The sequence below is a fragment of the Coffea arabica genome, chromosome 8e (genome assembly GCF_036785885.1).
Source record: "Coffea arabica cultivar ET-39 chromosome 8e, Coffea Arabica ET-39 HiFi, whole genome shotgun sequence".
NCBI classification, from domain to species: Eukaryota; Viridiplantae; Streptophyta; class Magnoliopsida; order Gentianales; family Rubiaceae; genus Coffea; species Coffea arabica.
Genome location: NC_092324.1, coordinates 46,807,246 through 46,866,838, shown reverse-complemented (window position 1 = coordinate 46,866,838; position 59,593 = coordinate 46,807,246). Strand labels below are relative to the sequence as shown.

General features: G+C 36.6%; 4 protein-coding genes and 1 non-coding gene across 5 annotated transcripts; 1 reads left to right on the top strand and 4 right to left on the bottom strand.

The window, feature by feature from the left end:
• Positions 1-16,181: 16,181 nt before the first annotated feature.
• LOC140012503 (uncharacterized) lies at positions 16,182-18,962 on the bottom strand. Its single transcript, XM_072060594.1, has 3 exons — positions 18,547-18,962; positions 18,372-18,447; positions 16,182-17,359 (listed from the first exon to the last, which is right to left on the bottom strand). The coding sequence occupies exon 3, from the start codon at positions 17,355-17,357 to the stop codon at positions 16,464-16,466; it is 894 nt and encodes a 297-aa protein (XP_071916695.1). The 5' UTR covers positions 17,358-17,359; positions 18,372-18,447; positions 18,547-18,962; the 3' UTR covers positions 16,182-16,463.
• A 2,130-nt stretch (positions 18,963-21,092) lies between these two features.
• Positions 21,093-23,184, bottom strand: LOC113703259 (uncharacterized). Its single transcript, XM_027224563.2, has 3 exons — positions 22,045-23,184; positions 21,724-21,867; positions 21,093-21,603 (listed from the first exon to the last, which is right to left on the bottom strand). The coding sequence occupies exons 1-3, from the start codon at positions 22,976-22,978 to the stop codon at positions 21,335-21,337; spliced, it is 1,347 nt and encodes a 448-aa protein (XP_027080364.2). The 5' UTR covers positions 22,979-23,184; the 3' UTR covers positions 21,093-21,334.
• Positions 23,185-24,080: 896 nt separating this feature from the next.
• On the bottom strand, positions 24,081-31,453 carry LOC113704930 (uncharacterized). The gene is made up of 5 exons (XM_072062143.1): positions 30,593-31,453; positions 28,874-28,945; positions 27,179-27,322; positions 24,776-26,773; positions 24,081-24,674 (listed from the first exon to the last, which is right to left on the bottom strand). The coding sequence occupies exons 1-5, from the start codon at positions 31,377-31,379 to the stop codon at positions 24,328-24,330; spliced, it is 3,348 nt and encodes a 1,115-aa protein (XP_071918244.1). The 5' UTR covers positions 31,380-31,453; the 3' UTR covers positions 24,081-24,327.
• An 8,603-nt stretch (positions 31,454-40,056) lies between these two features.
• On the bottom strand, positions 40,057-40,164 carry LOC113705116 (small nucleolar RNA R71). Its single transcript, XR_003451764.1, has one exon. It is a non-coding gene; the product is annotated as a small nucleolar RNA R71 (small nucleolar RNA).
• A 130-nt stretch (positions 40,165-40,294) lies between these two features.
• Positions 40,295-42,191, top strand: LOC113704928 (uncharacterized). The gene is made up of 3 exons (XM_027226795.1): positions 40,295-41,393; positions 41,508-41,596; positions 42,177-42,191. The coding sequence occupies exons 1-3, from the start codon at positions 40,295-40,297 to the stop codon at positions 42,189-42,191; spliced, it is 1,203 nt and encodes a 400-aa protein (XP_027082596.1).
• The last annotated feature ends 17,402 nt before the right edge of the window (positions 42,192-59,593 follow it).

Below are 59,593 nucleotides of genomic sequence, written 5' to 3'. Positions count from 1 at the left end.
TGGCTGCCGTCATCTCCTTCGCCCGCGGAGACGCCGCTGCCCGCTGCCATTGACGTGTGCCTCCTTTCCCCCTGGCGTCCTCCGCAGCTCCTCAGTCCGCCGCCAACCTCGGCCTCCAGCAGTGCCGTCGCCGGCTCACCGCTGCTCGCCCCGCTCCCCTATCGCGCGATTCAAGCAGCCACTGCAGCGAGCCCAAGCCGACGCCGCCTTCTTCTTCCTCCCTCTTCGCACGCCGCTCCACTGACCGTCATCGCCGCTCGCGCTCGCATCTCACTGCGCCGCCCACGCCCTCTGTCCCTTGCCGCACGAAATTCCCACCTCTGCTCGCCGCCAGCAGCACGCCACCACGACTCACGCCGCATCCACTCCAGCTTGTCCGCCGACCACCAGACCCACTCCACAGCTCCTACCAGCGCCGACTGCCCGCCGCACCCAATCATGCGACTCCAGCAGCAGCTCCGCCATCCGCGGTCAGTCGCCGCAGCTCAGCAGCCTGAGCTCTCCACCCGTGACTCTACCTCTCTCGCGGGCCTCTCACCACCAGGCCGCCGTCGCGCCAGCCACTACCACTCCAGTTCTTTGTTTGGCAGCCAGTAGAGGTATTTCAACCTCGATCTCAAAAATTTTGGTGTTGATTGGTATCGTTTAGCGGCTGTGTTGTTTTACTCCGGATTTGTTCATTCTCTGTTGTTGCCTACCTAATTGAGAGCGCAGAGATGGTGCCTATGTTACTACTGTCTATATTCTGACTTGCTATTTCGGGTCGGCCAAATTCTTGGGAATATTTATTGCATTTTTTTTTGTGGATTTGAGTTCAATTGTTTTGGGTTGTTGGGTGTTTGACAGTTGCCCTGCTCTTAGCCTCTTTGATTAGCACATTCGTTGAAATTGGTTGTGCTCTAGCACAGTGCCGGGGGGCATTTGTTCAAACTTTTGGGGAGAATTGTTGAAGTTCTCGGGCGGGCTGGAATTTTAACAATTGTCTGTGATATTTTGGGAAGAATCTCGGCCAGTGTTGTGCTTGTTGAAATTTTGGTTGATTTAATTCGGCAACTGCATTCCTTGTTGGCATTAGTAGTTTTTAATCGAGTTTTTGAGGACATTCTGGATGTTGGTTTATATTGCTGATTTGGAGGAGCAGTGTCTGTGATTTTGGTCTGATCATTTGTGCAATTTGTTGACTCATTTGCGGACTCATTTGTTTCCTGGGTTTGTTTATTGACTTCGGTGGACTGGGTTCCCACCTACGGTTCCTCTACTTGCTCTATTCATTGGAATTCTAGTCGCCTGTTGCTCTTCTTTAGAGGTTTAGAATCTTTCTTGTGACTAGATTAATACTTGGGGCTATTGCTTTACTACTGATCTGCTCTGCTATAGAACTCTCATTGATTTTGAATTGCGATTTGCACCAATGGTAAGGGTGCGAGTACTTGTTAACTCTATTTGATTAGAGATCTGATTGACTACCAAGGGCTTGTGACTGCGCTGCTATTACTGAAGTCCTGAACTGATATTGCTGGATTTAGCACATTATTGGAGACTTTGTTGAGATTTTGGGTGGACAGAGTTTTGCATTTGCTGGTTGAATTGATGTCTCACCACATCGGTTCCCCTCCGCCATTCCCGCCGACCCCTTAGCTACTCGAGAGGGAAGTTTCGTTGTCCTTTTCACTTTAATTGATTTATTTCCTCCATTGAGGACAATGTAGGATCTAGGTGTGGGGGGGGGGCAGCTGTGCTAGTTTTTCTACTTTTTAGTTTTTTTTTTTAGATGTTTTTGCTTTCTTTTTAATTTGCTATTTGTCCACCTCTCGTTCAATTTCTTTTTCTTCTTTTTAGTGATTAGCTCATAAGTGCATGCCAAGGTTTGATGTTGGATTATTGACTCTATTTCTACTTTTGCCAAGTTTTAATAATAAAAGGGTGTCAAGTTAATGTGGTTGAATCCAAGAACATCTCTTTGGTGAATATCGATGATTGTTTTACTCTATAATTTTTTGGTTAACTCTCCTAGGCATAGGGAATGACTGTTGGCATTTTCATGTGAATTGGTCCGATTATTAATCTTAGTTCTCCATATTTAAAAAATGAGACTAGCAGCTGCAAAGTTCCTTTTGATTTTTGTGTTATTTTGAATTTTTGGTATTATTTGGCTGTGAATAAGAGCTGACTGTACTCCGCTAGTATTTACTACCGAGTAACCGGGGATCTTCACCAAAAGTGTCGATTCTCGCGTCAAAAAATAATAATTGCTATGAGTACGTGGTCACGTGGCGATAGAAGCTGAGTAACCGGGCTTCTTCATCTGGCCAATGTTGGAGTTCGCTTCAAAAGGCTCAAATGGCTAGCGACTACGTCTTTTGTTACTATTGAAAAAAAAAGAATCAAAAAAAAAAGGAGAGAAAAGTAGAAAAAAAAATGTGAAAAAAAAGTGAAGGTTGTGTTAGTGTGTAATAAAAGTCAGCTTGCCGAATTATGGATTTAATGCTGAGATTTTGGTTAATAGTTGGACCATTTGCTGATAAATGTTATGCGTTATTCCTTCTTCTTAGATTAGTTAACATGAAATTAGAGGAGTTTGTGGTTTAGAAGCTAACCGAAGTGATGTTTCTTGGATCTTGATCACCCATGCTTGATATATATTTTTCTTGGTATTTTGGCAATATGGTAGATGGAGCAATGACCATTGTCAAATATTGGTATTTGTTTCTTGTTCTCATGCTTGAGGACAAGCATGGTTTAGGTGTGGGGGGAATTGATAGGTTGCAATTTTATCATTTATTTTATAATTAATTTCCCCTATTACTTAACCCAATGTGAATTAATTATTAGATTCTACTCACTTTTCGTAATTTGCATTTATTTCAGGGAGTAGAATAAAAATGTCATAATTAAGGCCAATTTGACAGTCATCGGGAAAGAGTTCAAATAGCAGGCAATCAAAGGCATTCTTGGAACAAAGAGATGCATGACCTTTTTGATAATTTTGACCGAAGACAGCAACTAGAAAAAGGGAAAAGAAAGCAAACCTCGAGAGTCTTCTTCCCCCTGGGGGAGCCGCCGCACAGAAGAGAAAAAGAAAAGAGAACGGCAGCAGAGGAAAGGATGGCTGGCTTTGCTTAGTCTTTCGTCTGTAGCTTAGGAGCTTCTTGTTGACTTTTCCTTGAGCTTTGCTTTTTTTTTACTTTTCTTACGCATGGCAGGATAGCTTAGCTTTAGTACTTGACTTTTTCCTGTTAGCTTTTCTACCTTTCAGCTTGTAGCAGTTTCGTTTTCTTCCTTGGTATGAGCAGACAAGTTAACGCATTAAACCATCTGCTGCAATTTCGGTTTTCGGTACTCCTTCAAACGAATTGAACTTTGGGCATTTTCCCAATTGATGGCTGCGTCTCTCTCTTCAATTTTGTGTGGGTTCCTCACATTGAACATGAACTAATCTCTTTACTCTAGTCAAGGAGCAACGAAGGCTCTGGTTCGCCTAAATATTGTGAGATCGATTTGATTTAATCTTTTCCTTTTATTTATTGGTATTCGCATATTCCTTGATTGCTATGCTTATGGGTATTTAATTAATTGATTGTCTTGGATCCGGATAATTAATTGATTTGATAACCTATTGTCAATTAGGGCATTAAATCCGTAATTGTTTAATTGTCCTGAAATAGTGACAACTGGCACGATTAGATTCGTGTCAGGGAAATATGCGGGCTAATCTGAAATAACCCTGGTAGTGCGTTATTTGGTTAGAATATGGCTCCTCTAATACGTAAGGCAATTGGGGAATTAAATCTTATGGGCGTACCTAGGATTATTTCTCAATTAGGGCAGTGATTAACGGGCGTACCTTAATCACCGACACAGTAAGGAGGGGTTGACTGTCATCGCTTGTTTGGCAGTTATAACATATTTATTGGTAAATAATTGGAATTGGCTTTGTATCGATGATCAATTAGGTGAACCATTGCTGAAGTTATTTCTTGGCTAGATCCTTAATTATCAATCATTAGATTTTAGTAATTTGTTATTTAATTTCTAGTTGGCTATTTTATTTTTATTATTTTTAGTTGAATTGTTTAAATTGTCACCCCTGAGATAAAAACACCCCCTTGTCACTGTGAATTCAGAAAGAACAATTACCCCCAGTCCCTGTGGATTCGACCCTGCTTACCACTATCTACAGAAATTAACTTTAGTTGAGCAGGTTTTTATTATTGCACAGGTTTCGACAACCTGTCAATTTTTGACAAAAATTGGCAGGGTGTCGAACCTGTTCAATAATAAGTACCTACTCGAGAAAAATACAGATTTTGCATATAGCGGTGAGTAGGGTCGAATCCACAGGGATTGGGGATAATTCGTTTCTTCTAGAGTCCAAGGTATGGGGGGTTTTGGATTAAATGATAACTAAATAAATTAACTGCAGAAAATAATTGATTAAGAGAAATAATTAAGGGAAAACTCTAACCAAGGGTACACTTCAGAAATGGTTCAGGCACTGATCATTGATTCATAGATAATTTCACATTTATTAATAGATTAGTTATAGTTGTCATGCACACGATAAACAACCAACCTTTCCTTAATTTTCCGATAGTTAAGGTACGACCGTTAACTATTTCTCTAACCCAAAAACAACCCTAGGTACGACCGTAGGATTTAATTTCTAGATTGCATTAATAATTAGAAAGGCCCAATCCTAACTAACAAACACGCTACGAGGGTTTGTTTAAATTAGATCGTATGTTCCTCTGACATAAACCCAATTACGCCAGTTGCTACTGAGATAGGGATAACGAACAATTACGGATTCAATTATCCCTAATTAGCAAAATAACCTATATGAATAATTAATTATTGCGCACTAATCAATCATTCACACGAGTTATAACGGTTAAGAGCAGGAAACATATGAATATCAATAAATGGAGGAAGCAATTAAAATAAATTAGATCTCACAGTAATTGTTGAACCAAATCTTCAGTTGTCCCCTTGACTAGAAGTAGAAGGTTAGTCCTCCATTAACGGAGAACAACCATGCGAAATTGCAGAAGCCATTTTCTAAACCAAAGCTATGTTTCCGTCGTCCTCCTAGAAGAGACGGCAAAGAAGAAAAAAAGACAAACTAAACTATACTAAAAAGCTTAACTTCTTTGCCTCTGTCCGCTTTTTCTACTTTTAAAGCCAAAAGAAAGTCTAAGGCTCCCGTGGTCCCCCACGAATTAGGAGTCCAGGTACAAAGAGGAAACTTTGCCAGATTCCTTGTATTTCCTTTTTCTCTTGGTAGCAGGACTCCTAGTCAGCCAAAAGGGAAATGGGAATCCGTTTCTTCTCAGCAACGTGGGCTAGGCTTGTAAAGTGTTTAGAAGTCTCCCATTTTATTTCAAAGAGTCCCTCCTTTTTGTACTTTTCTGCTCTACTCCCTGAAATTGGGTCCAATACCAAATATAAGTAAATATTAATAATTAACACAATATTTGGCAATGATAAAAGAGGAAATTAACAATAAAATAACCAACAATTAACACCCTATCAATTCCCCCACACCTAAACTATGCTTGCCCTCAAGCATAATTAACTCAGAAATGCAATAAAGATACTAAGCAAACCACAGTAGTTCATACCAAAAACAGCATCCCAAATTCTCCAATAACCTTATCGAAATCAGAATATACCAAATCAACAATGCTCACAGTTCAAAGTGCACTCATTCACTCCAAAGTGTATAGGATATGTATATAAGATGGCTCTCAAATCAACACAATAGAATGACACTACCATAAGTTTGCTCATATATCATATCTCCACCACTTACTTATGAATTTAAATGCAGCAATCAAGGGACTTTGCAAGGATGTAATGGGGCTCGGGTGAGAAGGTAGGATAAAAATGAATCAAAAGGGTGTAAAAGTATAAAGAAAGTGCTCAGAAACTCACTACACAGATTCTTGCACATTGGGAACTTCAAGGCACCTCAACCATCCCTCAATCGAAGTAAAAATTGGCACTTGCCACAACCTTCGACTTTTCTTTCTCCTCTTTTTGTTTTGTTTTGTTTTTTTTCAATAACTCCCAACCAGCACCATAAAAATCAACTTTACTTGCTGATTTCCTGCACTTTGTCTTCTTTTCACATTTTTTTTTTCTTTCTCTTTTTTTCATAGATAGGTGTAATGCCTCTCAAATAATACTCCAAAATTCTGTATAATGAAATCAAAGCACTTCTTCTCACGAGGTTCAAAAAGAAAGTCTAAAAAGAGGTTTAACGGCTAAAAACTAGGGTCTCAAGCGAAGACTAAGGGTTAAGGCTCAACTTGGCTCCCTAGTGGTAAATAATCCAAGGGTTGGTTTTAAGAAAGTCCAAAAATGGCTCATTCCTAGGTGCCCTATCATTTCAACGCATTAAACTCATTTAAATGCAGTCTTGACATGCATAACCGAGCAAGTTCTAGAAGGACAAATCATGTGCACTAATCACTCAGCAAACGAAAAATTTGGCCCAAAAACCGCACAAGTGGTCAAATTTATGTCAAGTTCCGCATATTCATCTTCATCATCAAGGAAAATAGAGCACCCAATGGTATGAACTTACTACTCGTACTCGTACCTCAATTGCATTCATCACAGTTTAAAGAAAGGAACTATTAAGGCAAGGAAAAATTTACTCAGACAATTAAAAACACCTCTAAAGCATAGTTAACCCTCCCCCACACCTAAATCTTACATTGCCCTCAATATAAGTAAAGAAAGATCAAAATAGAGGTATTGGGGCAACTACACTTCCCTTAAAATGGAGGAGGGCAGAAATGAACCACGGCTGTGGAGGGAGAGGCGGGCGGAAACCCACGTGATGGAGATACTGTGCTAAATTCTGAGCCATCCCGGCCATTTGACGCTCCATCCGCTCCATACGAGGGGGCAGGTCCCCCTCAGGGGACCGTAGGCTGAGGGGTGGAGGTGGAAGACTTGTTCTTGCCTTTGGCTTTTGGTTTAGTTATTTGAGATCAGAGGGCAGGGCAAAGGCTAGGGAATGGTGTCCAAAAATATGTCAACAAACAGCCAACAAAGCGAATGATTCCCAGTCACCGCTCCCAATCACAGACAAGTGCAAAAACAGACAATAAACTTACCCCAAAAGCTAATTAATCCTGTGAACAGCAAAATTTTTCCAAAATACTACCAATTGAACCCAAAAACTAATTAATTAGACAAACACAGCAAAATTCCCCCAAACTAGTTAAACAGGCAACTAGAGTAAAAACTTTTCCCAAATATCACTGATTGCGCACAAAATTTGACGATTAGTCAGCAATCAACCACAGATATATACCACAGCACCCAAACAAGCACAAAATTTCTGTCCTCAGCTAGCAAGTCAACAATCTGGCCTCGGCTAAGAAATTAAAATCTGGCATCAGCTAATAAAAGCTAGTAATCTGGCCTCAGCTACTTAGTGACAGAAAATTAAAGAACGAAATCACCAGAGGTTTGGAGGAGGCAGTGGATGACAGTGAAGAGAGTTAGGGCGGCATGGAGGAGGAAAAAGGCACCGCGCGTACGTCGCACGCGCTTGGACAGGCCCGCTGAGCTCCACGAGCTGGGCCGCTGCCTGGCTGCGCGCCTGAGCTGCGAGGAGCTGCGCGCACAAAGGGGAAGCTGCTGGTGGACTGGAGCTCCTGGTGCTGGGCTGACTCGCGTGGACTGGCTGCCTGCGAGGGGGGTCGCGCGAGGAGGCCACTGACGACGCGAGCGCGCGAGCGCGGCTGCTGCTCGCTGTTGTGGTCGCGTGAGCGCGAAGTGGCGCTCGGACAGCCGCTAGCGGAGGAGGCACGGCGCGCGAGCTGGTCTGGTTGTGGGTGAAGCTGCAGCGGCAGAGGCTCGGCCACGCGCGCGGTTGTGGGCACGATGGTGGCTGGTGGCGGCGAGCTGAGCTGAGGAGAGTTGATGGTGGGGGCCGCGAGCTTTGGAGGAGGAGCTAGCGGCGGCGGCGGACGAATGAAGGACAAGAAGAAAAAGGGGAAAACAGGGGCAGCGGGGAAGAAGGAAGAAAGAAGAGAAAGAAAGAAAGAAAGAAAGAAAGAAAAGAAGGAAAAAGAAGAAAAGAGAAAAGGGAATTTTTTTTTTTTCAAAATTACTCCAACGTAAATCGTCCAAATTGGAAATTACTTAAAAAAAATTTAATTTTTTTTTGTAATAATAAAATTTTAAAATTTTTTTTTTAAATTCATTTTTGGGTCGTCAAACATCGCGTGGGCACGCCAAGATTGTAAAACGTCCACTGACCATGAGACTTGAATTTAAACGCTTAACGCGTGCCCTCCTCGCGTGGGCACGCCAAGATTACCTATTCTGGTCATAGTGAGGAAACATCAAAAGTGATTAGTACCCAGGTGAGAAACGACATATTTAAGAAATTGAACACAAAAATAACAAAATCAACAATTGGGTTGCCTCCCAAAAAGCGCCTTTCTTTAATGTGTTTGGCTAGACATGCTATGCTTGTTTACGGAGGATAAAATCTTGTGGCTCGCTTCAATGCTTCATCTTCAATATGATCCTGGTAACCCTCATAGATGGAGTAATCTTTGAACACACGAGCTACGGTCTTCCATGGATTAGTTGATGGCGCCAAATAATCAAGTAGTGATCTCAATTCTTCATCCACTCCTCCATCAAGAGTACTCAACGGTTCAAGATATTTGACCATCGCTACTCTTAACTTATTTCTGCCATGAGACTCAAAAACTTCCGGTATAACAAAATCAATCTCATTAACAGAAATCATGGAGTAAGAGTTAAGAAAATGCGGGTTAGGGAATGGAGGTGGTGTCACCACTTTTGATGATTCTTCACTGGATTCTTTCACTTGAATGGGTTGCGGTTGGGGTTCCATTTCTTCCTTTTCGGCTTCTTTTTTAACTGCATCTGTAGATTTCTCATTTTGACACTCTTGCATCTCCTCATCATTAGTCAAGCAAATTGCACTCTCATTTTCTTCTAGATCAACAATGGTTTTCGAGGGCAATTCTTCCATTTGAGAAGCCAATCGATTTATTCTGGATGTCAATAGACATAGTTGATCTGCCAGATAACTCATTGCATCCTTCATCATCTCATTCCTCATTTGTGTCTCCTGTTGGAATTGGTATGTATTAGTAGCTATTGGTTCAACTATTTCTTCAAGAGACATACCTGACATAGATGACGATTCTTGAGACTCATACTGCTGAAAATTCATTGGCCCCGTTGTATAATTATAATTGGAGTTATCCCACCATTCTTGATCAGACCCGTTTGGATTAGGGTTATACCACGTTTGAGACCAGGGTGAAAAATCTCCATAATTATTGAATGGGACACTCAGATTATCTTGATATTCGGGGCACATACCGGTTGAATGATCCCTAACATAACAAATTTTACAGGTTGCAGCAACCATTCTTTCTCTAATAGAGTTTAGTGCCTCTGCATATGCAAACTTAGCAAAAAAACTAGTCTCATCGCCTTCCCCGGAAACAAAATCCAATATATCACCAAAATATGGAGTGTTAGAAGCCATAAACTATATAAAAATAAATAAGAGAAAAATAAATAAAAAAAAATAAAAACAAGATGAACTAAAAAAGAAACAAATTAATCTGACACCAGTCCCTGGCAACGGCGCCAAAAATTGACAGGTTGTCGAAGCCTGTGCAATAATAAAAACCTGCTCAACTAAAGTTAATTTCTGTAGATAGTGGTAAGTAGGGTCGAATCCACAGGGACTGGGGGTAATTGTTTCTTTCCGAATTCACAGTGACAAGGGGGTGTTTTTATCTCAAGGGTGACAATTTAAACAATTCAACTAAAAATAATAAAAATAAAATAGCCAACTAGAAATTAAATAACAAATTACTAAAATCTAATGAGTGATAATTAAGGATCTAGCCAAGAAATAACTTCAGCAATGGTTCACCTAATTGATCATCGATACAAAGCCAATTCCAATTATTTACCAATAAATAGGTTATAACTGCCAAACAAGCGATGACAGTCAACCCCTCCTTACTGTGTCGGTGATTAAGGTACGCCCGTTAATCACTGCCCTAATTGAGAAATAATCCTAAGTACGTCCATAAGATTTAATTCCCCAATTGCCTTACGTATTAGAGGAGCCATATTTTAACCAAATAACGCACTACCAAGGTTATTTCAGATTAGCCCGCATATTTCCTTGACACGAATCTAATCGTGCCAGTTGTCACTATTTCAGGACAATTAAACAATTACGGATTTAATGCCCTAATTGACAATAGGTTATCAAATCAATTAATTATCCGGATCCAAGACAATCAATTAATTAAATACCCATAAGCATAGCAATCAAGGAATATGCGAATACCAATAAATAAAAGGAAAAGATTAAATCAAATCGATCTCACAATATTTAGGCGAACCAGAGCCTTCGTTGCTCCTTGACTAGAGTAAAGAGATTAGTTCATGTTCAATGTGAGGAACCCACACAAAATTGAAGAGAGAGACGCAGCCATCAATTGGGAAAATGCCCAAAGTTCAATTCGTTTGAAGGAGTACCGAAAACCGAAATTGCAGCAGATGGTTTAATGCGTTAACTTGTCTGCTCATACCAAGGAAGAAAACGAAACTGCTACAAGCTGAAAGGTAGAAAAGCTAACAGGAAAAAGTCAAGTACTAAAGCTAAGCTATCCTGCCATGCGTAAGAAAAGTAAAAAAAAAGCAAAGCTCAAGGAAAAGTCAACAAGAAGCTCCTAAGCTACAGACGAAAGACTAAGCAAAGCCAGCCATCCTTTCCTCTGCTGCCGTTCTCTTTTATTTTTCTCTTCTCTGCGGCGGCTCCCCCAGGGGAAAGAAGACTCTCGAGGTTTGCTTTCTTTTCCCTTTTTCTAGTTGCTGTCTTCGGTCAAAATATCAAAAAGGTCATGCATCTCTTTGTTCCAAGAATGCCCTTGATTGCTTGCTATTTGAACTCTTTCCCGATGACTGTCAAATTGGCCTTAATTATGACATTTTTATTCTACTCCCTGAAATAAATGCAAATTACGAAAAGTGAGTAGAATCTAATAATTAATTCACATTGGGTTAAGTAATAGGAGAAATTAATTATAAAATAAATGATAAAATTGCAACCTATCAACAACAACCATAACTAATAAATTGAAATTTAGTCGCATTCACTTCTAGGAATGGACTAGAATTAGCATGCAATAAGTACAAAATACTTCTTAAAATTTCTCTTAATATTGCTATTACATGAGCATATTCGAGAAATCTATTGTGGAGAATATCATTTTCAATATATCTTATGAGTAAAATTTTCTCGACACAATTTCAACTGAGAAGTAATTCTGAAAATTGCATAATTATGTTCTTGTAGCCACGGGTAAATTTATTATACTAGGCTTTTGAAATAATGACCATCTTCTAGTGGCCAAATATTTTCGTTAAAGAACGACCATCTTCAGGTGGTCGAATCTTTTTCTTTAAATATTTCAAAGGACAAGTGGATTCTCAAACATAATAATTTTCCATAATAGCATCTCCAAAATGCAATGCATCAGAATATAAGTATTTATAACAAATAATTCTAAAGATAAATAAGTAGAATTAAAAGGAGAAATATTACATCAAAGATGTCAAATAGTATATTTTTGTGTGTAGTGGTTGCTCAATAGTAGGCACACTACAACAAAAATGACCTTTAACGACATTTAAAAGTGTCAGTGTATATAATCTAAGTTAACACTTTACCTTTCCTCACACCTCGGACAAGTGTTGTCCCTTCCAATGTGGGGATAGGTTCGTACTATTCAAAGATGTCAGGAAAACTATGCTATTATAGCATCCCATCTTTCAACAAAAATCCATTTTCTTAACAATTGAAAGTGTCAAGATATTGTTGAAGTTGTTGAGCTATGCTGACACTTTTAACTGTCCGGAGTTTTTTTTTTTTTTTTTTAAATAAAGAAGCAACCTAGTTGTGCTCCCTGCTATACATTCTGTTAATCAAATACCCAAAGGACTTGTAAAATTATCCCAAAGAACAGAATGCATGTAGTAATTTAAAAACAAAAGCTAATGCTCAAATATTATTTGTTGAACTAAGAGTTAGCAACAATTACTAACATAACTAATCGAAACTGGGTTGCAGAGACTGGCACATAACTGGGTTACAGAGATGGCACATAACTGGGTTACAGAGATTGGCACATAACAAATACTGTTATAGCATCCATAAACTGGGTTACAAAGATTGGCACATAACTCTGAGGAATGACATGACCAGCCGCTGCAATTGGTGAACAATCAAGTATTGCATCGCCTTGTGGCATGAGCCTAAAGACGAGAGATGTCCTGCAGGGCGAAGTGTACTAATCAGTTGAGAAATTTCTTCAACCTACGACATTCTTGGGCAACTATCAAATTACACTTAAGCACCAATATCTACCTTCCGCCACTAGAAGTTCCTAGAGGGATATCCAATGCAGAGCGATGTGAAGCCGCAGGCCTCAGACCAGCTGTAGCATGGCTGAGAGCCTTGCCTGTGCGAAGTAAAAGGTCCCCAGGAACAGAGCCACTAACAGCCAGGTACCAGCGGCCATTGGGGTCACAAACGTGGAAATCATAGGAAAGAACTGGTGGATAATTAATCAAAGAAAACAAAGTGTTGAAGCATTACAATTCCAAAAATGATCTGGTTGAAATATAGAAAAAATGTATAAGCAGTTAAAAAGGAATCCAGGAAATTAGTACATATTGTTGCAACCTACCTACTGATCATAAAAAAAAAAGTCCAAATATAGGTTACAACACCTGAAGTCCAGGAGCATCTGAGGAAATTAGCGGCAGCAGCCCCTTCTCTACTTCACCATTTCCACTCAGTTTTCCACCTCCTGTAGATCCTTTTCCATTTAGTGAGTGTGTACTGGAAAAGGTTGCAACAAGCACTAATGAAGAAGTCTCGTTAGCAGGCAATGGGCTATCATCAAGCAAGTGGTTGAAAACACTGCAAGCAGTGATACATTCTAAATACAGATCAGAAAACACTAAAGTTGACCACTAAAAGCAAGCATATATACTCCAAAAAACATGACTTCTATTTTAAGTTCAAAATAGAAGTCATCTCTAAGAAATATTTTCAAGTTTTTGGAGCCTCCAGAGTCCAATGACAAGCTGGATGGTCTAAAGAGCAGGGTCAAGTTCAAGATCATGAGCTTGAAAGTAAAAGGTGACATGGATTATGTACCAGAGCTGTTTGATGAGCAAAGGGATCAAGTTGCAGTTGAACAGATTCTGCGGGTTATTTTCCTGGAGCCTGATCATCTTACCCCTGCACTCGAAAAATTGAATCGTCAACTAGCTGAGGCTGAGGCTAAGCTTGAGGTATGCAAAAGGCCTCCTCCAGAGGACAAAGGTCTAAGAGTTCTTGGGGAAGGTCTTGTCTTTGATGAATGGAAGGAAATGAGGGAAAGATATCTTGCAAGACAACTGGTCAAAGGAGTTGATTCAATATAAGCTGCTATACTTTCTTTCCAGTGATGCAGAATAGAAAACTGGAGTGAAAGTGAAATCACAGGCAGCAGAATCTGGAATTTATGAGTTTAACATGCTATTTCAGGGATTCAATGAAGCATAATAGAGAGAACTATTTTGCTTCCCTTTGATATCAGAATAACTATATGATTCAAGGATTATCTTCTGGCTGAGACTTTTGTTCATGCAAAATCAGGTCAGAACGTCACCAAAGGCAACCACGACAAGGAGACAAATTAAAGTTTTGGCATTTTGTCTATATACTCTCTCACATGAAAAGATAACTTTTAACTGCTATCCAAATAGCATGATAAACTAGTGCTAATTGTATTATCAATTCAACATCACAGATGCATCAGAAGCAACAATCCCCATGACTCAAGCCTCTCAAATATCATGTAAGACTTATTATTGATAGACCCCTATATTGCCAAAGCCTACCAGTACTTCTTATAACACTCAACAAACTGAATCAGTTCCCAGTGATTACAAGCATTAAAGTAAATTATACAAGTCTACATACGGGTAGCAAATAAAGCAAGCTATGACTTGTAAAGCCTAATCATTCTACGGCTTTATCAGCAATGATCAACTTAAAACTCTGAAAATTAGCTGAAACTTCAACAAAAATCCTGCACTGAAATAGGATACAAAGCATATAGGGGTGGTGAAGTTGACGTACCTGCTTGAGATTTATGGACTGAAGATAACTATTGAGTACAACAACAGAATACTCAGTTTTTGCAGTCGAAGCAAAATCTTCAAGCCCAAATCCACACCTGTTAATTATCCAGCATAATCTAAAATTAGTACCAAACATTTCTACATTGACAGTCTAAATCAATACGTTCCCAAAAATAATTAAAAAACACTACATATATATTTATATCCCGCCATAGCTTAACTCACAAACCCACTCTTGATACAAGCTCTTGTAACTTTTGATTAATTCATCAATTTCTTTCTCATGTTTTTGCTCAATATTGGCCAGGGCTTCCCTTAGATCCTGCATTATTTAGTAAGGAAAAGGCCCAAAAAGTTAACTTTTTTTTTTGTAGGAAACCACCAACTAAAATTTACATAGAGAAAAATTGCAGAGTATAACCTGTTCATCGACGACATCGATATCTGCGAGCTTGTGGCCGGATTCCTTACCGAAATTGCCTAATTCTTTTGCTAAGAAATAATTTCTAGAGAATCTGAACTCATCCTCTTCGATGGGGCGACGGGACGGAAGAGATAGGGAGCAGAGGAGAGGAAATTGGCCGAGAGAGAAGGAGGGCAAAAATTGGTATTTCAGATTCAGGCAGACAACCAAGAAAAATCAATTTAGGGCAAAATTTATCATGTAATTACATATCTTCAATGGGAAAACATGGGTAGTTTGATTGCAGAGAGATTCAATAGAAAAAACTCTTCGGGGAAAGCAAAATTTTGGCCAAGAGTTTTGACAGATAGTTTGCCGAGAGAGAGAGAGAGAGTTTGTGAGAGAGATAAGAGAAGCAAAATTTCAGCAGGCAAAATGAGGTTTTGAAATTTCACTAAGGCTACGTTTGGTTCTACAGAATTAGAATTGAATTAGAATTGAAATTCTATAGAATTGGAATTCTATGAATTGGAATTCCAAATCATTTCAATTCTTTGTTTGGGAAATGTATAGAATTGATACGGAATTTATTTGAAATTCCAAATTCTTTGTTTGTATGAGAGAAGAATTCATTAGGAATTAGAATTGTTTTCATGAAACATTTGCTTACATAAAATTTTTCTTTTTTTTTTCTTTTTTATATAATAATTTCTTTTTTTCTTACATTTAGCTAATTTTTACTAAAGATTTAAAAGAAAGAACCAATTTGTGCCTTTAATAATTTATTTTTTCCCACTCTCATAACAATTTCTTTGGTGAACATTTCCAGACTTAGGTTGTGCTAAGCACAGCATTAACGAGACGTGTCATATTGACTGCCTTCTTTTGTTCAAGTATGGTATAGATATTGGCATCCAACCAAAATTGGACCTCACCCCCTTAAAAGTAAATCCCCAATGACACTAGCATATTTCTTAAAACATGGTAGAATACTGGACAGTGAATTAGTCACTAATTAACTCAAATAGTACGTTTGTAAAACAATTTAATTAACATTCTCAACAAATAAATTCAGTTTACTATTCGAATTCTGAATCTAACAGTTGATGGTGGAAAAGGGCGTGGAGAAAGGTGGAAGGACCAAAAAGAAAAAAAAATCCAACATGCCTGAGTTATACTGGACACTATTTTTTTTATTGCGGACTGCAAGCAGTAATTCAAAAAAATAAGGATCCAATGGCTAGTAAAGGAGCCATTGACTGCATGAAAAAGACGAAGCACTGCCAAAGCTTATTTTATCACCCTTTTAATACGTGTTGATACTCATATGCATACTTGCTACTGCTGCTATTTCTGCAGTCCAGCAGTGCACTACACCTCCTCTTCATGTAGGGCAGTGCAGCATTTGGAGGCACGCCACATCCACATATACTCATTCAAAGTTCAAACATCCACCTTGTCAATTGTTTTACAAACGTACTATTTGAGAAAGAATGCAAAGGTTCATGCAGCTAAAGGACAAGTCAGGGCATCAACACAGGCAGCTATGTTAATCTCAATATCTAAAATGCTATTTCATCAGACAAAAGATCCAATGTTCCATTCTTATCATCTCAAAAACAGATAGAAAATAGCTGAAATACTCCCTCGAATCTTTCTATAATCTTGTTTTGATCCATTACATAAAAAACAAAGAACTCATCAGAATTTAAAAAGTCATGGATACACGATGGAGTAGTAACAACTTTTACTTGCTCTACTTGGGCTTCCAGCAATCAGCTCAACTTCTTCTACAAAAACAATTTCAACTGGAGATTACCCAAAAAAAAAATCAATTACCAATGTGCATCAATAGCCAATCCTTTTTTAAGTCATCTCCGAGACCAGAAAAAGTGTCATACTTTGTCCTGTCATTCATATGTAAGTCAATACCCTTCAACAATTGAAATCTATCCAATTCAATTTTAGATAACTCGTCTTCCACCATTTTTGTTGTAACTTTTGAGCATTCTGAATTTAAGTACTTATCCAGTGAATCTGCCATTCGTCCCAACACTTTGTAAAGTACTTGAGAGCTCGTTAGTTTTCTCTTTGTGCCACGATCATTTGTTGAAGATGAAGCTTTAGATTTTGACCGTTGTCGAGCTAGCAGTGCATTCATAACTTCATCTTCTAAAGATCGTGAATCAGTCTCAAATGATTCCTCTACATTAGCAGACTCTTCAACTTCAGTTTCAACATTAGCCTCAAAAACAGTTTGGGCACCCTCTCCATTTGCACGATCTTGTGAAAACAGTGTACAGATATCCTCCCAATTTTCAACCACAATTTTTTTTCTATAAGGAAGAATTTTTGGATTCTCACTTACTCGAACATTCCATACATCCTCATCACGAACATCAATTCTACCTCTAGAGTAGTCCCATATTATCGCAGACCCAGAGTTACATGACTGGAGCAGTGGGTATAGGATGTCATAGTGTTTCTCCCATGTCTTGAAACGAGATAAAATATTAGCCTTTGTCACAGATATATTGAGCTTATCGAATAAAGCATTCATTACTACGGTGTAGGCTGCTGTCTTCCATGCACATTTACCATCCAATTTGTTTCCTTGGTTCATTTGGTCAATAAAACAGGTGCCCATTACACGATCCATTTCAGGAGTCCAAGTGAAATACCCTTTGCCTTTCCCTTTTGACTGAGATGTTGCTTCAGATGCCATATCTGAGGCAGATATGCACCAGAAAAACATCACAATGTCATGTTCTTAAGAACATATTTAATAGCTACTGCATTATAGAACTAAAAATGAAAGGCAAATATGCACCTAGTCATGAAAGGCAATCGATCTCTAAACTTAAAAACGTGTTGGGCTGGACATTGATTTCATATCATTGAAGAGTAAATAAAGGGAAACGTCCATCAAAGGTAAACAGAATTCCTGTATTTTAAGTTCTATGACTATGGCTGGACATTCCAATTCTTTGCTTATGCTGTCTTCAAACAAAACTAGAAAAAAATGATTTGCCTTAAATGTCGAATGAACTTTCACTAAGAGAAGGCATCAAGATTCAGAAGTGATATTTATGCCTCAAAGATACCAATTATTTTGTAGAGAGCATGTTAGTCTCTTTAATGAGTAAGGAGAATTCTACACTTAAAAAAGCCAAAACTCAAACCATATGAGAAGGGAGTTATAAAAGATTTGAGTACAACAACCCCCAAAAACAGCAATAACAAAATACAAAATGAAAAAAATACAGATCAACAGGCAGACCAAAATGAAATGGACAATCGCAGTAAATATAGACACCTTTTAAAAGAGTAAATGAGACTGGTGTTACAGTTGTCTAGGAGATGCAGATTCAGCCATTTTCAACTTGTACGGAATGACCAAAAGGGTATTTTTCACTTCTCACTGATGCAAGAGGGCCAGCCCATACAGTCCGCACTCGGACAGGATGAGGGGTAAATCATACAGTACTAGCAATTAAATCAAAGACGGCTCAAATTAATAAATAAAACTGACGCCTGGAGAGTATTAGGGGCCACATTTCGCTAAGTTTTTACTATTGCTGCCATTACTGTAGTTATAAAACATGAAGAAGGGGCATGCAAATTATAATTGTCATTAGTTTGCGACAAATGATGTGGGGGGTGCAAGGATTCACAAAGTTGGGTTCCCATAGCAGTATTTGGACGTCATAACTTAAAGCAGTATGAAAGTTGGAGATACCTCTGCTGTTGGGGTCCGCTCCAAAATCCAGAAGCAGTAGCACACAATTCTCGTTTCCTTTTGATACAGCTATATGCTGAGTACAAAAAAAGGATGTAGAATGAACAAAAAGACAGAATTGCATTCTAGAAATAATTTTTAAGGAGTCAAATGAGAGTAGTATATATATACACACCAGGGCAGTTCTCCCATCGTTGTCAGATTCATTTGGATCTAGACCAAATGAGTGGCCAGAGAAACGGAAGGCAGGGGGGAGACGGTGGTGGGAAAGGGTTGCAGGTGGAAGCGATGGTGGAGAGCAGAGCACCTGCGGCTGAGGAAAAATGGTGAGTTAGATAGAAAGAGAGGGGTGCCGATACCCTTGACCCGATTTTAATTTTTGATCCATATTAGATCCGCGTTTGGACCCGTTTAATTGTGGAATTGGAATTAGAATTCTTTTGATCTGGTAAAGAATTCAATTCATGGAATTGGAACCTCTTGGAATTAGAATTCAATGCTAATTCTATGGAAAAGGCAGCATCCAAACACAAGAATTAGAATTGGGGTTCCAATTCCAATTCTAAACCCCAATTCTATGGGGTACCAAACATACCCTAAGTGTTTTGGCAAAGCAATCTTCCGCCAAAATCAAACGACGCCATTTTGTGTTCTAATTTTTTTTTGGTGCATCTCACATTTTTTCAAGTGTCATGATAGGTAGTCTAAAGACACATTATTATTCTTATATCAGATAAAATAAAATAAAAAAGAGTATAAATTATTGATTTGATAACAAGTGTAATGATAGAAGTGCTATAATGACACAAACCATCAAGTGTCCTCATATGTATGTCAGGAAAGGCCGTTTTTGTTGTAGTGGCACTTGTATTTTGTGATCATTCAAATGTTAGTTATAAGAAACTGAAACAAGTTTGTGAGTCAGAGATTTACCTCAATAGGTAGTCAAGAGTTGTTCAAGAAAATATCCAACAGTTGATTTGACACTAGCAGAATCTCGGCAGAGTCTCTTATTTCACCTTTGCATAGAAGTAGAGACTCGTGCTGATAACGTGTTGTAAAACTAATAAAATAAACTACTATAATATGAATAGAGATATTAGAGAAAGAAGTAGAGGAATGGAGAGTGATTTTCTTATATTGCAACCAATATCAAAAGTCCTTTCAAAGGGTGTCAATGTACCTTTATATATAGGTACTACAAGATTAAAGAAACATCAATCTTATTAAACACCCACTAATATAAGAATATGAAGAAACTTATGAAATGGTTTCTCCACTACATGAGTAGATTTATGGATTATAACTTCTATACATAATGTAACCATAAATCAAGAATTAATCCTCTTGAGAATACAAACGGACATCCATATTTTTAGTTGTTTCATAACAGGAGTTTAATGTTTCTTTATCTTCTTTCATCTTTCATCTTCTCTAGTCATAAATCTTTTAGGCTGTTTTCCTGGATCGATTTTTTTTTGCTTGGTCGGTATTGCCCCTAATTCCGTCATCTCAAACGGCCAAGAAGCTATGACATATCTAACATTCTTCATCAATTTCCCCATGCGAGCCAATTCCTGTTAGGTGTTTATGTGGGATTAAATATTTCATTACCTTTTTCCAACTGATGTGTTCGTATTTTGATTCCTAATGTTGCTATAATTTTGTCTCTTTAACTCAAACTTAATTAGGATATTTCCGCAATGTGAGGCTTGTGAGCTGTGACATTCAGAAATATAAATGAAAGAATATATATTTGTACACAAACTTGTACTAGTCTAACCGAAGAATTTCCGAACCTACGTAATTATCATCAGTTTTCTCGCTTTGGATGATGATCTATTCGGCAAGTTTCTGTTAATAATTCTAATCTAACAAATTTCAACATTGTGACATATCAGCAACTTTTCTTTAGTGTAAAAACCGTTCCGTATTAGACCGCTTGATATTTACAACTTTTCTTCCATAACCTTTTCCTAAGTCAGGATGTACACCGCAAATACCATCGTTTAAGATTGCCTTTCGATTGATTGAGGTATTTGGCAAAAGATTTAAAATCCTCTCAAATTTCTTTAGCTGTTTACATTATTTAAAAGATATTTAAATTTGTAAACTATCAATTTTTTTAGTATATAAGTATTTTTTTTAATAGATGGTGTATTACAACAAAACCAAATATCTCTTAATTAAGCAATTTAAATAATTAGAGCAATTTAGATGGATTTCAAATTCTTCGTCAAATTTCTTAACCCAAACGAAGGTTCATTTCAATTGACTTCTATAGTAGAAGAACCAAATTTTCTTTTCCTCTCAACATCGCTAGCAACAGGACTTCACGGGACTTTCACACTCACACAAGTGTGAATGCTTGAAATTTTAAGTCTTGAAACAGTCTTCACTTTTTAGGGGTGGGTATATCTAAAATTTAGAAATAAAGTCAGAATGAAATTGAGAGATTGATTTATATTATAACACTATTAAGTGCTTTTTTTTTCTTGGTTTTCCAACTCCGAAATAAAAACCGCATGCGCATTATTTACAACATTATCTCTATCCTTGTATAGAATATTCAAACTATGCCTGCCCATTACGTTAAATCAAATCTTCCAAAGTTAATCACAACCAATTTTATAATCAACAACCAAGAGAAAGGAAAATTAACAACAAATACTCTACATGTGTTTTCTACGTTTAGTTCTATTGTAGAAATGTCATCAAATGTAAATCAATGAATAGTCTTTCGTGGCTCCTAAATTAATTTTTGAAGCATTTATCAATAATTGATTAGGAAAAACTATATAGAGTTACACTCTGAGGATTATATGGAGAAATGTTTAAACTTCAATCAAGATCTCCCACTCATACCCTTTAAAGAGGAATAGCATGCCTGCTCTTGGTTCCCAGATTCTCTTTGGCAATAAGTCTTTTGAGTCAAAGGGTATTCCAGTTCTGAAGTGAATTGACTAATGTGCTTTTAATTTAGAGCAATTTACAATAGAAGCTGGCATAAGTCCACCAATGTTATTTCCGCTAAGATGAAACTTTTCTAAATTTGGCCATTGGTTACCAATATTCGAAGGAAGATTGCCTGTAAGGTGATTGAATCCCAATGAAACCACGCTCATCGTTGAGAGGTTGAAGATCCCAACCGGTATTGAGCCATTTAACTCATTGAATATTAAATAAAGTGCCTCCAGTTTGTGAAGGTTGGACATCTCTTCTGGTATTACACCTATCAAATAATGCACATGGAAGAGCCAAGTGTAAATTCTTAAAGAACCAGGAAATGAGAGATTTAAGATGTTATGGAACATGATTTTGGAAATATCACTGATTAAACGTAAGCTGGTACCTGTTAAGAAGTTGTGCGCAAATTCAATCGATGTAAGCTCGGTCAAATTCCCAATTTCTCTGGGTATAGAGCCTGTGATTTGGTTTCTTTCCATGCCAAATTCCTTGAGGTTCCTAAGATTGCCGATCTCTCGTGGAATGACCCCTGCCAATTTCAAAGATTTATTTGTAATATGAAAGCGTGCCCACAAATAAGTGATAAAAAAAAGACACTGACTGCCGAACTGTAAAAGAAATATTCTACTGACAATTTGTGAAAAATGATAAATTGGAAGTATGTATACACTTAATAGAAGAGCTCAAGTTCAGCACCAATATGTACCTTGTAAATTGTTGGTTCCGAGGTATAAGCCCTCAAGCATCTCTAAGTTTCCAATTTCTTTTGGTATGGATCCACTGAAATTGTTGCCCGAGAGTGACAGTATCTCAAGTTGTGAACATTGAGATAAACTTGATGGGATTTGACCATGTATCAGGTTGAAAGATAGAGCAATCCTTCTGAGATTTGGAAGATGATGGCAAAGATCAACAGGAAGAGTTCCAGATAAGTTGTTACAAGTGAATCCAACTTTTTCCATGGTTGAGATGTTGAAGATGGACAAGGGTCTGGAACCAGTGAGCTGATTGATTTCAAGATTCAGAAAGTTCAAGCTCTGGAGGTTCCCAATCTGTTCAGGAATCTTCCGTCTCAGGGAATTTCCCCTAAAATCCAGATGTTTGAGTTTTGACAGGTTAGAGATTGAAGAAGGAATTAGGCCAGTAAAATCGTTGTTGTACAAAGCCAAGACTTGAAGTTCTGGAAAGTGACCAAACCACATTGGAATGGCCCCAGTGAAGTTGTTGGAGCTTAAACTGATGAACTTGAGGCGGCGTAAGCCTGACAACTCATGGGGCAGATTGCCATGGAAGTAGTTGCTTCCCATGTCAAGAGAAACAAGAAAAGAGAGGTTCCCCACTTCTGGAGGAACGGTGCCTGCAAGTCCCATGCTTGAAATATTCAAAGCCGTCACTCTCTGGTGCCGAGAGCCGCACTCGACTCCTATCCAGTCACGAACAGAAGAGGCTGCAGCAGCATTTGAAGACCAGTTCTTTGACAAGAATTGGAGAGGATCTGAAGTGATGTGGGCTTTGAGGGCCGAAAGAGCAGATCGATCGGTTGTAACGTCTGTTCTTATCATGGCTGTGGAAGTGACAGTAATGAAACAGCATTGCATCAGAACAAGTGCAAGAGGGTAGCAGTAGAAAAGGCTCTCCATACCGACTTTGACGAATTTGGAACGGCTAATAATTTGGGTCTTAACTCCTAAGACCTCTGCCTTAACTACTAAAACTACTAAATTGAGGCTTCTTCAACCTTCCCAACTTTTGCTTCCAAGCTTAGGAATGATGACAGTTTGTGGAAGGATTGCAGGCTGATTTTGAGCAAATGAACACTTGATTGCAGGGCACTTAGCCCCTTACTATGTAAATTTCGGTCATTAGTATGTGGTTTCTTCTTAAATTCTCTCTTACTAATCTCCCGAAAAATAGATTGTCATCATCAAGTCAATGCGAAGTCAATTGATGCCAAGATTGGCCATTTTATTCAAAAGCTGTAGATTGGTTAGCACACAGACGCCAGTTTGGAGTATAAAAAGGATTTCTATCTATCCTTGCATTGGTAACGAATGTTGAATCCCTGGTTCTCTCCCCACTTACGCCATCAACGTTGAATATGGGGACGATTGTAATGGTTTGCTCTAGTTTTTTCATTTTCTTTTGGGGTCAATTCACAAGTCTCCTTCGGATTATGGGAAGATGACTAAAGTCAACAGAGATCCCTAAAGTACCAATTGGTTGTTGGAAATTGGAATAGTGTCATTGACTAAGTGGACCAAATAAAATTGAAGCAACCACTCACTTTTTTAAATCACCACCATATTAAATGGGTGTCAATTTCTATTTTATACTTACTTTTATTCTATTCTAAATATCCTAAGGGAGGGGGTTGGAACAAATGAGCCAACGGGAAAAGTCGAAGATGACTAACCATCACCGAATTAAACGGGTATCTTTGCACCCGATAATGAAATTTCTAATAAATTCTAGAGATGAATGCAAGTGACCTGCACCCAAAGAGAGCTTAAGTCTCTTTGTAGTGGTCAACTACATAAAGGTAATTGGAAGCAGCCATTCACTCGATGAAGGAAAACTCAAGCCCACCAATCAAAAATTTATATTGGACAAATTTATAGGCAATCTGAGGTACTGTAAAGAACGAAAATTTGGTAGTATACTTCCTTTTGTCTTTTATAATATTAATTTCAAAATTCATGAGGTGGAAAACACGATTAGGGGATAGAGAATGAACACAATTCATAGAGCCAGAGACATTTGCTTCATTCACAAATTTCAAGTCTCGAAGAGGAGGTTATTTTTGAACACTGCTCCATTCCCTGCTTCTCTCTACATTCAGAAATTCCAAATTTTAATCATACAATTTGATTTGCAGTAACACAGCGTCTTTCATAGCTCATGTGCTTTGATTTATTTGGCATCAACAAATTGCCTCTTTTCCCTAATTTTTTGGATGATTATACATATTCGATCCGAACTATTCATCAGCCTACATTACTTGCAAGAATTTGAGTTTGATCTTCTTCAGTGTTTCAAGAACAACTTTCATACTGAGTCTGTTAGTTGGAGATTCACGAACACATTTCAAGGCCAATTCCATGATGGATGAAAAACCCTCCAACTTTTCAGTGAAATTTTTATCCTCACGCTTCAACAACTTAGCATCAATGACTCGAAGAATCGAATTAGGCAGAGAATCATTTATCCAACTCTTCAAGTTCAAATTTCCAGCAAACATTTCATCATTAGGCTTTCTTCTTGAAAAAACTTCCATCAGCATGATTCCATAGCTATAAACATCGCATTTTGCTGATATCAACCCCTCAGATCCATACTCTACAAACAACGTTCAAATTGAACAAGTGTCACATAAAAGAAGGAAAAAAGAAACTAAATGCTATGCACAAACTTTAGGATTAAGATTGAAGAATCATTACCTGGAGCAATGTAGCCAATTGTAGCTAAGGTCTTGGTCCATGCAAAGCTTTCCTCCTTTTCCAGCATTTTTGCAATACCAAAGTCGCTGACGTGGGCAACCGTATCTTCATCAAGTAAGACATTGCTGGGCTTCAAATCACAGTGAATCACAGGCGTCGAATATTCTTCGTGCAGATATTGCACTGCACTTGCCACATCTATCATTATATTCAATCTCTGTTGAGTATCTAAGAAATAGTTGTCAGAATACAGCCACTTCTCAAGGCTTCCATTGCACATGTATTCAAGCACCAAGGCCCTAAAATCCTGGTTCCAACAACCGCTGATGACCTTCACAAGATTTCGATGGCGAAGGTTCTTCAGGACTTCGCACTCTACATCAAAGCTCTTGAGTACTCCTTCCAATTCCAAATTGAAAACCTTTACAGCAATAGACCTTCCGTCATTGAGAATCCCCTTGTAAACAGATCCAAAACTCCCAATGCCAAGCAAATTGCTTTCACTGTAGCCATCAGTTGCTCGAAGAAGTTCATAGTACGAAACTCTTTCTTGCGTTGGCACTAATACCATGTTTACTCCTTTGGAATCCCGATATTTCTTCCAATATCTTCTGAAGACAATTGCTAAGGCTGCGACAACCACAGAAGCGAGTCCCAGAGGAGCAAATACAAATAGAAGCACCTTTTTAATTCTTGACCTGTGAATTGAATTAGGTCTTGGGCAAGGCGGCACATGAAACCTGGAATCTCCGCACAATGCTTCATTGAACAGAAAAGATTCAGCAGTAAAGTTCCTAAAGTGACCACCAGAAGGAATTTCACCACTTAAATGGTTATAAGAAACGTCAAGCTCTTTGAGGTCCCGAAGTGCCTCCAATGACTTCGGTATGTAGCCAGAAAGATTGTTGTGCGATAAGTAAAGTCCTTGCAAGCTGAGCATATTGCCAAATGACTCTGGGATAGATCCATGAAATTGGTTTTGGGATAAATTTAAAATCAACAGGTATTGCAAATCACCTGTTGTGCTAGGAATGTCACCGGAGAATTGATTCGCTGATATGTCTATAGATGTTACAGCTTTCAGAGTTCCAACTTCAAGAGGCAAGGAAGCATTAAGGGAGTTTGAGGATAAGTTCAACTGCAAGAGATCTTTGAGGTTCCAAAAACTATTAGGTATGGCAGAGGCTAAAAAGTTGTTTCCTAGATCAAGTTTCCGAAGAGAAGTCATATTACCAAAGCATTCTGGTATAGACCCAGAAAACTGGTTTGTGGTCAGATCTACTGAATTCAAGCTATGCAAACTGCAAAGTTTATCTAAGGTGTCGTTAAGATTATTATCTCCCACGGTCAAACCTTGCAGGTTCTGTAGATTTTTGAATGCTGCTGGGATGCCTCCGGTCAAGTGATTCGATTGTAGATCAAGCAATAGCAAATTGGTCAAGTTGCCAGTTTGACTTGGTATGGTGCCCTTGATTCCACTAGAATATATATACAATATCTGTAGAGAAGCGGAGAGATTCCCAATGGAAGCTGGAAGAAGCCCATTTAACGGATTTGGGCCCAGGTATAAATAAACCAAGTTTTTGCATTTTGTCAATGAAGTGATGAAGCTCAGCTCCATAGATGTAGGATCACTTGTTAAATTGTTGCCATACAGATCTAGAAATTGCAGAAGTCTAAGGTCCCCGAGGGCGTCAGGAATGGAACCAGTGAATCCGTTAGTTGAAAGTTCTAGAAATGTTAATTTGGAACAGTTTGAAATGGACACTGGTATAACTCCACCAAGGTTATTCAGTTGGAGACCCATGGCCCATAACTTGGGCAGTCTGTGTCCTAGATCGCGCGGAAGATTTCCCGATAGAAGATTAAATTCAAGTGCAATATTCCGCAATGCTGAGAGGTTGAAGATGCCAGGGGGAATGGAGCCATTCAAGCCATTAGAAGGTAACTGAAGATTCTCGAGTTGGTAAAGGTTACCCATCTCTGGTGGTATTGTACCTGCGTACCAGATTTCATTTTCAAAGGAAGCATATCTTTCATTAGGCTGTAAAATTCTTTGAAGAAACCAATTACTTCCTCGGTACCATTGACATTTCTAACTACTTTATACTTTAAAATTTCCCTTATATCCTTCATTAATAATGTATAAAGACAAATGTGATGGGACTGCTTCCTACTCTCTATTTTGATCAGCATATGATTAAGGACAAAAGTGGAACAAAAGAAAAAATATTTTGGTAGAGTATACTTATGCATAAAAGGCACATATTCTCAAACATGATTAAATATATGGGATGGAGGAACTATAAATTTAAAAAAAAAAAAGAAAGAATGGATGTAAGCTTTTAGTTAACCGATTTCGATTTACTTCACCAAAAAATGGTACTTTAAAGAAGTATTTACCTGTCAAGGAGTTGTTGGCGAAGTAGAGCTCAGTAAGCATCGTCAAATTCCCGATTTCTTTTGGAATGCTTCCCGCGATTTGATTCCATTCCAGATTGAGCCCCTGCAGGCTTTGCAGATTGCCTATCTCGCGTGGAATCGTACCTGCCAATCACAGAAGTCGGCTAGCAGTGTATGTGTGAAATGTATACACACTACATAGGGTGCTTTACTGTTTTTTAAAGAATTTTGGCAGCTAAAAGCCTAGGTTCCCTTTGAGGCAAAATCGGCCTCGAAAGATTCCTCTACATTATTCTCTAAGCACCGTTTTTTATTTTTTTTTTATTTCTTTTTTTTTTAGCCGTTATCATTTCAATTCTTACATAAATTACATCACAAATACTAAAAAAATGGTCGAGTGAATAATATAAAAGGTTTCTCCACATAATAATCGTTCCAATGCAGCACAGAAAGGGGTTAAAAAAATGATGGTCCATACTTTTACATGGCGGCAAACTAAGGGGAAAAAATGATAACTCACTGGATTTATGTTTATCTAAAGTAAGTAAATGTTGTAACAAACTTTCTAAGTAGACACGTCCAAGGAATATATGGCTCTTCTGGAACTTCTAAGTTTTTTTTTTTTTTTTTTTGGTGGATGTTTTCCATAGTATAGCGGTGAGCAAATTAGGTATGTGTCTAATTCGTATTTGATTTCAAATTCAATTTGATAATTTGATATCGGGTATCTGTATTTGGTACAGAAGCGGTATTTACCAAATTCACCTAATTTTAATATGGTATGAAATAGGTAATAAGAATTTCAATTTGATAATAATTGATTTTGAATTCAAATTCGGTAAAATGAAATAGAACCCGTATTACCGCATTTGAATACTAAATTAGCTATATGCTATTAAGATATTATATAGGCAAACCCTATATACTATTAATATTTGATATAAGTAAAGGCTATTAGTTGTAAATAGTAGACAGTATCATCATATACCTAAAATAATATATAATTATGTACACTAACTATGATACTTATCGCTCTATACACAAATATATAATAAGTACAATTATATAAGTATTGTACTAAATATTAAACATAATTAGTACCATACAAGTGTATGTGTAGCAATGTAAGTGTACACAACTGCACAAGTGAATTAGCAAAGTCATCACTTATCACTAATCATTCGTCATTGTAAATTGTAACTTTGTAACTACACAAGTAAGTTGAATTTTGATTTGAATTAATCACTTTTTCTGTTCCCTAAATCATTGAAGCTTGGATTCAAGATATAATTAGGTATAGGGGAACAAATGAATATTAATTGATTTTTCAAATGATTTGAACAAATGAATACCAATTGTAATTTTTTCCTATTTAATTCGGTTAAATCGTTTTCATTTCCAATCCCGAATTTGAATTCAGAATTAAAATGAATTCAGTTAAGTCCAATTCAAAATTGAAATAGGTGTAAGATTTTATAGGTCAAATAAACAAATTTACCGAATTGAATGCACCAAAATATCGAATTTGTACCGAATGCTCACCCCAAATCGTAAGTAGGAGTATCTGAAGTTTATGGACATTCAAATAGACATGACATGAATTCATTTCACCCAGAACTTAATCCAAATATTTGCTACTTGCATGATTGTAAATATAGCATAAGTAGTGGTGAAGCTATTCATAGACCTGCTTACCTGTCAAGTTGTTACGCCCCAACACGAGAACCTTCAAACCATGCAGTTTGCCAATCTCTCGGGGAATTACACCTAAAAATTTTATGTAAAGACAGAATTAATCATATTCATTTCAGAGATATATTGAAAAATGTCTTACTTCATCGAGATGTAACTAACAAGTGGAAATTTGTGTTGGCGATTCAAGCTTTTGGAGTAAAGAAGAAACTTTGGTAGAGGGACGAAGTCAAGGAAACCTTGGTCAATTCTCCTTTTGAAAAAAAAAAAAAAAAAAAAAGAAGAAGAGGAGATGGAAGGGACGCGCAAAAGGGGATGGATGTAGAGACGGCAGGCTACCCACAGAAATTAGATTTTAAACAAGAAATTTACCCGTGTCTTAGCACGGTCTTTTTTATTTATTGTGAATTTATAAAAATATGAATAATTTAAATACAAAAATTAACAATAATTCTAAATTTTCATTCATATTAACTTTAAAAACTTAATGTATTCTAAATGTTCACTTATTTACTAATTTTTAAAAATTTATTTATATACTTTCACTATAATATGATAATATACATCAAATAATGTATTCTATGTCAAAAACTTAATAGATATTCTTTTTTTATAAATATTCTTTTAGATAATTTAAATTTTTATGATGACCTTGAACCTAGTAGTATATATTTACATTTAATTATATCAACTTTTCAGATAATTTATATCACACTAGAAGTATATATTCATATAATAACCATGAACCTAGAAAAGATCCAGCAATCAACTTTTTTTCATCAATATATCAACAATATTGGTAAATCTGTCGGTGTAATAGTTAATTTTTTTTTTGCACTAAGTTAATTCACAATTAAGGGAAGAGATGATGAACAATTTGAATAATAATCAACAATATGGTGGTAAAAGGAAGTAATTTATGAAATATGTAAGATTTTAATAATTGTGATTTGAAAATGTTTTACTATAGTTCTATGTAATAATTTGATAGAAAACATATATCATTAACATAAAATTAGTTATTTTTTAAAGTTATTTTAGATATCATTAAGATAAGATTAGTCATTTTTAAATTAGGGATAATTTTTAAATATATAATATAAGATTCAATATGGATAAAACCCAAATGACCCATAACCCATTAATTCTCTTCAATTAGACATGCCACATAGGAGTGAGAAACAACTCTAATTAAAATAACTACTTTCATATTGCCTATGTAGCTTTTCAAGCTTTGACATGCCCCCATTCAACTACTAAATTCCATTCTATGGTGTTGTAAGATGAAGTCTGTCCAAGAAGCTATCAAAAATATCTAACATTCTTCGTCAATTACACTAATTTCCCCATGCGAGCCAATTCATGTTAGCTGGGATTAAATTTTTCTATACCTTTTTCCAACTGATGCGTTCATATTTTGCTTCCTATTTGACATAATTTTGTCTCTTTAACTCAAATTAATAATAACCTGCAAATGGTTCATGATATTGCAGTCGCTGATCATGTCACCTCTGGAAGTTTGGTAATTATGCTTTTAATTTTCTGGAATAAAGAAGCAGAGGTGTTACAATAGTAAATTGTTTTAAAAAAAAAAAAAAAAAAGAACCAGCCATCCAAGCCAAGCTGGTAAAACAGTAAATAGTGTTGAATCCCAGTGCCAAACAGGGAAAAATGACCATTAATTGCGGTTTGGTATGCAAAAAGGCAAAGCAAAAGCATTACCTGTGAAGTTGTTAGTCATGAGGGATAAATACGTAAGCTTCTCCAGATTTCCAATTTCTTTAGGTATGTGCCCGCTAAACCTGTTGGATGACAAGTCTAGCGATTGAAGTTGAGAAATCTTGCATAAACTCAGTGGTATTTGACCAGCTAAATAATTCCGATAAAAAGTCAGCAATTTGAGGGCTGAAAGATTTCCTATCTTTTCTGGAATATTTCCTTCCAGGAAATTGTCGCTTAGATCTAACTTTTCCACTCTTGACAAGTTGGATATAGAAGAAGGAATAAAACCACTAAAACCATTGCCGTCCAGAAACAAGAACTGGAGTTCTGGGAAGTGACCAAACCACATTGGAATCTCTCCAGTGAAGTTGTTAGTGGTTAACCTGACGAACCTCAGGCGGCGCAGGTGTGACAACTCTTCGGGCAGATTTCCGTGGAAGGAGTTATTTCTCAGATCAAGAGAAACAAGAAAGGAGAGGTTTCCCAAATCCGGAGGTATTGTGCCGGTGAGTCCCATGTTTGAAATATTTAAAGCAGTCACTCTTTGGTGTCGAGAGCTGCACTGGACTCCTATCCAGTCACAGACAGAGGATGCAGCAGCTGCAGAAGACCAGTTTTTTGGCAAGAATTCTTGCTGTCCTGAAGTGATATGGGCTTTCAGGGCTAAAAGAGCAGATTGATCAGTGCCTAAACTTAATCTTTTCATGGCTGTGCAGCCGGTCATCATTAGATGGTGCAGCAAAACAAGTACTGCAAGAGGGAACAAGTAAAAGTAGTGTTTCTTCATATCGACCGACCTATATGATCAATCAATAGTCCTAATCGGCGATATATAGTCCATTCTGTCCATTCTGTTGCAACCTCTATATATAGTCATTGTTTTGGAATTATGTGACCGCGTGTAATACATTTTAGCATTTACCTCTCTCAGTTATCCAAACTTTGCCTTAAAAAACCTTTTCCGCTGAATTTTGATCAATTTTTCACTTTTTCCGTCTCTCTCTCTTTTTTTCTTTTTAAAAATAAATTTCCCTTCCCCCAAGTTGACTTCTCTAGTTGGGGTGACTTTGGGAATGATTACGACTCTAGTCTAGGGCAAACACTTGGGTAGATCGAGTGTATATAGGTTTGGTGGTTCAAAATTTATCACATCATTTTACCAACTCAAGTATTTGAAGATGTGGCAAAATTTGGACCGATAGATCTACAAGATCGGTATATATATATGTATGTATGTGTGTATATATTTGTACACAATAGGGTACTACTAGTCTAACTCAAAGAAATTCTGAACGTACTAATCATCTATTTTCTAGCTAGCCTTGGATGTGGATATATTCTGCAGGTTGCTGTTAATAATTCTTAGCTGATAAATTCCAACATGTGACATGTCAACTACCGTGTAAAGGACGTTGGAAATTTTGTTAACCATTCGATATTGGACCATAACATTTAGTAGTAGGCTTCTGTAATAATCGAAGAACCAGACTTTTCTCTCCTCTCAACATCGCCAACAACGGGACTTCATGCATGGGACGGGACTTTCCAGTTAGACAATAATAATGTCAAGTGGAGCTTAATTCGCTGCTTCAGTGAAGTAGTTGATCGTGGCACATACTCATAAATAGAGGTGTGTGACTTGGACTGGTTTGGATTGGGTAGAACTTATCATAAATTGGCAATTCTGAAAAATGAGTAAGTAATAGTTGAATAATAAGAATATAAAAATTTGAACTAAGTACTATAAAAGTTAATATAAAAATTTTATCCAAAAATTTTGAACCCCTAATATTTTTTTCATGTGTAAATTTAAATTTTCATTTTGAAAAGGTAGGAAAAAAGGGTAAAACTTATCATAAATTGGTAATACTGAAAAATGAGCAAGTTAACAAACCAAGAGAAAATAAAATGATAAGATAAAACCAACAAATAATAATAATAATAATAACAAAAGTAGTTAACAAAATGAAAATTTTGGAAAAAAAAAGGGTGGGGAAAGAGAAGAGATTTGGGGAAAAATAATTCTAAATGGGTCAATTGGGTTTGATGGATTACCTAATAATACCCACTTAATAAATGGGTATTATTGGGTAACCCATTTATATCCATATGCAAAAATTTAAGATATCCATACCCATCTATTCATGGACGGATATAAGTAAATTTAGTTAAATGTGTTGGTTTGACACCTATATTCATAAGCAACGCTTTTGAAGGGGTATCCATTCTTGCCTGCAGTGGTGGAGCCAAAGATTTTCATGGTCAGCGGGACAATTTTTGTTACATCCTAATAATATATATGTTGGATTTTTTTTTAAACCAGTGTCCCGTAAACACTCTTTAATACACCTACATTCCACTCAACCTATCGTATATACACACACACTAACACTAATAATTACTACTTTCCCTTGCATTCACACACTTTTTCTAATTAATTCCCTTGCATTTATATGATCTCTCTAATTAATTTTATATTTCTAAAAATCTAACACCTGAAATATATCTTAACGGGGTATCCATTAGACAGATCGTAATATGTTTATATCCTTGTCATACTCACTTTCACACAAGTGTGAACGCTTGAGATTTTAAGTTTTGCAACAATATTCTCTTTTTAGGGGTGGGTATATATGTCTAAATTTTAGAAATAAAAGTCATAATTAAATTGAGAGGTTGATTTATATTATAACACACACTTGAGATTTTAAGTTTTGCAACAATATTCACTTTTTAGGGGTGGGTGTATGTGTCTAAAATTTAGAAATAAAAGTCAGAATTAAATTGAGAGATTGATTTATATTATAGCACTATTAATTTTTTTTTTGTGCGTTTCCAACTCCACGGTTGGCCATATGCCTCCAAAATTTTATGTACTATTTTACATAAAAATTGTTACTTGGAGTAGGAAAAATATACGTAAACAAACCCAAATACATGCACATTGGAAATAAAAAGAGCATGCGCATTATTTACAACATTATCTCTATCCGTATATAGAATATATTCAAACTAAGCCTGCCGACCACGTTAAATCAAATCTTCCAAAATTAATCCCGAACCAATTTTATAATTGATAACCAAGAGAAAACAAAAATAACAACAAATACTACATGTGTTTAGTTCTATTGTGGATTACAAATGCTAATACGTACTATAACGCAACCAATATGATTGATTAATAGTGATTCCAAAGTATTATATATTGATTAGTAATGATTCCAAATATGATTTATTATGCTGTGAGTAAATTCTTTGATTGAGTAGTAAGTGAAGACAGTGCTGGATATGCTCCCTCAAAGGCTCAAACAATAAGCGCTCGGAATTGTCCTCAGGAAATCACAACTGATAGATAGATATGGGCTGAAATAGGAATCCAAATAATAACAGGATTGTTATCTATAAATAGGGTTATGGTCCCCAAGTCATAGATATTCTATTTGTCGTATTTTCTAGTATCACAAAATAGCTCTTCCCTGATATTCCATTGTCAAGAAAGATACTAGAGAAAAACTAAAGGGCTCTCTCAAGTATTGGCAAATACGTGTTGACCTGGAAGACCACTCTAATATCTTTAAAGATTCAAATATCAGTTTGTCGATATGAATCCAGATACGCTTCCGCAATTTTACTGTTAATTTATTTCTTAATAATCGCCTGCTAAACTAACCTTTACTCACCTAATTCATTGAGTGTTTACAATCTAGCACGTACGCGTGGACCAGTTTTCAACAACCTACTATGATTTCATTGATAGCTAGCTTTTAATCTGCATGTTTTCCGTTACTTTTTTTTTTTTTTTTTTTATGCTATATGGCATCTTGTAAAATTTAAAGAAAAACTAAGGAATGAGTTTCAAAGTTAACTAGTCTCCGAGCAAAGTCAAGGGACTGGAGACCCTACATTTTGTGGACAGTAGTCACTGGTCATGCTGCTCCAGGAGCTTCTGTGTATGCCGTATCAGTTGACTTAGTGGACCAAATTAAATTAACTTCAAAAATTGCTAGTTTACTCTTTGCTGTATTTCATATTAACTTCGATAATCATGAGGTGGAAAATACGATTAGGGGATCATAATTTAGAACAATTTAGAGAGCCAGAAACTTTTACCTTTTTTTTTTTAGACTAGATTAATCTCTTAGTTTGGTATCTTCAAATTCATATTTGCTCCTAATTAGCAATTTCTCCAAAATCCAACGTATAAACACCGTGCTTGATTTTTCATTCCGCATGCCGACATGATCCAGTTACCAGGCAACTTATGAATGAATAATTTTCAGTTGAGATGTCATTACACCTAAAGCAATGGATTATTTTTCGTGGCTCGGAAGTTTAGTTTTTCAAGTACTTACCAATAAAAGATTAGGAAAAACTGCTTAGGGTTACATTCCAGAGATTTTTTGGAGTAACTTTACTACTTCAATCAAAATCTCCCAACCATACGAGGTTTCTGCGTGACGGACCTATGTACCCTTAAGGAGTGAAAAACTCGTATTCTAGTTCTGAAGCTAATTTGAATAATGTGCTTTTTGCTAACTGAGTGTTGTTCATTGATTATCGAATTCTAGTGTTTTTGCACTGCAACAACCTTTTAATAGAGAAATGGCGAGATTTAAGAAGTGGAGAGATAAAAGAGGAATTTAAATCCAAGATATCTAATTTCAAAAAATTTTAAACTTAATCACCAGGCTAATGCCTTTTCAACCAGATCTTCTCCATCCATCTATCTATTAGATTGATCATTCAAAGGCTGAACCACAACTACATATTAACCAAGCTATGGCTATTAAATGAAATTCAAGTAGGGACTTAAAGGATAAGTTTTAAACTTTGGATATTTAAAATGTGAGATAAATTAAACTTGCGGGACTTATGGTACAAAATAAGTTTAAATCTTCCAAATACAAGAGTTGTATTAAAATAAAAAAGCTAAATCGAATAAGGAAGTTAAATCGTATTAGAATCTAGTTTTAGGATTCTAAAATGATAGGGACAACTTATTTGTCTATAAATACTCACCAAGGTTTACTAATTGACACACTAATTGTAGTAAAACTAATCAACACACAAATTGTTTGGTAAGTTTTTTGAGAAAAATGTTCAGAGAAAAATACCCAAAATTCGTTTGAGAAAATAAGGAAAAACTCGCATATCTTATTTCTTTTATTGGATCGGGTTTTTCATAGTGAAATTCTTAACCAACTTGAAACCTCTATATATATAGTCATTGTTTTGGAAATATATATATATATATATATATATTTAAAGCATTGACTCTTTGGTGTCGAGAGCTGCACTGGACTCCTATCCAGTCACAGACAGAGGATGATGCAGCTGCAGAAGACCAGTTTTTTGACAAGAATTCTTGCTGTCCTGAAGTGATATGGGCTTTCAGGGCTAAAAGAGCAGATTGATCAGTGCCTAAACTTAATCTTTTCATGGCTGTGCAGCCGGTCATCATTAGATGGTGCAGCAAAACAAGTACTGCAAGAGGGTAGAAGTAAAGTTGTTTCTTCATATCGACCTATATGATCAATCAATTGTCCAAATTGGTGATGGACAACAGGAAATTAGACCCCAGCGTGTGGAGCGTATATGTGTTTTAAATGTGGGGATTTTATAGACACCATTATTGTGTGGACAAATCCCAAAAGTGGGTTAAGATTAAATTAGTTGGATTAGAGGTGTTAACAAACTTCAATACTCTAATGTTTAAACGTGTTTGTTTATTTTCATAAGTTTGAAATTTTATTCAAGTTTGACTTGATATTTATTGTGTCAAACTCAAATAAGCTTTTGTCAAATTGAGCATGAGCTTTGTAGTAGTAGATTGAAAATTCCATAGATAAATTTCAAGTTTTATACTATCAATTGAATCAAGCTCAAGATGAGTTGAGTTTGAAAGTTTACTGTATATAACTTGCTTTTCATGCTTGGCTTGATTAGTCATCGAACTTGACTCAAGCCAATTCTTACCAGCAAGACTAGAATCAAATATCTAGTAATTTGATTCATCATTCAATTTGAATTGTGATTAATTAATGTACAAACATTTGACTCATAAGTTACGTTAAAATGGAAAAAAAAAAATACTATATCACCTACGATATTATTAACAGTTGCACTTAAATTGGTTACGTCCAGTTAGGATCAACGGCTTCAAAAGTTATTGATTTTAGTTGTTTGAGATTATATAGAAATTAAACTAATATAAGAAGACATAGAATAAACAGTCAGTGTCGATATTTTTATAGGACAGAAACAGTTATATCGAAATCCATTCCTAATAGTATACTACCGTTTCAATATGATATAATTTTTTTGGGTACATTGGAAGAGATCATCATAACCCCTTAAATTGCAACAGAATGAGTAAATGGAACTCCTAACACAGCAGCTATCAATAGTTCTCTCATCTATGCGAGGATTTCATCAATAATCTGAATACCTGCTGAGCCGTGCATGGACGCTGTGTTTAGCTAACCAATCAGCACACTAATTTCCCTCCCTCCATATGCGGCGCAATTGACACTCCCAATTCCTCTCTGTCAGCTCTCGTGTATGGAGAATGAGATTTTGTCTTTCCTCTTCAATATAATATAATTCAAGGTAAATGATTTGTTCAACCTTATAACATAAATGTTATATTCAATTACCGTTCATACGAGTTCGTATATACTTATTTTGTTGGAGTTACATGACGCTGTTTCAATAGTACATTTTAAATTTGTGTCTTGTTGGCCGTGAACAGTTTAGACTGTTCTTAGTCCAATGTTGTATATGTACATATTGTTTACCTGAGAACCACCAGCGGCTGGTGGTCACCATCAATGCCTTAAGGTTTGGTGAGGTGGGAGGCAAGATTTGCCACAATTAAATGTAGTCTTGCTTAAAAAAATTTCAGGCGGGCGCGCACCCGTTTGGTTCGGTGGTAGTTCAGTCCCCTTCGAGTTATCTCAGGACCTCTTCAGGCCCTTTCCCTCCCCATAGTATAGGAAGTTATCGTATCGACAAAAAAAAAAAAAAAATTTACCTGAAGGTGAGACCATACTTTCGGAAGTCTATTCTGTTGCAACATCTATCAATCTTTTGGAAAGATATGTGTAAATCTTTTAGCATTTATCTATCTCTCCAAGTTATTCCAACGTTGACTTGAAAAAACCATGAACTTCTTTAGCTTTTCTACTGATGTTGATAGAGCAGTTAGTTGGCACGTTTTGCATTGTCATTTTGTCCTAATTTTGGCTATTCATGGTGCTAAGAAATGGAATTTTACTCATATTTGATATTTGTGTGAATTGTAGGTGGTTAGCATTAAAAATGATATCTTGAGATGAATTTTCAGAAGACTTCTCATTTCAGGGCATGGCCACGCCTTAAAAGGTAGACGTTACCGAAAGCCGGACTCCGATCCACGTGAACCGCGAGGAGCACGGGATTAAAACTCCAAAAGGCTAGCTTGAATTGGGCCAGACGTCTGAGAGCTCCTGGCGGCGGCTATATAAAGAAGAAAAAACGAGATTCAGAGGATCACTACTCTTAGCTTTAGTTTTTACCTTTCTGCAAGATTGGTCAGACGCTTCCTTTGCTTTTGTTTTCCTCTTCGGCAGCAATTGCATAGGAGATTAGATAGCTTTAACTTTTCTTATTTTGGCCGAAGGGGTCAGACGCAAAAGACTTTTCTTTCCCTTGCTTTTGGCCTTTACGTTTGACTCTTTCACTTTTGTCTTCGGATCTGTATAATTTGCGTGGACTTTGGCATTGAATTTGGGGATTCAGTACGAACGCCAACGCAGAGATAAGGAAGACTCTTTCCTTTTTCTTTCTTCGCTACTTCACCGTTCCAGATTCTTTGACATTTGCATGGATGAAATTAATTAAATCGCGCGAGATTGATACGATGAGGAGCGGCTAATTTCCTCCTCTACCCAAAGGTTGACGCGAGGGCGCGGTCCATAATATCTGTGAGATCTAATCGAATCTTCATTATTTCTTCCAATTTATTGCTATTCGTGTGTTTCCTGAATTAATTGTTCATGGGTATTTTATTAATTGAATATCAACGGCCGGGTATTTGATTTAATTTAATAGCCTACTGCCACGTTAATTAAATAGAATCCGTAATTGTTCATTTAGTTAACACCTCGTAGCAACCACCATAATTGGTTTTATGATGGGGAAGCGTAAGATCTAGCTTAAATAAACCCTCTTAGCGTGTTTGTTGGTTAGGGTTGGGTTCTTCTAACTTTAATGCAATTGGGTAATTAAATTCCTACGGTCGTACCTAGGGTTGTTATCTAGTTAGGGAAGCAGTTAATGGTCGTACCTTGACTGTCGAAAAAGTAAGGAAGAACTGGTTGTCAGAGCTTGTTGATAACTATAACCAACCTAGTGATGAATGGATGAGATATCTTTGCATCGATGATCATTTGATTGGACCGTGCCTGAGCAGTTAATCCTTTGGGTAGAATTTTATTAATTGCTATTTTTAGTGAATTGTGCTTTGTGAGTTGGTTTTGAATTTAGTTCGCTTTATTTTTATTCTTATTTTTATTTTATTTGTTTGCCTCCCATTGAAAATCCCCCAATTCCATTCTACTAATTTGGAAAGAAATAATTTCCTACCCGCTCCCTGTGGAATCGACCCTACTTGCCATTGTACACAAAAGTAATATTCTTATAGACTAATCTGATATATCGGATCAAGCAAACTCTTCGGGAACAGGGTGAATCAAGTAACCCATTGCACACCTAGGGTCCCTGCTCCAATACTTAGATTTGTTCTATAATTATTTGTGGTAGTAATTAGAACTTTTTAGTAATTATTATTGCACAGGTTCGGCACCTGTCAATTTTTGGCGCCGTTGCCGGGGAGCAGGCATTTGGATTACTTGTTTCTTTTCAAATTCAGTTTTTTTTTTATTTTATTCTTTTTGGTATTTTTGCTAGTTTATACCCCGTTCTTCTCGCACAGGTGAATTGGTATACAATCTTGAGGTTGAGAAGGCAGCGCGTAGGCGGAGGCAAGAGACCAAGAGACAAAAAGGAGGGCACTTATTTGCTGCAAACGAGTCAGTGGAAGACGAAGTAAGCATGGCCAACACCCAAACATTAAGGGAGCTGGCTGCTCCGGAGCTGACTCACCAGCTCTTATGCATCACATTCCCCACTTTGGCTGAGAATACTGCTTTCGAACTGAAGTCGGGGCTGATTAATCTCTTACCTTCTTTCCATGGTCTCTCTGGCGAAGAACCCCACAAACACGTCAAGAAATTCGAGGTGGTTTGCTCTAGTATGAAACCTCCTGGGTCACTGAAGAGCAAATTAGACTGAGAGCCTTCCCTTTTTCCCTCAAGGATGCAGCGAAGGATTGGTTATATTACCTACCCGCAGGTAGTATCACAACATGGGCCCAACTTAAGAAGAAATTTTTGAAAAAAAATTTTCCTGCATCTCGGGCTGCAAGTCTAAGAAAAGAAATATGTAGCATTAAACAGTATCTCGGGGGAGTCCCTATATGATTATTGGGAAAGGTTCAATAAGTTGTGCACTAGATGCCCACAACATCAAATTAGTGAACAACTATTGATCCAATACTTCTATGAGGGACTACAGACGTCCGACAGGAGTATCATTGATGCAGCAAGTGGGGGAGCATTAGCGAATAAAACACCAAGGGAAGCATGGCTACTCATTGAGTCGATGGCAGAAAATTCTCAACAGTTTGGCTTCCGTGAGAGTAACCCTACCCGTAGGGTCAACGAGGTAGAGACGTCGTCCATTCAGCAGCAGATATCGGAGCTGACATCTTTTGTACGACAATTAGCCGTGGGAAACATGCATCAAGCAAAGGCCTGTGGAATCTGCACAAATGTGGGTCACCCCACTGACTCATGCCCTATGTTGCAAGAGGATGGAGCTGAACAAGTGAACATGGCTGGAGGCGTGCCCGCGCCTCAAAAACCGTACGACCCATACTCCAACACGTACAACCCTGGTTGGAGAGATCACCCCAATTTCAGCTATGGTAATAGGCCACAAAATGCATTCCCCAATCGTCCACCAGGATTTCAGCAACCTTGGCAACAGAAGTCCCAACCCTCGTTCTCCAATTCAGGAAGTTCTTTGGAAGAAATTGTCAAGAGTTTGGCCACGACTACCACTCAACTCCAGCAGGAGACTAGAACCCTAGTCACGACTACTGCTCAACTCCAGCAAGAGACTAGGTCCTTGCTCGCAAACACTACTCAGTTTCAACAGGACACCAAAGCAGGCATGAAAGATATGGAGACTCGCATGAGTCAAATGGCAACTGCCATTAATCGCCTGGAATCCCACGTCTATGGGAAATTGCTATCGCAACCTGAGGTAAATCCCAGAAATGTAAGTGCCATGACATTAAGGAGTGGCAAGGAGGTGGAGGGATCTAAGTTGACGATTTCGAAAAGCAAAAGTGAGGAGCAGATAGAAAAGGGAATTGAAGAGGAAGGGTGCATTCGCGAAGAGCCTAAGGTAACATCTATTCCTTCGATCCCTATTAAATCTAATCTAACTCATTTTCCTTGCAGGTTGGAAAAGACAAAGAGGGCAGAAAAGGAAAAAGAAATCCTGGATGCCTTCCGCAAAATTCAAGTAAACATCCCCTTATTGGACGCGATCAAGCAGGTACCCAAGTACGCAAAGTTCTTGAAAGACTTGTGCGTTAACAAAAGAAAGTTAAGGGGTGATGAAAGAGTGATGGTAGGAGAGAATGTATCAGCTGTACTTCAAAGGAAACTCCCACCCAAATGCAGAGATCCAGGTATGTTTACTATCCCCTGTAAGATTGGCCATTCTAATATAAAAAATGCCATGATAGATTTAGGGGCTTCTATTAATGTGATGCCTAAATCAATCTATGATTCCCTAAATTTAGGACCTTTAAAAGAAACGGGGATAATAATTCAATTGGCTGATCGGACATGTGCTTATGCGGATGGAATAGTTGAAGATGTTTTAGTGCAAGTAGATGGATTAATTTTTTCTGCTGATTTTTATGTGCTTTACATGGATGATAGAAGTGCCCCAAATCCATCACCCATTATATTAGGAAGACCATTTTTGAGTACTGCCCAGACTAAAATTGATGTTAGTAAGGGTACTCTCACGATGGAATTTGATGGAGAAATAGTCCATTTTAATATTTTTGATACAATGAAACATCCTGTTAACTCTCATTCTGTGTTTGCTATGTATACCACTGATCCCTCTGTGCAAGAATTCTCTAAGTTTGCTTGTAGGGGTAAATTCAAGGTTGCTGCGAACAAGTCCTATAGGATGAAAGCAATTCATGAGGTGAAAATAAAGAGAAAATTTAGGAAAAATGTTGCACTCAATGGCCACATGGATCCCGGAGGAGGGCCGCCAATTAAAGAAAAATTTAATTACATCCAAACTAAAGAGTGGTGTTATGTCTAGCCAAAGACATTAAAGAAAGGCGCTGCTTGGGAGGCAACCCAAGGCTTCTTTTGTTTTTAGTTTTCTTATGTTTTTGAAATTTTTGTTAAGTGTTAGTGTCATTTAGTGGATTGTTGTTTTGTGACAGGAAGCTGGCAGTTAGACATGCCTACGCTAGGTGGTCATTTCTAAGGAATGAAGTTTTGGAATTGACGGTCAGAAAACTATAGGTTCCAAGGCGTGCCCACGCTTCCAGCCTTTGCGCCAACGACAGTCAAAGATTGACCAGGATCCTCTCTAATCCCACTTTCTACTTTTCTCTTTTCTTGTCCTGTATGGTCATTTCCATTGTCTCAGCGTCTACTTTTCAATTTTCTTTGTTTTATCTTAGTCCAAGGTTTCCCCTTTGTCAACCGCCGCTAGAAACTCTCTCTCTCCTCCTCGCGCCATCCATCGCACGTCGCTGCCTTTCCCACCGTCACTATCTCTCTCATCAGACAGCTTTCTTTGCTCACATTGGATTCCAGCCACCTCACCCTCCTCCGCCTTAGTGTCTCACTGCACCCTATCGGTGGTCAGGGAAGTTTCTCCCTTTTCTCCTTATACTTCATTCATCTTTTCTACATTGAAGACAATGTAGGTATTAGGTGTGGGGGGATGGCTTCCATTATTATCTCCTTTTGCTTTGCTTTTAAAACAAAAAAAAAAAAGAGAAACACAAAAAAAAAATGAAAAAAAAGAGGAGGAAAATGAAGAAAAAAAAAAGAAAGGAAAAAAGTGTAGTTAGTTGAGTTCTTTGCTATGATGAATAACTCAATCAAGGTGCATGGGCATGTGGTTAGATATACTAGCTATGCATTTCGTTTTACCTTGACAGTATTGTTGAATGTTGGATATACTGGACTTGACCCACTTTTGTGACTTTTGGGAGCTTTTGAGCCATGCATGAGCACATTATTCTTGTTTGCTCTATTTTTGTTTGATTGAGTGGGTATCACACATGGTATCGGCATTCTAGAACTTGCTATTTTATACATGTCGAGACCACATTTTGTTGAATTGGATGCATTTGAAATGATAAGGGCATTTAGGATTTAACCTTCTTTAACTTTCTACAAACCATGCCTTCATCTTGTCTCCCCGTAGTGAATCTATTTGAGCTTTTATCCTTCGCTATTGTTTGATTAGCCGTGTTTGATAACCCATGACCTTTTTAGACTTTCTTGTTTAACCTTGTGTCGTCAAGAGATGTCTGAATTTCGTTGTTTGTGCAAGGCAAATGAATCTAAGGTGGCAAGTGTTGTCGGAATAGAAGTTGTATGGTGCTCTGTGCATCTGAGATAAAAAAAAAGGGGGGGAAGAAGTCGACAATGAGCTGGTGGGCAGAAGACTCCAGCCTGCAAGGCGTGCCCACGCCTTGCAAGACATCTGCTCCATAAAAAAAAAAAAAAAAGAAGAAAAAAAACTCGTGAGCAGAAGACTCCGGCCTACAAGGCGTGCCCATGCCTTGCGAGCCGCTTGTTCAAAAAAAAAAATAAAAAAAAACAAAAGAAAAAAAAAAAGAGAAAAGGGGAAGAGTTTCGACACTTGCACAGTGGAAATGGCAAATGAAAATGCCTTACTCGTGAAATTTCTCTGATGAAGCGCTGTGGTTATTGGTGAGTTTCGGACATTCTCTTGACACTTTACCCCCTATCTATACCTTCTTAACCCGCCTTTCACCTGAGCCCCATTACAACCCTATTAAAGTCCCTTTGATTCATGTGTTTAGTTCACTTTTGAGTGGTGGAGATGTGATAAATGTGCAAGCCTATGATAATGGCATTCCGTGATGTTGATTTGAGCGTTCCTAGTATTCATATCTCTTCTTTGACTTACAATCTGTCCGGTGTATTCTTATTTTGGCGACATGGTCAGGGATCTGAGGTGCTTGTGTTAGTATAGTTTAATGCATGACCTTTGCTCTCTCGGTTGCACTTCTAAGCTCCGAAATGCTTGAGGGCAAGCATTGTTTAGGTGTGGGGGGATTTGACAGAGCAGTTATTTGGCACGTTTTGCATTGTCATTTTGTCCTAATTTTGGCTATTCATGGTGCTAAGAAATGGAATTTTACTCATATTTGATATTTGTGTGAATTGTATGTGGTTAGCATTAAAAATGATATCTTGAGGTGAATTTCCAGAAGACTTCTCATTTCACGGCATGGCCACGCCTTAAAAGATAGACGTTACCGAAAGCCGGACTCCGGTCCACGTGAACCGCGAGGAGCACGGGATTAAAACTCCAAAAGGCTAGCTTGAATTGGGCCAGACGTCTGAGAGCTCCTGGCGGCGGCTATATAAAGAAGAAAAAGCGAGATTCAGAGGATCACTACTCTTAGCTTTAGTTTTTACCTTTCTGCAAGATTGGTCAGACGCTTCCTTTGCTTTTGTTTTCCTCTTCGGCAGCAATTGCATAGGAGATTAGATAGCTTTAACTTTTCTTATTTTGGCCGAAGGGGTCAGACGCAAAAGACTTTTCTTTCCCTTGCTTTTGGCCTTTACGTTTGACTCTTTCACTTTTGTCTTCGGATCTGTATAATTTGCATGGACTTTGGCATTGAATTTGGGGATTCAGTACGAACGCCAACGCAGAGATAAGGAAGACTCTTTCCTTTTTCTTTCTTCGCTACTTCACCGTTCCAGATTCTTTGACGTTTGCGTGGATGAAATTAATTAAATCGCGCGAGATTGATACGATGAGGAGCGGCTAATTTCCTCCTCTACCCAAAGGTTGACGCGAGGGCGCGGTCCATAATATCTGTGAGATCTAATCGAATCTTCATTATTTCTTCCAATTTATTGCTATTCATGCGTTTCCTGAATTAATTGTTCATGGGTATTTTATTAATTGAATATCAACGGCCGGGTATTTGATTTAATTTAATAGCTTACTGCCACGTTAATTAAATAGAATCCATAATTGTTCATTTAGTTAACACCTCGTGGCAACCACCATAATTGGCTTTATGATGGGGAAGCGTAAGATCTAACTTAAATAAACCCTCTTAGCGTGTTTGTTGGTTAGGGTTGGGTTCTTCTAACTTTAATGGAATTGGATAATTAAATTCCTACGGTCGTACCTAGGGTTGTTATCTAGTTAGGGAAGCAGTTAATGGTCGTACCTTGACTGTCGAAAAAGTAAGGAAGAACTGGTTGTCAGAGCTTGTTGATAACTATAATCAACCTAGTGATGAATGGATGAGATATCTTTGCATCGATGATTATTTGATTGGACCGTGCTTGAGCAGTTAATCCTTTGGGTAGAATTTTATTAATTGCCATTTTTAGTGAATTGTGCTTTGTGAGTTGGTTTTGAATTTAGTTCGCTTTATTTTTATTCTTATTTTTATTTTATTTGTTTGCCTCCCATTGAAAATCCCCCAATTCCATTCTACTAATTTGGAAAGAAATAATTTCCTACCCGCTCCCTGTGGAATCGACCCTACTTGCCATTGTACACAAAAGTAATATTCTTATAGACTAATCTGATATATCGGATCAAGCAAACTCTTCGGGAACAGGGTGAATCAAGTAACCCATTGCACACCTAGGGTCCCTGCTCCAATACTTGGATTTGTTCTATAATTATTTGTGGTGGTAATTAGAACTTTTTAGTAATTATTATTGCACAGGTTCGGCACCTGTCAGATGTGTTCGTATTTTGCTTCCTATTGTTGACACGGTTTTGTCTCTTTAACTCCAAATAACAATCTGCAAATAATTCATAACATTACTGCAGTCTCTGAAGACAACTAGGGAAGTTTTGCTGGGTGGTAATCGAGTCAAGCAACATTGGGATCCAACTGACTATAATTTCTGCAATGAATAGCTTTGAGAATTGTGCCATTCAGAAAAAGTTGGAGTATTTGTACACACAATAATCTCGTACTAGTCTAAGTCCTGAATTTCTGGACGTCCTAATCACTTTTTTTCTCGCCTTCATTAATTTGATGTGGATCTATTCCGCAAGTTTCCGTTAATAATTCTTACAACATCTGAGATGTCAATTAACAACCGCATGCACCAAGTCTTCAGCGTGCAAAGGACGTTGGAAATTTTGTTAGCCATTCTATATGGACGTTTAATATTTTGACTTTTTCTTCGATAGCCATTAATGGGTCAGAATGTATAAGGCATTTTCAATTGACTTCTATAATTGGCAGAACCAAGACTTTTTCTTTACCTCTCAACATCGCCAACGACAGGACTTCAAGGGACTTTCTAGTTACTAATGTCCTTTTTATTGTAGTGTAAAAGGAAGGATTTGAATCCAATGTCTTTCATTCATATTCCCTTTTTTTTCGTATCACTTAATTCATTTCTGCCTCTCCAATTAGACAATGTCAAGTGCAATTAATTCACTTCAGTAGTTGATCGTACCATGTGCACATAATCAATTTTTGGAGGGGTATTCTATAGTGGTGGAGCCAAAGATTTTCATGATCAATGAGACACAAATTTGTGACATCCTATCATTTTATTTATATCCTTTTCGTTTTGAGATTCTAAGAAATTACAAGGTGATTATATCCTTTTCTTTTAGACTCACTCAGGTGTACATACTTGAGATTTTAAAAAATCGCAACGGTATTTTTAGGATGGACATATCTGAAACTTAGAGATAAAAGTAGATTGGGAGACTGATTTATATTCGAATACAATCAAGTGCCTTTTTTTTATTTCGTTTTTTCAACTCTGCAGTCAGCAGGAGAAGGGATGGATTGGGCACTGAGGGAATGTAAATAAGAGGTTTCAAGTTTGAAACACCCACCTACACTAAGAAAATAAAAATAATAAAAAAATCCTCTACGATTAGCCATATGCCTCCAACACTTAATGTACAATTTTACAATTAAAATAATTGTTACTTGAAGTACGAAAATTATACGTAAACAAATCCAAATACATGCACATTCGAATTAAAATGAGCATGCGCATTATTAAATCCTTGAACTATACCTGCACACCATAGTAATCCAAAGTTAATTACGTCCAATTTTATTGAGATAAGAAAAATAACAACAAAAACTACATACGTTTTTTAATGTATAGTTCTATTGTAGATTACATATGCTAACACGTATAACGTAACTACTATGATTAGCAAGATCTATGATTCAATTCTCTTTGAATTTTCAATAAATCATTGACATTCAATTACTAGAATTTAAACAACGAAATATGGAGCATAGAGGTATCAAAATAGGTGAATCGAATAGGTTTGGGCAAATTATAATTGGGTAATGGATATAACTGGATCAATCCATTTATACCCATTTAATAAGTGGGTATAATTATAGCCATGTAATACTATATCACCTACGATAATTATAGCCATGTAATACTATATCACCTACGATATTATTAAAAGTTTCACTTAAATCGGTTACAGCCAGTTAGGATCAGCGGCTTCAAAAGTTATTGATTTTAATTGTTTGAGATTATATAGAAATTAAAGTAATATAAGAGAACACTCTATATATATATATATAGAGTGTTTTATAGGACAGAAACAGTTTTATGAAATCCGTTCCTAATACGCAGTATACTATCGTTTGAATATAACATAATTTTTTTTGGTACGAATGAAGAGGTCATAAACCCTTAAATTGCAACAAGATGAGGAAACGCAACTCCTCCTAAACAGTGTAATACCATTTGAATATGATGTAATTTTTTTTGGGTACATTGGAAGAGGTCATCATAACTCTTTAGGTTTTTCCACTGATGTGTTCGTATTTTGCTTCCTATTGTTGACACGGTTTTGTCTCTTTAACTCAAATAACAATCTGCAAATAATTCATAACACCTAGGGAAGTTTGGTAGGTAAGTTTTGCTTGGCGGTAATCGAGTCAAGCAACATTAGGATCCAACTGACTATAATTTCTGCAATGAATAGCTTTGAGAAAAAGTGGGAGTATTTGTACACACAATAATTAATCTTGTACTAGTCTAAGTCATGAATTTCTGGACGTTCTAATCACTTTTTTTTCTCACCTTCATTAATTTGATGTGGATCTATTCTGCAAGTTTCCGTTAATAATTCTACAACAGCTGAGATGTCAATTAACAACCACAAGCACCAAGTCTTCAGCGTGCAAAGGGCGTTGGAAATTTTTGTTAGCCATTCTACAAAATAGGTCAGGATGTATATAAGGCATTTTCAGTTGACTTCTATAATGGCAGAACCAGCCTTTCTCTTTTCCTCTCAACATCGCCAACGATGGGACTTCAAGGGACTTTCGAGTTTCGAGTTAGACAATATGCCACTAGGATGGATATATCTGAAACTTAGAGATAAAATTAGATTGAGAGATTGATTTATATTCGGATACAATCATTATCATTATTATTTTTTTTCGTTTTTTCAACTCCGCGGTTAGCTATATGTCTCCAACAAACATTTAATGTGCAATTTTAGAATTAAAATCATTGTTACTTGAAGTACGAAAATTATACGTAAACAAACCCAAAATACATGCACATTCGAATTAAAATGAGCATGCGTATAATTAAATCTTTCAACTATGCCTGCAAACCATAGTAAATCTTCCAAAGTCAATTACGACCAATTTTATAATTAATATCCAAGAGAAAAGAAAATAACAACAAAAACTACATACTTTTTTTATTATTATTAATATTTAGTTCGATTGTAGATTACATATGCTAATAGGTATAACGTAACTAATATGATTAGCAAGAACTATGATTCAATTCTCCTTGAATTTTCAATCAACATTCAATTACTAGAATTTAAACAACGAAATATGGAGCACAACCACATATAAATAGTGATATTACCTAGTCAAGGAAAAGTTAGGAGTAAGTATAGTATAAATTTCTTAAATTGTTATTTGTTTAAGATTAAATTAGTTGGGAATTGGGATTAGACATGTAAATAAACTTAATCAACCTCGAAACTATAGTACTCAAACTTGTTATTTATCGTGTCAAATTTAAATAAACTTTTATCAAATTGAGCTCGAAACTTTTATCAAATTGAGCTTGACCCTAGCACGAGTAGGTTAAAATTTTACATATTATACTAATCAGTGGCGGATTTACACTGGGGGCACAGGCCCCCACTGTCCCCCTTAAATTCCTATGATACATATAAAAATTTGATATATTTCAACTTTGCTCCCTGGAGTTTTGTATATCTATTGGTTTATAGGCCCCCACTGCCCCCCTTAAATTTCTATAATTCCTATAAAAATTTGATGTAATTTCAAGTGTGTTCCATGGAGTTGTGTATCTATTGATTTATATATTTTTAAAGTTGTCTTTGATTTTATCTGTTGTTATGGCTACCGTAGAAAGGGTTTTTTCAATAATGAATATAGTGACGAATCGGTTATAAAATAAAATGGAAGACACTTGGATGAATAATTGTTTAGTTACTTATATTAAAAAATATATACTTCGTGAAGTTCAAAATGAAAAGGTTGTAAACCGTTATCAAAATATGAAAACTCGTCATGAGCAATTGTAAATGGTTTAGTTTGCTTTTGAGATAAAATTATTATTACATTAATAATTTTGAGTTTGTTTTTTGATATTTTTCATGAAATATATGCATCATTTGTACTTGTTGGAGAATATTTGTTTCCCTAAAAAACTAAAAAAAGATTAGGTAAAAAATTTTAAAATTGCTTTTGCCCCCACTGAAAATTTTTTCTGGCTCCGCCCTTGATACTAATTTAGTCAAAGTCAATTTGAGTCGAAACTTTATTGAATACATCATCCTTTTCTTGTTTAGTTTCATCCTTTTCTTGTTTGGTTTCATTAGTTAGCAAACTTAATTCAAGCGAGTTCTTACTGATCGGATTCGGTTCAAATATCTAGTAGTCTTGTTCGTCTTTCAGCTCCAGTTGAGATTAATTAATATACCAACATTTAACTCATAAGTTAAATTGAAATGCGAAAATAATAGTATTAACAGTTTCACTCAAATTCGTTTTGACCAGTCAGGATCAACGGCTCCAAAAGTAATTGATTTTAGTTGTTTGGGATTATATAGAAATTAAAGTAATATAGGAGGACGCTAATACATCAACAAACAATTGATTTTGACAATATCATAAATATTTTATGGGAAAGAGGTAGGAACGGTCATTCTTAAATGGCTTAACACCGTTTGAAGATGATATAATGCACGGCAAATTATTTGTTCAAAATTTTAACAAAAATGTTATCAGCAACTTTTCTTTAGAGTGTAAAAACCGTTCCGTATTAGACCGCTTGATATTTAGAACTTTTCTTCCATAACCTTTTCCTAAGTTAGGATGTACACGGCAAATACTATCGTTTAAGATTGCCTTTCGGTTGACTGAGGTATTTGGCGAAAGATTTAAAATCCTCTTAAATTTCTTTAGTTGTTTACATTATTTAAGAGATATTTGAATTTGTAAACTATCAATTATTTTAGTATTTAAATATTTTTTTAATAGCTGATGTATTACAACATACCCAAATATCTCTTAATTAAGCAATTTAAATAATTAGAGCAATTTAGATGGATTTCAAATTCTTCGTCAATTTTCTTAACCCAAACGAAGGGTTCATTTCAATTGACTTCTGTAGTAGAAGAACCAAATTTTCTTTTCCTCTCAACATCCCTAGCAACAGGACTTCATGGGACTTTCCACTTAGACAATGCCAAGTGAAGTTTACTTAGCTTCAGCGGTTGTTAAGCAATTGTTGGAAGGATATCCTGCAGCCAAAGATTTTCTTGATTAGTGGGACACAATTTTGTTACATCCTAATAATATGATTATATCCTATTCATATATTCACACTCACACAAGTGTGAACGCTTGAAATTTTAAGTTTTGCAACAGTCTTCTCTTTTTAGGGGCGGGTATGTCTGAAATTTAGAAATAAAGTCAGAATGAAATTGAGAGATTGATTTATATTATAACACTATTAAGTGTTTTTTTCTTTTTTTTGGTTTTCCAACTCCACGGTTGGCCATATGCCACCAAAATTTTGTGTACTATTTTGCATAAAAACTAGTATTTTGACCCGTGCATTGCACAGCTTTATATAGGACGGAGGAAAAAATATGGCCAAACACAACATTCTCTCCTCTCTCCTCCTCTCTTTTCGATATTCCTCCTACTCTCCACTACTATTATTTTCACTTTCTGAATCTAATTTTTTCGTATCCCTACAACCTTCTTTTGTTCCTTCATTTCCTATCCAATTTTCTTGTATCCCTACAACCCTTTCTCGTTCCACCAAATCCTATTTTCTCTTTGCTCTATCTCGCTCCCACCCAATTACCCTATCTCTTACCCAATTTTACAGCCCACTTGTCTCCTATTCTACTATTATTTTCATCTATTTTTAAGTGTAAATGGTATCCTATTTACTTGGCTCACCTATTAACAAATGAGTTTGCATATGTAATTTAATTGGATTCAAATGGGTGACCAAATTAACCCATTAATTAGTGGGTATGAAATGGACAAATTTGGATCACTTATTTTGACTTAATTAAACTAGACGTAGATTCAAACTCAATCATTAGTGGGTAAATCTAAATTACTCTAATAATTATATTCTAAATTTTGCAAAGACGTATTCATCATTTTTTCTCGTCTTTAATTTCTATTATTTTATTTTTTAAAATTTATCCTACTTCCTCCATTCCTTTCATAAAAGTTTAATAAATTTCGTGACTGTTAATTGATTGTTTGCATTAATACCTAAATTATTTTTAGATTGTCACAAAGTGACAAAATTTAAAACTCACTATGATGACCATTTTAGGCTCCTCTAAGTAATTTTTTTTTGTTTTTTTTCTCTTTCTTTAGGTAAAAATTGATTTATTAACTTGATATATTGATATGATTTACTATTTTGTTGCTAAACAAAATGTGGATGAAAAAGTAAATAAAATTTAGTAGTGGGCCGAGAATGGGTGATTGGATAATCCAAACCCATATAAAACTATATTCATTGACGACTCGTCTATTTTGAACCATTCACTAAATAGGAATATATAGGTTAACCTAATTATAACTTGCTCAAACTCACATAAATCATCTAATTTGATAACTCTCCCTTAATCTTTACCTTCTTTAACCCTACAGTCCTATATTTCTAATCCTTTCACTACTTAGGATTCATCATCTCACTTTTTAAGTGTTTTTGGACATATAAAAAGTTAGAATTATTTTTCCAAGTTGCTGCCTCATTTTTAAGTGTTTTTAATCTAAAAAGCTAGAATTGCAATCATCGAGAAAAAGTAAACTTTCGGATGTAAATTTGGTGAAATACAACCTTTTTATCATCAAAATTTTGCTAAAATACCACCAAAAGCAACCTTCTAGATACACCTTTACTAATTTAAAATTCATAAATAAATTTTTCTTTACATGCACTTTTTGGTGTACATGTGCTAAATGAAAAGTCATCTAGATGCTTGCACGATATCAATATTGAGTTTATTCTAAGTGCAAATAAAATATCATAATTGTTATTTACATACTCCAACATTCAAATTTTAAAACTTAAAAAAACAAACCTACTGAATAAAATCCAACATAAAAATTATAAAAATTATAAAAAGTAAACCTATTAGAGTTCCCTAAACTTGTTGAATACAAAAGAAAAATGATAAGTTTAAGACTGCAATAAAATTGTAACATAAATTATTAAAACATAAGAGTAATCAAGTATATCATTAGAAAATGTTGACAAATGATTATTGTACTCAGAAGGAAAGCGATAAAAAATAATTGGATGAATAACTAAAAAATAGGACTAATCGCATTATCTCGAGGATTTGGCTAGATAAATTAATCCTCTTTAATGAAGGAATAAAAGGGGCTAAAGTGATAAAGATATAATAGGGTGAATAATTTTAAAATGAGACTAACCAATTATCCCTGAGAATTTTGGCTTCACAAATGTATTTTATTTAATTAAGGAATCAAAAGGACTTAAAGTATAAATAACAAACTATAAACGGTTTATGAAGGAGATAGTGGAAAAGTTTTAAATTTTAAATTTGACTAGTGATAGGATTAGTTATAACCCACTATTTTGGAGTTTTTAATTAGATTTTATGTATTAAAATAAATACAAAAATCTAGAAAAAAAATGGGAAGTTTGGAAGTCATTGAGAGGGTCTCTGCTAAAAACCCTCTCTGCAATACATATAGACTAGTGTGAATACCCGTGCTACGCACGGTGCTGATATTATTGAAAAAAATAAAATATAAAATGGTGAACAAATAAAGGTGAAAAAATTGTACCAACAAAATTAAAATGTAATATATGTTTAACAATAGTTTGAAATATAATAGAATGTGTATATCATTCAAGAATTGTCTTTTTTCAGAAGATGGATCCTGAAAAAAAATAAAAATTTATATTAAAAAAGGGAATGATATATTTCTACAAATGAATGTGAATGTTGTTAAAATGAAATACTTACAAATACTAAGCATTCGATTTCACACACATCGTTTCCACTTTCCATTTTTGCTGAATTGCTGCTATTTGAGTAGCAACAGCATGGTCGATGCATAAATCATGCCTTTAATGGGTCTTTTGGAGCATGTGCTTGTGATTTTGTGTTTATACTACTAAGCATTCGATTTCACACACATCGTTTCCACTTTCCATTTTTGCTGAATTGCTGCTATTTGAGTAGCAACAGCATGGTCGATGCATAAATCATGCCTTTAATGGGTCTTTTGGAGCATGTGCTTGTGATTTTGTGTTTATACTTTATCCCACTGTTGAGTATCTTTGCTTTACGGTGTAACAATAAGCAAATGACCGTTCATAGGATTTTGTAAAAAAATTTCAGAAATAATGGATGATCAGAAAATCAATGCAATATCATTCATGACAAAAAGCAAATCAAAAGCAAAACATACTTAAAAGGCAGAGGGGCAGATGGGACTGACCTGGAAAATTAAGCCGGCAAGAATATACTTCCAGTTCTCCGCAAGAAGGTTGATTTCCGCTGAAGTCTCTGCACATAATCTCTTCCATAACTGCTCACAAAAGAAACAAAATCAATACATTTACAAAATCAATAGAGAACCAAAAATAAATAAGAAACTGAGAGAGAGGGTGGGGGAATTGGGGGTGAAATTCTTTGGAGGAGTTTTAATTGGGGTGGAATTCTTAAATTGGAGGACTTTTAATTGGAGTGGGAAACGTGAGAGGAAATGTAGGGGAAAACGTGGGATGATGATTAGAGGATTTGTAGGAGTGGTTGTAGGGTGAATTAAGAGATAGTTGGAGTGGACTCTTAATTGGAGTGGGAAACGTGGGAGGAAATGTAGGGAGAAACGTGGGATGATGATTAGAGGATTTGTAAGAGTGGTTGTAGGATGAGTTAATAGATAGTGAGAATATTTTAAATTTAAATTTGACTGGTGATAAGGTGGGTTATGACCCACTACTTTTTATGTATTAAAATAAATACAAAAATCTAGAAAAAAGAATGAGAAGTTTAGAAACCATTGAGAGGGTTCTGCTAAAAACCCCTTCTTGAATACATATAGATATAGATTTTTACTTGAACTAAGAAAATTATACGTAAACAAACCCAAATACATGCACATTCGAAATAAAAAGAGCATGCGCATTATTTACAACATTATCTCTATTCGTGTATAGAATATTCAAACTATGCCTGCCCATTACGTTAAATCAAATCTTCCAAAGTTAATCACAACCAATTTTATAATCAATAACCAAGGGAAAAGAAAATTAACAACAAATACTCTACATGTGTTTTCTACGTTTAGTTCTATTGTAGATACCAAATGCTAATACGTACTATAACGCACTAATATGATTGATTAATAGTAATGATTCCAACCTATTATACATATTCTTCAGCCTGTTTTATTATGTTGTAACTAAATTCTTTTTAATTGAGTAGTAAGTAAGGACAATGCTCCCTTAAAGGCTCAAACAATAAGCACCCGGAATTGTCATCATGGAAATCACTACTGATATATATATATATATATATATATATATATATATATATATATGCTCAACCAGCAGCAATTGAGGGATTATTTAGTGAAGTGCTAAACTAACCTTTACTCACCTAATTCATTGAGTGTTTACCAGTTTTCAACAACGTACTATGATTTCATTTATAGGTAGCTTTTAATCGGCATGTTTTCCTTTACTTTTCTTTTTTAATGCTAAATGGCATCTTGTAAAATTTGAAGAAAAACTAAATGATATGTGGTTAGTGGGTTCAATACTAAAGAATGAGTTTCAAAGTTAACTAGTCTCCGAGCAAAGTCATGAAGGGACTGGAGACCCTACATTTTGTGGACAGTAGTCACTAGTCATGCTGCTCCAGGAGCTTCTGTGTGTGCCGTATCAGTTGACTTAGTGGACCAAATTAAATTAATTTCAAAAATTGCTCTTTTTTGTATTTCGTATTATCTTTTTTTTTTCCGAAACGATAAGTGATTTTATAGATGAACAAAAACTTTACAATTTCAAGTAAAGACTTGAGAGAACTACACAGTCAGTGCTAACTATCACTGAGGAATCCAAAATTCCTGGTCAACAAAAAAGTCTAGCGCATGAGCGCTAATTCTATGAGTAATATGGTTAATATCCCTATTAACTAGGCAAAAGGAGCACATGCGAAACAGGTACTTAAGGCTATGTATATCCTCCAGCAATGTTACCACTCGCATATCCGAAGATTTCGTCTGCTGGATGAGGTGGAGTGTCTGCTTATTCTGGACATGAACTTCTAACCTCTCCAACTTCTGTACAGCAGCTTTACACATTAGTAGCTTAATTGCAGTTAGTTCATCAATTAGCTTATGGCCAGAACATCTTTCCTGTAAAGCCCGTCCTCTCATCAGTTGTTGATTATCCAAAGAGACAGTTGCTCCAGTCCCCATTTGGGGGCTGTCCTTGCTCTTTTCTATAGCAAACCTTAATCTCAGAATGCCTTCTGTTTCTTCTTGTTGCTGGGGGGGTTGCGGCTGTTCTCCTGTTTCTTCTGTACTCATCTTTAAGGCTATGATCGTAGCTTCACCATATTCCAACCATTCCTCCTGAGCTTTCTGCGCTATTCGTAGTGGGGGATGCTGCTTACCTTCAAATTCCTTCACGTTTCTGCTCTTCTAGATCTGCCAAAGAATGTTAGCCGTAAGAGAAATGTGTTCATATCCCTCACTTCTTGACCTCGCCTCCATCACCGAGGTCCACCACGAACTAAAACAGCCTTGCAGATTTGTAATTCCCTCCCATTGGATAGGTGCCATTCTCCACACCAGTTTAACATGATTACAGTTAAGTAACGCATGTTCAACCGTTTCACAATCTTCTCCACACACTCTACATGTAGGATCATCTTGTTGTGTTCTACTGTGAATGAGGTGTCTTACAGGTAATGCTTGGTTGAGACATTTCCATAAGAAAAGCTTCACTTTATGCTTAATATTCAGTTTCCACAGGTGCCTCCAAATTTTCTGACCTTGGATACTCCAACTAGTACTAGCTGACCCCTTGACCTCCTACTCGTAAGCCTTCAGCCCTTCAGTTTGGACCCTGTAGGCTGATCGCACTGAATAATGCCCATTTGAATTGTGAATCCAGAAGTTACTGTCCTCTCTGTCTACTAAGCTAATGGGGATGCTTAGTATTCCTTCTACCTCCATGGGGGTGAAATTCCTAAAGAGAAGGTTGTTCCATCCTTTCTGGACTATCAAGTCTGCCACCTTAACCAAATTAACTCCTTGTGGCTGCTGTGTTGTCACTCTTCCATTTGGTGTCATAGAAATCCAGTTGTCCTCCCAAATGTTAGTACTCAGGCCATTACCAATCCTTTTTCGAGTTCCTTCTTCAATCATCAGCCTAGCTCGCATCAGTCCTTTCCAAATCCATGAAGCATTCCCAGCAACTTTACACTTGAATATAGATTGCTTTGGGTGATATCTGGACTTTAGCACTCTGCTGACCAGCAAATTTGGTTGAGTGAGCTGCCTCCAAATCTGCTTTCCCAATAAGGCTAGATTGAAAGCCTCCAAATCCTTGAAGCCTAAGCCACTTGCTTGCTTGTCCCGCGACATCTTGTTCCAAGCTTTCCAGTGTATCTTGTTCTTCCTATTCTCCTCACCCCACCAATAGTTGGCCATTGTGGAGTTAATCTCCTTGCACAATTTTTTAGGTAGCTTGAAGCAAGACATTGTGTATGTTGGCAGTGCCAATGCCACAGACTTGAGCATAATCTCCTTACCTACGGCACTCAAAAGTTTATTTTTCCACTTTTTTAGTCTCTGTTGAATACTGGATTTAATGTATCCGAACAGCTGCTGTTTAGATCTTGTTACCACCATTGGGAGACCCAAGTATTTTCCGTGGCTTACAACATGGATATTTCCTAGAGCTTGGCTGACTTCCACCTTCATTTGCTGCTGCATATTGTTGCTGAATATGACTGAGGATTTTTCCAGGTTAATCAGCTGGCCTGTTCCTCTTTCATATACGTTAAGTAACCTATTGAGCTCTGCTGCATTCTGGGAATCAGCTTTACAAAATATCAAAGAGTCATCTACAAAAAATAAATGGGTTAGTCTTGGTCCCTGCCTGCTGATTCTCATGCCTTTAATTTTTTTCGCAGTCGCAGCCTTTTGAAGGAGATTGGAAAAGCCTTCCGAGCATAGGAGGAATAAGTAGGGTGACAGTGGATCACCCTGCCTAATGCCCCTTTGTGGCACCACATATTTCTTGACTTCGCCATTAACCAGGAACAAGTAAGAAGCAGTAGAAATGCACTCCATGATCCAGCTTCTCCATTTGTCATTGAACCTCATTTTTTGCATTACAACTTCCAGGAACCTCCATTCCACCCTGTCATAAACTTTAGACATATTTAATTTCACAGCCATAAATCCTTCTTTCCCTTGCCGTTTATTTTTGAGATAGTGTAAAAACTCATGGGAAATCATAATATTGTCTAAGATTTGCCTCCCAGGAACAAAAGCTGACTGAGTTTTACTGATACAGAAATGAAGAACCTGTTTCAACCTATTAGCTAGAATCTTTGCTATGATTTTATATACAGTCGTGCACAAGCTAATAGGTCTATAGTGCTTAAGGGATGTGGGAATCAAAATTTTAGGAATGAGAGAAATGACTGTATGATTTATAGACTTGAGCAGATGACTAGTGTGGAAGAATGTTTGGACAGCACCTACCAAATCCTTTTTAACTATGTTCCAAAACTTTTGGAAAAAAATGGGAGGCATTCCATCTACACCCGAAGCTTTATCAGGATTCATAGAAAAGAGAGCTGATCTAATCTTCCCTTCATCTACAGGTTTTGTTAGGTTATCATTCATACTACCTGAGATTGTGTGTGGAATACCATTTAACACTTCCTCCATATCATTTGCGTTTGAAGTCTTGAAGAGTTCTCTATAATAGCTAGCAATCTCTACACTGAGCTCATCTTCATTCTTAGTCCATGTGCCATCCTCTCTATGGATGTTGACCACTTTATTCCTCCTTCTTCTCCCCTCCACAATGGCATGGAAAAATCTGGTATTTTTGTCTCCTGCCTTGAGCCATTGCACCCTTGCTTTTTTACCCCAGTAGATCTCTTCGTCTCTATAAGCCTCTTTCAATTCATTCTTAAGACTCTTCTTTCTCACTCACTTCGCCTCAGTATCACACAGATTTAGTTGCTGCAGTTGGCCCTTGATTTGCTCTATCTTTTGTTTTGAATTGCCTTGGATTTTACTGTTCCACTTCAGTAGATTAACTCTATTCCTTTTCACTTTCTGCACAACCTTGAACATCCTTGAGCCATCGTCCCTTTGGTCCCACGCCAGTTTGACAATATCCCAGACTTCATCTCACTGGAGCCACCTTTTATCAAAATAGAACCTTTTCTTTCTCCTGATTTGTGTTGGATTTGTCTCTATAATCAGCATACTATGATCTGACGCAAATGAATCCAGGTGTTTACACTTAACCTTATCAAAAATTTGGAGCCGAGGATAGCTACATAAACCTCTATCCAGTCTTTGTTTATCTCACCCGCACCTGCCCAATTATTACACCAGATCCAAGGATGACCCTCAAAACCAACATCCATCAATTGATTATCATTGATAAAGTTTTTGAATGCCATGAAGCTGCCTTCGTCGCTCCAGGTTCCACCCTATTTTTCTTCATTCGAGACAATGTCATTAAAGTCACCGGCCATAATCCATCTTTCTCCCCATAAAACTTTCCTAGTTTGGAGTACTTCCCATTGCTATTTCCTAACTTGATCATCACTGCTCACGTATATACTAATAAACCACCAATCCCATCTACTTTCCTTATCCTCAATCTGAGCTTCAATTGTAAAGGCAGTCTTGAGCACTTGTTTTATCCTAATCTTCTCCCTCCAAAGAAATGCCATCCCTCTTGCCTTGTTCATGGCATCCACGATGACAACTTCATCAAATCTCAAAATATTTTTGACTTTTTTCAGATACTTACTTCTATTTTTGGTTTC

Excerpts from the sequence above, each read along its gene's own strand:
- LOC113703259 (XM_027224563.2), bottom strand. The coding sequence starts at position 22,978 with ATGGAGAGCCTTTTCTACTGCTACCCTCTTGCACTTGTTCTGATGCAA. Across the intron at positions 21,868-22,044 it reads CGGAACCAACAATTTACAAG|GGGTCATTCCACGAGAGATC; the intron begins GTACATATTGGT and ends TGAAATTGGCAG. Across the intron at positions 21,604-21,723 it reads TGCGCACAACTTCTTAACAG|GTGTAATACCAGAAGAGATG; the intron begins GTACCAGCTTAC and ends ATTATTTGATAG.
- LOC140012503 (XM_072060594.1), bottom strand. The coding sequence starts at position 17,357 with ATGGCATCTGAAGCAACATCTCAGTCAAAAGGGAAAGGCAAAGGGTAT.
- LOC113704930 (XM_072062143.1), bottom strand. The coding sequence starts at position 31,379 with ATGAAGAAACACTACTTTTACTTGTTCCCTCTTGCAGTACTTGTTTTG. Across the intron at positions 26,774-27,178 it reads CGCCAACAACTCCTTGACAG|GTACAATACCACCAGAGATG; the intron begins GTAAATACTTCT and ends TCTGGTACGCAG. Across the intron at positions 24,675-24,775 it reads AATTGGCTACATTGCTCCAG|AGTATGGATCTGAGGGGTTG; the intron begins GTAATGATTCTT and ends CGTTGTTTGTAG.
- LOC113704928 (XM_027226795.1), top strand. The coding sequence starts at position 40,295 with ATGGCAGAAAATTCTCAACAGTTTGGCTTCCGTGAGAGTAACCCTACC. Across the intron at positions 41,394-41,507 it reads ACCCAAATGCAGAGATCCAG|GACCTTTAAAAGAAACGGGG; the intron begins GTATGTTTACTA and ends CCCTAAATTTAG.